Source organism: Blastomyces dermatitidis (assembly GCF_000003525.1).
Source record: "Blastomyces dermatitidis ER-3 genomic scaffold supercont1.1, whole genome shotgun sequence".
NCBI classification, from domain to species: Eukaryota; Fungi; Ascomycota; class Eurotiomycetes; order Onygenales; family Ajellomycetaceae; genus Blastomyces; species Blastomyces dermatitidis.
In genome coordinates, this window is record NW_025544774.1 from 483867 (window position 1) to 554533 (window position 70667).

The 70667-nt window shown below is 34.9% G+C and overlaps 10 protein-coding genes across 12 annotated transcripts; 7 read left to right on the plus strand and 3 right to left on the minus strand.

Moving 5' to 3' along the window:
- Positions 1–1661: 1661 nt before the first annotated feature.
- BDCG_00058 (NADH dehydrogenase (ubiquinone) Fe-S protein 4) lies at positions 1662–2992 on the minus strand. The gene is made up of 3 exons (XM_045415564.1): positions 2618–2992; positions 2448–2558; positions 1662–2384 (listed from the first exon to the last, which is right to left on the minus strand). Exons 1-3 carry the CDS (start codon positions 2869–2871, stop codon positions 2075–2077), a joined length of 675 nt encoding a protein of 224 aa, XP_045271491.1. The 5' UTR covers positions 2872–2992; the 3' UTR covers positions 1662–2074.
- On the plus strand, positions 2988–4437 carry BDCG_00059 (F-type H+-transporting ATPase subunit F). The gene is made up of 6 exons (XM_045415565.1): positions 2988–3088; positions 3144–3201; positions 3257–3271; positions 3409–3559; positions 3667–3732; positions 3791–4437. Exons 2-6 carry the CDS (start codon positions 3154–3156, stop codon positions 3814–3816), a joined length of 306 nt encoding a protein of 101 aa, XP_045271492.1. The 5' UTR covers positions 2988–3088; positions 3144–3153; the 3' UTR covers positions 3817–4437.
- Positions 4438–4469: 32 nt separating this feature from the next.
- On the plus strand, positions 4470–10703 carry BDCG_00060 (the record flags this gene model as incomplete). Of its 2 annotated transcripts, XM_045415567.1 has the most annotated exons (5): positions 4470–4778; positions 4902–5147; positions 5281–5556; positions 5607–5777; positions 5837–10703. In XM_045415567.1, 4 exons carry the CDS (start codon positions 4916–4918, stop codon positions 9142–9144), a joined length of 3987 nt encoding a protein of 1328 aa, XP_045278997.1. The 2 variants fall into 2 exon arrangements, with proteins under 2 accessions (XP_045278997.1, XP_045271493.1); XM_045415566.1 differs by lacking the exon at positions 4470–4778 and having other exon boundaries at positions 4916–5200; positions 5256–5556; positions 5837–9144.
- On the minus strand, positions 9939–12711 carry BDCG_00061. 2 transcript variants are annotated; one of them, XM_045415568.1, is made up of 6 exons: positions 12421–12711; positions 12302–12329; positions 12151–12215; positions 12042–12076; positions 10788–11971; positions 9939–10713 (listed from the first exon to the last, which is right to left on the minus strand). In XM_045415568.1, exons 1-6 carry the CDS (start codon positions 12501–12503, stop codon positions 10555–10557), a joined length of 1554 nt encoding a protein of 517 aa, XP_045278998.1. In that variant the 5' UTR covers positions 12504–12711; the 3' UTR covers positions 9939–10554. The 2 variants fall into 2 exon arrangements, with proteins under 2 accessions (XP_045278998.1, XP_045278999.1); XM_045415569.1 differs by having other exon boundaries at positions 12151–12329.
- Positions 12712–12723: 12 nt separating this feature from the next.
- BDCG_00062 (pre-mRNA-splicing factor cef1) lies at positions 12724–15599 on the minus strand. The gene is made up of 3 exons (XM_045415570.1): positions 15496–15599; positions 15058–15435; positions 12724–15003 (listed from the first exon to the last, which is right to left on the minus strand). Exons 1-3 carry the CDS (start codon positions 15519–15521, stop codon positions 13029–13031), a joined length of 2379 nt encoding a protein of 792 aa, XP_045271494.1. The 5' UTR covers positions 15522–15599; the 3' UTR covers positions 12724–13028.
- Positions 12842–17437, plus strand: BDCG_00063 (p60 domain-containing protein). The gene is made up of 3 exons (XM_045415571.1): positions 12842–15914; positions 15990–16931; positions 16996–17437. The coding sequence occupies exons 1-3, from the start codon at positions 15781–15783 to the stop codon at positions 17207–17209; spliced, it is 1290 nt and encodes a 429-aa protein (XP_045271495.1). The 5' UTR covers positions 12842–15780; the 3' UTR covers positions 17210–17437.
- Positions 17438–17534: 97 nt separating this feature from the next.
- Positions 17535–18567, plus strand: BDCG_00064 (exonuclease; the record flags this gene model as incomplete). The annotated part of the gene is made up of 2 exons (XM_045415572.1): positions 17535–17890; positions 17952–18567. The coding sequence occupies 2 exons, from the start codon at positions 17535–17537 to the stop codon at positions 18565–18567; spliced, it is 972 nt and encodes a 323-aa protein (XP_045271496.1).
- A 16861-nt stretch (positions 18568–35428) lies between these two features.
- Positions 35429–36460, plus strand: BDCG_00065 (uncharacterized protein; the record flags this gene model as incomplete). Its single annotated transcript, XM_045415573.1, has 4 exons — positions 35429–35582; positions 35752–35823; positions 35953–36230; positions 36350–36460. 4 exons carry the CDS (start codon positions 35429–35431, stop codon positions 36458–36460), a joined length of 615 nt encoding a protein of 204 aa, XP_045271497.1.
- A 609-nt stretch (positions 36461–37069) lies between these two features.
- Positions 37070–41115, plus strand: BDCG_00067 (extracellular phytase). Its single transcript, XM_045415574.1, has 5 exons — positions 37070–37989; positions 38135–38343; positions 38419–38940; positions 39023–40075; positions 40266–41115. The coding sequence occupies exons 1-5, from the start codon at positions 37877–37879 to the stop codon at positions 40355–40357; spliced, it is 1989 nt and encodes a 662-aa protein (XP_045271498.1). The 5' UTR covers positions 37070–37876; the 3' UTR covers positions 40358–41115.
- Positions 41116–41305: 190 nt separating this feature from the next.
- Positions 41306–42784, plus strand: BDCG_00068 (mRNA decapping hydrolase). Its single transcript, XM_045415575.1, has 3 exons — positions 41306–41519; positions 41672–42313; positions 42389–42784. Exons 1-3 carry the CDS (start codon positions 41453–41455, stop codon positions 42631–42633), a joined length of 954 nt encoding a protein of 317 aa, XP_045271499.1. The 5' UTR covers positions 41306–41452; the 3' UTR covers positions 42634–42784.
- The last annotated feature ends 27883 nt before the right edge of the window (positions 42785–70667 follow it).

A 70667-nucleotide genomic window follows, 5' to 3' on the forward strand; every position in this document is an offset into this window, starting at 1 on the left:
ACACATTGTTACATGTTCAGATATCTCTTGATAGATAATCATTTCTAATAAGAAGATGATGAATATTTTTATAGTATAAGAGACCTACACTGAATAGATCAGTATAATATTGATAGATCTTATATAACAAAGATAAAAATGTTAGAGAAGGAAAGAAGAGAAAGTGTGAGAATCAGTGATTGAGATGAATATTTATACATGTATGTGATGGTGTATGTGATGGAGCTTCAGAGTGGAAGAATATACGCGTGTTTATAGCAGCTGAGAATCAGTGATCAGAAATGACTGAGAATCAGAGTGTACACTACACATGTTCATAGCAGCCGCGGATCAGTGATCAGGAATGACTGAGGATCAGAGTGTACACATTTGTAGTGGCTGTGAATCAGTGATCAGAAATGGAAGAATCTATGAAGTGTAATGAAATAGTCTATATGATTGATCGGGCGCAGCCCATCACATCAGTATTATTATTAAATTCAAGAATAATTTCAGTATTAAATTGATTTTGAATTGATTTTAAATTGATTCTGAATTAATTATTAATTAATTATAGTAATAAAATAAATTTAATCTGTATATTTAAGTAATTAATAATTGATTGAAAATCAATTAATAATCAATTCAGTGTAAATTATATAAATACTTACTTTATTATTAAATTCAAGAATAATTTTAGTATTAAATTGATTTTGAATTAATTTTAAATTGATTTTAAATTGATTCTGAATTGATTATAGTAATAAAAATAGATTTAATCTATATATTTAAGTAATTAATAATTGATTGAAAATCAGTTGATAATCAATTCAGTATTATTATTAAATTCAAGAATAATTTCAGTATTAAATTAATTTTGAATTGATTTTGAATTGATTCTGAATTAATTATTAATTAATTATAGTAATAAAATAAATTCAATCTGTATATTTAAGTAATTAACAATTGATTGAAAATCAATTAATAATTAATTCAGTGTAAATTATATAAATACTTACTTTATTATTAAATTCAAGAATAATTTCAGTATTAAATTGATTTTAAATTGATTTTAAATTGATTTTGAATTAATTGTAGAATTGATGATAAATAATTGAGTGATTTCAAATTACAAGAAAAGATGTATTGAGTGAGGTCAGATAGTGGCACAGGCCACATTTGCAAGGTCAGCTTACATAACGAGGTCAAGTGGCGCACTTAGCGAGGTCAAGTTTTCTGTATACACGAGGTCAAGTTTTCTGCTTCCTGGTTTTTTCTTTTGGAGGATGAGGGGCCGACATATTACATAAGCAATACTTTCTAACTAAGGCCGCCACTATATTAGGTAGATTCTGTAGGCTACTGGGGCAAAAGAGCTCAGTCACCACCAGCGCACTGCTGGTAGAAGAATCTAACAATGTATATTGATATACTGCGTAGATAAAGTACTCTGCAACTATCATCATTTCAAAAATAGGTCATGCAGGGCCGATCAACCCGGGACCCCCAACAGATTCTTTGTAGATAGCTCTGCCAATAGAACTTCAACTATCCTACACTTAAGTTAGTTAAGTTAGTTAACTAAGTTATAGGTTACGCAGCGTAGTTAACTCTGTCTCACATTCTACTGTGTATGCAGCGTATATGAAAACCTTGCGAGATAGATTATAATATAATAATGTTGATTCTTCTACAGATTCTCCATTATTCTTGGAGAAGCTAATATTACATGTGTGGATCACTTGCAGAGGCGATTGCTGTGGCAGCACCCCCCATGAGATAAGCTTCCGCCATCGCCTGGGGCTTCTGCGACGGGGAGATAAAATTGGCTGCTTGGGATTGAATACGTGTGAGGAGGATGCTTTACCGCTGATTGCAGTGATTTGCAGGTATCGCGTCACTTTTGGTGCGGCAAAAACAGCGTAGACTGGAAACTTTGCGTCTTCATTTACAGCGAGGACACAGATATACTCTACTAACATAGATGTTGAATTAACATTTTCGGTTAGAAAACCGCATGGTTGATGGAAAATATTTGTAGGCTCAAGACTATATACACGGGAAAAAAGGGAAAGAGGTTTCTGAACTCTCTGTTCTATTTGGTTCTGATATGCTTGAGCTTCTTAGGCTCGTGCAAAAAGTTGTTTGCATAAGCTTTGGGGCGGAACACTCGTTGATTCGGTTCCTGGACAAAGTATTCGTATCCCTGCTTTTCGGCAAAAGCTATCGCATCTTCCTTCGACTTGAAGTCAATAAAGGTTGCTTGCATGGCATCGGCGGAAGATTGCCATCCCATCAGCGGATTCTCCCAGCGATGGCCTTTCGCCAAAACATCCCAATCCATTCGCCAGTGTTGGGTATGCCACGTTCCAGATTGTGTCGCAGGTTTCGAGGGTTGAAAGATCCTAACGATTTGTTAGTAAGGCGGGTGGGAAATCAGCGAGATTGGGCTAGCAGAAATCTAATACCTGACGGTTCGCGCTTGAAGATCGGTGGGAGCTCCGGACAGAACAGCAGCAGCAACGGCACCGCTTGGTTCGCTGCCGTCCATAACGCGTTTGGGCACAGGGGAGAATGATCTGAAATACGCAGTTAGTCAACCGGGAATGGCACACATGACATATTGCGGTCGCCTTACGATGTGCCGTGGTCAACCGTAGCATTGTAGTTTGGCTGATGGCGTGCCATTGCCTCTGAAGGAGTCTCTTTCCGTGTTATTGAGCCTCTCACTACGGCACCGGGTGCATCGGCTGGGCTTGTTTTGGGTGCGCCCTCAGCTTCTTGCGAGGGCGTCTTACTGATATAGCGAGCATTGGACCGAGATGACAATTGACAAGCTCTGAAAGAGACGGCGTTTAGGCCAAACGGCCTTCCAGTCCGTAATAGAGACATTGTGGTGTGGAGTTGGAATCGAGATATCGAGGATAGGAATGGCTGGTTGTAGGGGAGGCGGAAAGGACTTAGGTTTGGGTGAAGGAGTGTCCCAATCAGGCTAGCGCGGAGTGGTTCACCACTGATCCTCTTCCGACGAAGCAAGCTCATCATCAAAATACTCAACCCTCACTCTACGACCACGATCGATTTTGGTTCAATTGCTATCCGAATCAAAGTACGCCGTCCTCAATAGCCTTACATCTGCTTTCTACAATTCTGATATACCACAGGTCACTCGCCATGAGCTACGTCGCACGCCGCGGTCTTTCGACCCTCATTCCCCCCAAGGTACGACTTCTTTACAATTATTATCCCTTCCGCTAGATCTCTAACTTCTAAATAGGTTGCTTCTCCTACCGTAAGCTACTATCCGCTACCAACCACCCGCTGTTTGGACATATCATATCCTTCCGTTGCCAGCCTATCCGGCACACAATTCCTGCAATTGGCTCAAACCCACATTGTCGCAAACTTTCTTGGCTAATACTGGGATAGGGAATTGGAGCTGCTCAAGATGCCGCCCGTATGGAGCGCATAGTGGGCTTCTACGAGAAACTGCCACGCGGAGCAGCACCTGAAATTAAGCCCACCGGCCTCCTTGGACGGTACCAAGCTCGATATTTCGGAAAGAACCCCTCTGCAATGCGTGAGTGAACCCTTAACTCAAGACAAATTACATGTCATATTTATTCCCTTGGAAATATATCATAGTTTTCAAATTTGAGGCTCACCTGCTGACGAGATGAATCACAGCAATTATCCATGCCATTGGGGGACTGATGCTTTTGGGCTACAGCATGGATTACTACTTCCATCTCCGTGAGTTCCTTGTTGCTACGGATACTTCATCTTCTAATAGGCTAATTCCTTCATGAAGGCCACCACAAGAACAATGCGCATTAAGTCGTTGATTCCAACCCCTAGTCGAATCGAATCGAAGCCGAAGGGCTTAAAGTGCAACCGCATGTACATGTACATATAGATATAAAAACAATGCAGTATACTTTCCTATCTTGTTACTACTATAATACATATTTTTAGAGAATTGACTCCCATTTTCTGTTGTCTCAGTTGAACCGATTTGCCACCCATTGTGATTATTTTACGGATTACCAAACTAGAGGATGCATACAGAGTACATATATGGGAGGTAGGAGGCAGAAGGCAGAGATAAAATGAAAAATTATGAAAAATTATGAAAACTGTGTCAACAGTGTCAATATGCCAACGGGAATGGCGAGATAGTTTATTCGGATTTGCTACAATGGATTGTATTTAAGTAGGAGGATGGATTTCTCGGCTGAAGGAGTCACCCGGCCTCCTGGTAGGGTAGCTCTCTCCTGATTCCCCGAGAGGTTGATAGACAAAAAGAGAAAAGCAAGCAATACTATATAACCTCTAGTTAATTTGGCACCAATAACTTAATTCGCAAAATCACTTTCATCCACAACATCCGTGGTTGATGTCACCAGCCGACCCATTTTGTTTGGCCGCCAGTCTCAGGTGACCCGGCCACCCACCCAGCCTTTGGAGGGAAGGAAAAAGCGGCGGTGGCCTTCGCCGCTAACCGTATCTGGGCTGTCCAGCTTGGCCACACGTATCTCTCCTATTGCTTCACCTCCATCGATATTTTCCAAGAGAAGTCCATTTCTTCCAGACATCCGGCTTGCTTCACCGGCTTGTATTCTCTGCTTCATTATCGAAACGGCTGCCGACCGCCTTTGGCTCGTTCCGGCCCGGAAGGGAAGCTGAGCTCCATACCGAAACTTCACCTACCTCACACACCTCAGTCATCCACGCTTTGACAAACATCGTACGAGGAGAGCTTGGTGGTTATCGTGGCGAAACTCAGTCCTTGATAAGAGGTATATTTAGCATTTCATTTTGCGATACCCCTGGTGCTCAAAGTTTCTGTCTTTCGTGCTGTTTGACTGCGTGACGATAAGGGTAGTAGTGCTAACTATCGCAAAACCGCCAAACCTCCGCAGATTCGAGCATTGTTATGGCAGAGCAGAGCAGCCACGATGTGGTAAACCAAACCCGGTCGGGCGGCGAGATATCGCCTTCCGACGTTCCTGCAAACAAACCCGACAATATCAATGCTGGAGAGGACGCGGGGGGGTTTAAACAACAGAATTCAAACAATGACAACGATAGCAACGACAACAACAACGATAGCAAATCTGAACAGCGAGCCGACCCAAAGACACAGGAGAGAGCGCATGACACCCCTGGTATGCTAGGAACATCAACCCCTGAAAGATCAACGGCGCTTGGAAATGAAACTGTAAGTCTTGAGATGGGTCTCGACGCTTTTATGGTCATTACTGAGCCTACTGTAGAACAAGAATCGCGACAATAATTTAGAAACCAGAAACGATGGAAAACCAGCAATCAATGGACTTGGGGAAACATCGCATACCGGTGATGATAGACTGTCTCCGCTTCAGCTTGGTGACGCCAGTGGAGGATCCGACACAGATACCAGTAGAACGGATCTCCGATCATCAGCGGACCGGAGCCAACATATACGCACTAACTCCGTTAAGAGAACGTCCGTATTCAAACCAGTCTCCTACGCCAAGTTTTCCGTTACGAAATCACCAGGGCCCCTGCAGACATCCAAAGCAAGTGCGGACAAGAGTAAGTGAACCGACACCATTCCGCGAGACGTGTAACTAATTTGTCCGCAGCGTCGTTTGCATCTGCATCTTCAACTCCATCAGTTTCACAACCTGCAAAACCTCGATTGGTGGCGAAGTCGACAGGTGGGCTGCGAGACTCGACACCGAAGTTGACGGGTATTGGTAGTAAAAGTGGCAATGGTGGTCCTGATCCAAATCAGGTCTGGAACAAAAACAGACGTGAGACGCCGAAACTACATGTTAATTCTGAGTATTACGATGCTAACTATAGCAAACAGCTGTCCAACCACCAACCAAACACCTAACAGATGAGGAGCTGAAAAAGCAATATGGAATACACATGACCTCCAGGATTCAGGAAGATGGGAACGGAACGGAAGCTAAGTGGGCAGATATCGATGATGACGAGGACGATTGGGCTCCTGAAGTAATAGAATGGAATGACGGCACGAAGATTAAACTCACTCAAACAGAAAATGTTCCGCTCCCTGGAGAGAAAGAGAAAGATACAACGAAGGACAGAAAGCCGTCTCCTCCCTCGCTCGAAAGCAGATCCAAGCTCTTACTTTCTAAAACTAGTTCTGCGGGCCCAAATGCGACTGTACTGAAACTTGGAGCAGGCGCTGATAAACAACACAGATCAGGGGAGACAAAGGGACACAACGAGAAACCGACCCTTACTTCCAGAGCTCAGTCTGCAGCTCACAGATCTCCTTGGGCTCCTCTACCTCCAATTGACAAAGTTCCCCCTGTGACCATCAACCCACCTCTACCTGGTCCCCCAACCCGCTTTTCACAACGTGACCCTCATGGCCACGCCCCTGGGCCAGCAACCTCAGGTCCAGCAAAGGAAATTGCGGCAGATGATTTTAATCGGTCATGGAGAGATACTCATTCTAGTGCCCCTCGTGAACTTTATAACTCGCAATCTGGCCGGTATGAGCCTGTTCTGGATACTCGACGAGGCCCAGCTCGAATCGAAGCAAATTTCAGGCCACCTTCGCTCCTACAGCGGCCCACCCACGAACAACCAAACCTCGCAGAACCCTCCCCAACATTCCAGTCTCGTGGATCAGCTGCTGATGGTGCTTCTTGGGGAAGGAGACGTACATCTTCCAATGTTAGCGGAGGAAGTGGCGCATTTGGTCGCCGGATGTCGCTCGGAAAAACTCCTGTTAATGGGGTCAATGAACGGCCATCATCGCCTCTCCCCCACCAGAGAGGACCATACCCCTCTCGTGGCATTTCGCCATCCCAACCCTCCACTCGCCAAAACCGCGCAGGGCCTCCATCCACTCACTATGCGCCTCCCGGGTTTCATGGTGGTGCCCCTCAACAATCGGGTCCGCCAGTAACAGACGAGACAGCACAACAGCAGGTACCGTTCGAGGATCCGATTGCAATGCAACAACGCATCATGCGCGAAAAGAGGGAACTTGCAAGACAGCGCCGTAAGGAAGAGGAAGAAAGGGAAGAGGCAGCAAAACAAGAAAGAATTAGATTGAAACTTCAAGCTATGGGAGTGCCCCCTGAAAAACCATCGGAAAAGACTCCCGAGAAGCATTCCGACCGCCCGTCGGAAAAGCCAGCCGTCGAGGAATCATCTGCGCCGTCTGAATTATCAAAGCAAGCGGCAGGAGGAACTGGTTATTCACCCCCTAAGCCTCCTCCTGTTCCTGAACCTTCCGGGGAGCCAAAACAATATGGAATGATGAAAGTACACCATCCAGCATCCGCTAAAAAATTAGTAGCAGCGAGCGAAAGAGGTCCAGACCGGTCATTCGCAAACAACCAACCCCGCCAACCGCCATCCCCCTCCCGAGATTCTAAATTAGAATCTGCCAGGTCTCTCCCAACAAATGTCAATGGAGTACGTCCTTCCACGGAGTCTTCTCCAACAGAATCACGTCACGAGTCCATTCTAGATGAAAAGCCGCCGCAGTGGAAAGGACCCCTTGCGGGAACAGCAACCTACACTTCGTGGTCTGGCCAGAACCTTAGTTCTCATCCCCCTCCGACTTCGTCATTGTGGGGCCCACTAAGCAATGATAAGGCACTGGGAAATGGCACTTTCGATAGGAATTTGACTGGATTTCCTTCCCGAGATTTACCACTCACGATTGGGCTACCGCCCACAGCAGATCGACTTGGAAGTACCGAAAGGCCGCAGCCCATGGTAGATAACGGCCGTCCGTTATCGCCACTAGCATCCCCCCAAGAACGACCTTCTCGACTTGCCATCAACGAGCCTCTTAAGCCAATTGCTCGACCAACACCTATAGGGCCCCCAAGCTCCCATACACAACCACAACGGTGGCAAAATGACCAAGTCTCCCGTCGATCCCAGGACGCAGCTGGCTGGAATGATTTCCATACTGTTGCAGCGAAAGCAGAACTGGACGGGGGTGAGAACTTTCATCGAGAATTTGCAGCCTTGCGTGATGAAGAAACGCGGAGCGGCCTTAGCCCTGCCTCCCTTCAAGTTTCATTTAATGAAACATGGCGGCAAGTCGAGAATGATCCAACTGGTCAGCGCCACGGGACTACCAGAACGAATGATCGGGGAGCATCACTTCCACCGTTGCATGGATTCCCGCCAGCAGTTCCTCCATTGCCTTTCTCCGATGTGTCTACGAAGACCCTCCCGAATGCTACCGGAAGAGAATCGAGATTTTTCCCTCCCGGTGGGGACCAGCTTAGAAGGCCGGCAAATATCCCTAACATATATCCCCAAAGCCCTTCACCGCCTCCACCAGACGATATTTCCAGCCACCCAGTTTTTACTGGAGATTCTAATCGGCCGTTGGTCCACTTGCCAACCCCGAAACCTCGTGTGAAACTCCCTCCGCGGCAAACCTCACCACCACCTCCGCCCGCCACGTTCGCTTCCATGGCTGCGGCTCCGGCAGTCCGTCCCCCTCCTCAACTCATTGCGAACACCACGTCATGGCAAGACAGATTTAATGGGTTGTTTGGTAAAAAGCCTTCACCGGGTAAGACTTACGCTCTTGCCGTTACCTCCGCTACCAAGGAGCCTCTTGAAGTTCAGCCATCCACATCTCCCGCGTCCGTATCCTTTCCACAATATGACGAGATGGAACTTCTCCGCGATGCCGGTAGAGCTACGTCTAAGGATGTTGAGGATGAGGAGGCTATTTTTGAAGACCGGGAAGCAGGCTCGACTCCAGTTGTGAAATTGCCAATCATAGCTCCCAAGGCTGCGTGGCTACCAGCTCTCCCACCACCACATTCCCGCTTGCGCCCTAAATATCAGAAGCCTGTCCAGCCCTTGAGCATTGAGCCGTATATTGCGGGTTTTTTTGACGATGACAATACATCAGTTATCATTCATTTACCCGGTGGGGATGCAGCCAAGACACTCATGTTGCCAAAGAAGGGAGGCAACACGCCTCCCCGCCCGAGGGGTCCTTCAACCTTCAAACAGCGGAAAAATGCGAAGCCTAGAGACGGATCTGGCAACTATAGCCATTCCCACGCATCAAGAAAACATCCACACTCTTCTACACAGCGAGCGGCCCAAAGCAGTGGCAGCTGGGCCAACCGTGCGTCTAACACCGCCCATTAGTGCTATTCGAATGCCAATTTTAGGAATTTGGCATCATATTGCGTGGCATGTTCTAGGTTGCATTGGCTAATGACCTGCATCGCTACCTTTGCAAGTGTTGAGCTGAGAGCACTCTACTTTTTCGGGAGGTACCTGGGGCCACTATTTACCTGTACCCTTTTTTCTTTTTCTTTTTCTTTTTTTTTTTTCTTTTTTTTCTTTTTTTTCTTTTTTCTTTTTTTTTTTTTTAAGCTCTTTTTCGTTATGTTTTATTCTAATCCTACGCTTATACTCGCTGTACCTGCTCTCTTTCCATTTTGTCTTCGCTCGATTAACCCTTTACATCTCACCATTTATCCCCATCAAACTCTACGCCCCACCTCCCACGAAACTTAAACACCATCCACATTAAGGGTGCTCTTCATACTGAGAGGTGCGAAATTTACCTTAAAGGAACGAAGATGAGCTAGTTTTTTTCATACTTTTTATGTGCACCTCTTACCATCCAGAGACAGCGCCTTAAATCCCGTGCAAACAAAGGTGACGAAAATGATTCCTAGCATTATAAAGGCCTGTACATTATTCCCTTTATTTTTATCAAAATTAACCAACGTCTTGTTACCATATAGTGTGAAGATTATTTTCTTTTGTTAAATTAAATGCTGATGAAGCTGTATTCAAAGCTCGCGATTTTGAATATAATACCATGATGTTTAGCAGTCGTAGAGGCTCAAGCTGCGTCGGCGGGTGGAGTTTGATTACGCAGGTCAGGCATTGACCCTGACGGGGGGTGTTGTGGTGAAGGCAGTCTGGGAACGACGACTGTAGCCATGATTTCGTTTCCCTTTGGGTCTGGAATTATTGCACACGTTGAACAGCAGACTTGGTGTATTTCCCACTACCATTAAGGTAGGTATCACGACTCTTCGCAGACGGACCAAATGGTCGCATCGCATGCTGTCACAGAGATCTTGATGGCAATGTATATATATATATCTTCAAGCCCTGTTCGAAAAGCACGTTACTACTTATGCCGTTCTAAATACTGTCTCATTGCTTGCTTGTTACGTAGCTTTCTATACCGAACGTGGTAATTGCATGTTGATTAGTAGGATACATGCAGAGAAGGTAGCCCCAATATATAAATGCTGGGGCTAGTAAAGGACATGAAAAAGAAGTGAAACGCCGTGAATGCAAGCAAGGACTGGAAAGAAATAAGTCACCGAGAAAAAAACCACCTTCTGAAGCACACCAAACGCCTCGCTGAGTCAAACCATGAAACGCTCAAAATCAAACAAATAAACTCGCACCTAAAACAAAACCAGAAAAGGTAAAAGCCGTCCGTCGGGCTGTAGGGGGAAACCCTGCCCACCTATATAGAAACAGGAAAGGCGGAAGGCAAAGAAAAAGGAGAAAAGCGAGGAAGCGCCTCTACCAATTCCACGTCCGACTTGACGCAGTAAAGACAGGGGGTTTCCACTGTAACCTGGCGGGATCGATCTTGCGGGCGCCTTTGATTTTTTCTTTCTCCAGCCGTTTTTTGTGTTGTTCGATCACGGCATCGGTGAGGACGATGATCCAGTTTCCTCGCTGTAGCAGTATCAGCACTGTTTTCCGGCAAGGAATCTTGCATGCAAGGTAGGTGGGTAAAGACAGATACATACGTTATACCTAAGGAGATTCAATACAACAAGCGTCTCGTGTACATCCTTTTCCGTCATCGCGCTAAGACTCGCCAGTTCGCTTTCACTGATGCTCTCTCGACCTGGCTCCATCAGGATGTCGACGATGGTTTCTCGCCAGTATTGACGATAACCCAATAGGCCCAGGTCACTAAGAGGCTTCTCGGGCGAACCCAGCTTGTTTTCTCGTTTGCTAAGCTCGTAACTAAAAGCGATGAGTAGACGCCCGAAGCCTCGACGCTGGTACTGTGGCAACGTCAGGATACAGGCTACATTGTACCCTTCTGCGGATTCTTTCTCTTTGGAGAAGTATCCGACCAAATGACAGCCATGTTCGTCTCGCGTAGTCATGCAGTAGAAGAGGAAGGGGTCAACGTCGTAGTAGAGAGTCTTGTGATCAAGGAATAGCTTGCTAAGGAGACATAAGTTTCGACACCAGGTCCGCTGGCGGCGTCCATCGACCTCGAAAAATGAAACATGATCGTCACGGTAGATTTCGTTTCCGGGCGGATGGACAAGGGTACATTTGGTACGGTGCCTTTCGAAAGACCGTTTCTGATCAAAGTAGCTGAGACAGAACTCATCGATGTACACCATGTCCGCATCAGTGAAATGTGTTGGATAAGGCGAAAAGTACCAAGGTTCTATCTCGAACTTTCCCATTTGGATATGAGTCAAGTTTCGTACCCGATGGATCTCGGTCGGGTTTTGAGTCATGCTCCCGCCTGTGCGGAGCTTTTCAATCTCCTCTTCTTTCGCAATTTGTGCTGCTAGCTTATCCTCCTCTTGCTTTATAGCTTGCTTTGCATCTACATCAACAGCATCGAGCATTTCGATATCTTCAGACTCCCCATCCAGTCTAGGCGTGCCAACTGAGGAAACAACCTCGCTGCCCAGCAGCGAAAGGTTCAGTGGCGTTTCATCTTCACGGTTCTCCTTCCCGCCAGCCTTGGATGCACGAGATGCCTTGCTGATATTCAAATTTTTGCCAGCAAGAAGATCCGGAGTCGAGGAAATTCCTTGGCTATCTCCACGAGGTCGCTTCGGAGCATTCTTCGGCTGCGCCTTTGTAGCTGCAGCACCAGAAACTTTCTTCTTCTCGGGTTTCTCTGGCTGTGGCCACTCAACCTCCTGGGTCAAATCAATCCTGGACGCAGGAACCCATTCTGTAAAAGTGCATATATTAGTAAAATGGAATTTCGAATTCACGTTTCAACATCGCTTTTCTGAACATACCGTCAAGCCGTTTATTGAAATCGACGTAGTGAACGCTAATGCGACCGTTAGTATCTAGTAGCAGCAGAGGGGGGAAAAATTGAAAAAGAAAAAGAAAAAGGAGCCCTACTAAAAACTTGAGCCTCCCTTTCGCTGTCTCATAGATAGAATCTCTGCTTTTCGATTCTCGCCATCCTATATTCATTCATGGTTAATCCCTCTTGCGGGTAGTGGATATCACGTGACTCGATGTATGTGGCTGGGCAAATTTTTTCGCTCACCTTCTCGACGAAAGCCTTCACACCGATCCTTAACAAAATCGACAGAAATCAGCATATGTGGATGTTCAGAATGATTTTGGCTATGGGGAATTTCGTGTATATCAAATTTGGGAGCGTACCTCAGCGAGTTGAGAGTGGCAAAACCCGTCTCGACGGGGTCTGGGGTGCCAGAGGCCTCTTGCGAAGCGTCACTAACGCCCATGTTATTCACAGCAATAATTTCTATGGAGTACGACGTTGTTTTGAGATGGAAATGGGCGTTACGGTGGAGATATTGATGGATGGGATTGATGCGCCTTGTCGCTCGCTGTTGGGTAGAAGTTTTGATGTTCCTGGCGTTGGCTCTGGACTTGTTGCCTTTGAGGCTGTGGTGCGCGGTAACGCCACCCACCCATTGCAGGCAGGCGTAAACTTTCCAAGGTTGGAATGTCGGAATTCTGCCTGACTCAGCAACAGGATGGCATGTCAAGGAACGAAATGAAATTCCCACCAGGGCGAGATAAACAACTTCGATTCTAGTTTTCTGTAAAATCTGAATGGCTTTGTTCAAGTACTAACCATATAAAATAACCTAAAAAAAAACCCAGTAAACAAAAATGACAACCCGTCACCGCTTTGTTAGGATATGATATTAATACAAGCAAGCCCCCAACCAACCCAATAGAAAAGAGATAGATAGATTGATCAGACCTCTGACACAATTATCACATCATCGTCATGCTTCCCACTAGCCCCATCCATTCACTGCGCCGCTCTCTAGTGACTCTAGCTCTTCCTTTCGCGATCTGTACAGCTCCTGCGCCTCGCGCTCACGACGAGAGACAAACGTCACTTCATCCCGGAGAACCTCTAGTCTCCTGCTGATACCCGATTCTTCTCCAAGCTGAAGTGTTCGGAAAGCGTCTAGCTCGAATTTGGCCTTCTCGAGCGCTTCATTGGCTTCCACAATTTTCGTCCTGAGAGTTTTTGCCCGAGCTTGATACCCGCCATTGTGGAGAGAAATCTTCTTCTCTAACTTATTCCCTTGTTCTGCAGTGGCTAGAAGTGAAGTCTGCACATTGTCAAAAGCGGTCATCATGAGTTGCTCCTGCATCTCATAATCATCGTCGTCGGTGAAGAGTGAGAGGCCTGGGAGGCCGGATGATTCATGGAGGAAAGACCATGAGGTCGTGAAAGTATCCTGCCAATCCTGCTGGGAAGGAAGAGAGGCCACCTCAGCTACGATAGCCGCACGGGCTTCGGCCAGTTGTGCATCGCTAAAAGAGGCCAATTTCGGAGCATTTCCCTCAATCTTAGCACCAGGCAAGGGGAATTTCCGGGCATCGTGGGCAATAAGGGTGATCATCTCTCGCGTAATCAAGTGCTGTGCAGGGTCTGAAACATGACTTGACTTCCCCACCAATGCGTCCAGGTTGAGAACACTAGGTCGCGGCAGACCTAGTTGATATACTTGGGTCTGCCTTTTAAATTCAGCCTGAGCCGCCCTGTCAGCGGCAGCTTTATTTCTCCTATCCCGTTCAGCTGCATCCTCTTCGGAAAGCACCTCTTTGACACTTGGCTCTGCTTCTTCCGTTGGCAATTCCTCCAGCTCCCACTCCACCTCTTTTGGCGTAGGAAGATTGCCAAGTTGGCTGCGTAATTGGCGCCGTAAAAAGTCCTCACGCAATTTCACATCCCTTGGAGTGTTACCAACAAGAGACCCCATATCAGCATCCTTGTTGATAGCAAAGTTGTCTCTGGGTGTACGTAGTGGGGTGGCTCCTACGCCCATTGGCGTTTTCATTGGAGTGGCACCTATACCATTAGCACTAGCTTGACGGAAAGGTGTGGCCATGGGATTCGGTGTAACGAGTGCATGTTTCCGCGGCGCAATTCCTTCAAAGCCAGTAGATCCACCGCCTTCATGTAATGGCGTATTTTCTCCGCCCAGCAGGGAGGATTGTGTTTCCGTCAAGGCTTTGATATTTCGGATTTCGTTTGCAATCCGATCTTCTTCAGCCGGGGCTCTGGGAGTTCGAATGGGTGTGCCCCCAACGATTGCAGAATAGTTACTGATTAAACCTCGCGTTCCATCATTCTCCTCTTCCCCTGCCATCTTGCTTGCCCGCTCTCCCGCCATGCCCATTTTCACGATCTCTTCAAGCTCGGTTTCGCTTACTTGGGGAGAGGGGAGTACGAGGGCCCGACGCTTACTGCTCTGTTCCGCTTCTCGGATTTTCTGCATCTGGCCTGCCTTTGCAGCCGCAGCGAAAGCAGCATTGCCACTTTTGTCATTTTTTCTTCTCTTCCTTTCGGGATCCTCGTCTTGATCGCCTTTCCGTTTACTGGCAAGCTGTTGCTTTCGAGGATCGAATAATGCCCTCTGCCGCTCATTCCTGGCTTCCTCTTCCAAAGTATCGTAGAAGCCGGGGGCTGGCTGTTTCTCAAAAGGAATATCCGCATTGTAATCCATCTGGCCCTTCTTTCGGCTGACGACTTTAATGTTAACCCCGGCATTTTTCAGCTCACGACGCTTTTGTAGAACCGCAAGGCGACGTGACTCTTCCAATTGGCGCTCTCGAGCTTTCCGCTTGGCTTTCTTTCCTTGTGTATTCGCGAGGCGAGCACGTGCCTCGCTAAGCATCTCCTTTTCGTCCTCATCGAGATCGATGGTATCGGGGCGTGCGGGTTTAGATTCGGGATCGGGGTCCAATTCGCCTGGCCTAAAGGAAAAAGATTAGTGGCGATTAGCGATACAGGGAGAGAGTTTATCGTACCGTAGTCTTCTGACATCATCAGCACTAGGGGCTGCAGTTTCACCTCCGGCAGGACCGCCTAGGCCCAGTTCATCGGATTCCCGGGCCTCTGCTTCATCCAACAGCTTTTGATATCGTTCTAAGCATTGGGTCGCCGTCCTTCCGACAATAGGAGCGATAGTTCGCCACTGAGTAGGCATTAACTTGGCCAGATGGAGTAGTTTTTCGTCTTCCTCTCGCGACCACTCGATCTTCCGGATAGCGGGGTCTAGCCATTCTGACCAGCGTGCTTTGCATTGTTTCGGCGTTTTCCTGGCAAGAAGGGAGGATACTCGCGCCCACTGATTCAGTCCATATTTGGACACAGCTACCTTAACGATCTCATCCTCAATATTCGTCCTGATACGGGGATTAGCGCGCGGGAACACAAGATGATGAGAAAAAAACGTAGTAGCTTACCATACTCCGCCCTTGACGACTGGCATCTTGACTGGCGACGTGAATGACCAGGCTTGAGGTTGGTTGTTGCGCTAGCCAGCTGAATGTTGTCGGGAAGCGTGCAAGAAGGATGAATGGCAAAGGAGTTTTGGCGCCTTTGACGCGCCTTTTTAGCGCCATTGCCGCTAACCAAATTGATAAACCAACCAAACCCAAAATTTCTTGTGTCGGGCGCTATCTCAAAAGAAATCTGCTATTCCCTCCAACCCTTTTTCAGGGCAGCAATACGGGTTCTAGCTGACAAAAATGGCGACTGCAATCGAAGCACCTCATCAATACAAGCAACCTTCTCGAAAAGGGAAAAGGGCATGGAGAAAACATGTGGATATTACTGAAGTCGATGCGGGCCTACAGCGAGTACGAGAGGAAGAAATCGAAGGGTTGGCCTATTCACCTCATTGAATTATTATCATATCCTGAAGTATAGATTACTGATCCGTTCTACTTTAATTTAGGGGTGTTATTGCAGAAAAGCCTTCCGAGGACCTCTTCGTTCTAGACTCCAAAGGCTCAGACGAACTCCAACGAAAAGTGAAGAGTACAAAACCCTTGAAGTGTGATGAGATACTTGCCCGCCGTTCTGCAATCCCTTCAGTTGACAGCCGCAAACGGGGAAGTTCTAAAGTTACAGATGGGATACTTGAACCAAAAAGCAAGCGGTCGAGGAGCGACTGGGTCACTCACAAAGAGTGGATGCGGTTGAAGCAAGTTGCGAAAAATGCAAATATTCAGGAACAAGATGATGACAAAAGAATATCGCATGACCCTTGGGATGAGGACAACACTCCTGAACCTGCAGAGCAAACGAAATTAAATTTCCTTGAGAAGCCCAAACCAATCGTCGTACCTCCAACAACAAAACTCCCATCCCTTTCATTGGCAGCCAACGGAAAGCCTGTGCCATCGATCAAAAAGCCAGATCCCGGAATAAGTTATAACCCGACATTTGAAGACTGGGACCGTCTTCTAACCGAGGAGGGTCAAAAAGAAGTTGACGCGGAGAAGAAGCGTCTAGAAGAGGAAAAGGCAGAACAAGAGAGATTAGCGCGAATCGAAGCTGCCAAAGATGACAGCGGAGAGGCACAGTCAGACGACGAGAGTGCCTGGGAGGGCTTTGAGAGTGAATATGAGACCCCTGAGTGGCTTAAGAAAAAGAGGCCCGAGCGGAAAACCAGGGCTCAACGCAATAAGATAAAGAGGAGAAAGGAGGCTGAGAGGAAAGCGAAATGGGAGGCGAAGCTTAAAAAACGAGAAGAACAAGCTGCTCAAGTGAAAGCGATAGCTGAAGCGGTCGCAGCGAAAGAAGAAGCTGCAAAACAGCTGCAGAAAGCAGAGGATGACTCATTAGTAGAAGGGGACGATAGATTTCTACGGAAGAGACCTTTTGGGAAAAACCCGTAAGCAGACCCGATTGCATTGACCAGTGAATGGATTCTATTTAACTGACAATGTTTACCTTAGGGTTCCTGCCAAACCATTGGAGGTCGTTTTACCGGATGAACTGCAAGACTCTCTACGTTTATTGAAGCCCGAGGGCAATTTACTCGGAGACAGGTTCCGGAATCTCATCGTTCAAGGCAAACTTGAAGCGAGAAATCCAATTACGCAACCGAAGAAGGCGAAGAGGGATTATACAGAGAAATGGACTTACAAGGACTTCAAAATTAAACCATAGATTAATGAGCTAATTGGCGTTTTATGGAGTTTTGACAATATGAATTCTAGAGATTTAATGCTATTATCATGGCCCTTTTTTGTACTGTGGAGGAGTAACTTGGCCTTTCAATATATTATTTAATATTTGACATCATGGCTCTCTGTTTGCTCTGTTTGCAGAAATGCGCCGGAAACTTTAAAAATGCTAGATTCACTTCTTTCCGCAACTTCCACCCAACAGGTCATCGCAAGCTACTAAAGCTCTCTCCCAACAGAAAAATCCCTATAATTATTGTGTTATTCAATATCGCTATGAGCGGATACATAAATTCGTCGCCATTGGAATGGAACTAAACAACCTCTCGAGTAATTGGCGAAAGCTTCAAGAAACTCTGAAGAAAGACAGTCCCCCCACCGCCCAAAAACGCAGGGCAAATACCTCCGCGACGAGCCATGAAGTGAAGAGGAAGAGAACATCATTATCGTCACCATCAATAACCGGTAACAGATGCGAGAAGGGTGAAAAGTTTTCCAAAAGGAGGAAGATGGGCTTGGTGCTGTCAACGGATGCCAACGGGGAAGAATCAGAAAAGCGTTCTATAACGACTCTTTCGCAACGGAATGGATCTACAACTTCAATAGTGCAGACACAATCAAAACCTTCTAGCGAAGCGAAGGTTAACGAAGGGATATCTCCGACGTTAGTTTCCTACCAAAACTATTAATCGCAATTTAGTTCAAAAAGCTAACTGCATCTACAGCACGGAGGTGGGGAAATATATCGCTATCGACTGTGAAATGGTGGGCGTGGGGCCGAATCCCGATCGCGACTCGGCTCTAGCCCGCGTGAGTATCGTCAACTACAATGGTGAACAAGTGTACGATTCGTTTGTCCGGCCGAAGGAAGCGGTGACGGACTGGCGAACACACATAAGCGGGGTGTCAGAAAAACACATGGCGGACGCCAGAGAATTTGAAGTAGTCCAAAAAGACGTGGCAGGAATCCTGGATGGATGCATTTTGATAGGGCATGCTGTCCGAAACGATTTAGACGCCTTGCTCCTGAGCCATCCGAAGCGTGATATCCGGGATACCAGTAAACACCCTCCGTACCGGAGGATTGCTGGTGGTAGCTCACCACGTCTAAAGATATTAGCTTCTGAGCTATTAGGTTTAGAAATACAAGGAGCTGCCCATTCGAGTGTTGAGGATGCGCAGGCAACGATGCTTCTTTTCCGACGAGACAAGGAAGCGTTTGAGAGGGAGCATGCGAAGAAATGGCCGCCTATACGTACACCCACGGACAAAGATGGTCAGAAGGCCGACAGTAGTGCGAAGAAAAGGAGGAATGGAAAAAAGAAAAGGGGGAAGAAATAGATCACTGCCTAGTTGATATGTTTATGTTTGGAGCCATTTCTGTGGAGCATGCATCTTGATGACATTTAAATACCCCACCTCGTAGATGATACTAAGGATTAAACTTCATATTAATCCTAATATATCCAATTTGTTCAATAATAATGGAACTTGAACTGGATATTTGCTCCTCTGCCTCGCGCCAGTAGAATGTGTTGGCCCTTACGGCCGTTGCGGTTAGCGATCCCACTAGATCACGTGACCCACCACTATATTATGTTCTTGTAGATAGATCTCAATACAACCTTCAACTATTCTACAGGTTATAGCCTGAATGACATGTTTTTCTTTTTAGAATGTTGTATCAACATATTTTTGACATAGATAGTTTATATCTTTTTTGAAAAGACTCTTACTCTTTATTAGAGATATTTCATTTTTTCTAAATCTACTAATTAGCAGATTTATATACTTTATATTTTTAAGAAAGTATATTCTTCATTGTGAAGAATATCACTCTTTTTTTTTTTACATATCTAGAAGAAGCAGAGTTATTTTAATATAAGTGATATATCTGTTACTTCAGAGTTTAGCTCAAGACTCAGAATTATATACTTCACTAAATAACTCATTAATAGAATAATCACTTATTATGAGAAGACTTCTAACTTATAAGATAAGACTAAGATTAGTTTTCATCAGAGTATGAAATTTGATAATAAGATAATAAAGAAGTTTTAAAATAAAGAAAAACAGAGTTAATATTTATCTGCAGAATCTGTTCATTTTAACTTATTAAATTCTTTACTATCTCTCACTCTTAAAATGCTAATTTTTAATAGTAATCTAAATCAATCTATCTATTACACTGTAGACAATCTTATAAATCTTATATAAATAATACTACAGAATTAAATAACTGTGATTAAAATTATTTAATATCTTACTATATCTATCTCTGTATAAAGAGATACTATGAGAAATGAGTTATGAGAATATCAGAAGAAAGTTAAATATATACTAGATATTAAATCAGTAATTATATTTAATAACTCTAATTATAAAGTCTGATATATTAATATATTAACTAATATAAAAGTTATTAATAAAACTGATATTTTATTAAGAACTTAATGAGAATTCTCTTTTATATATTATATTAACTTTAAGAAGTGAAGAATCTGTTCTAAGTCTCTATATAAATGTATACTATCAAGTCTTATTAAAAATATTTAAATTACTATTAAAATCTTGAAAGCTGATAATACTGTAGTTCTGTGAAATAAGATTAATATTAAATATATAATATTACTGATAGAAGAATAAGTTAATATCTTTAAGAAATTGATAAAATTATAAGTTAAGAAGAATAATTATCTTACTTTTCAGAGATATTTTCACTATCTTATTATCTATTATAAGAAGCTCTGTCAGAGTACTGAGAATATATATTATAATCTTTTTCTCAACAATCTGCAGAATTATCAAAGATTATTTATTAAGATATATTTGAATAAGTTTTTCTTCACTGACTAGAAACTCATTGTTAACATTGATATCAATGATTTGATAAAGTAACTAATTAATTATACATTTAAGAAGATTATTATTAAGTGAAAAAAGCAGTCTCAGATCAATTCTGTGACTGTGAAAAAGAATAAGAATAAAGATAAGAATAAAAGCACATCTGTATGAAAGTGTACTCACTGCAGAAAATATAAATATACTATTGATAGATATTTCATCTTACACTCTGATAAAAAGAAAAAGAAGAATGATAAGAAGAATGATAAGAAGAAAGAGAAAAAGAATAACTTAATAAGTTCTCAATTAGCAGTAAATACAGTAATTATAAAGATTGAGTTCTATTTCTCTTTCACAGTCACTGAAAAATCATTCTCTAGATCTTGATATTTGAACATATATACAAGTCTGAATATAATAGATAAGCTTTATTCTTTTTCAAATATTAAATCTTTTAATGATAATATCTCTGTTAATTCTGCAACTGAGAGAACTGAGTTTATTAAGAAGATTAAAACTATTATCTTGAAAATTAAGAATAATAATATTAACTTATAGAATATTTACTATATTTCTAATATTACAGTTAATCTGCTCTTATTTACAAAGCTTGAAGATCAGAGATTCTGATTTATATTATTTTCTACTATTCTCTCATTTTTCATTTGCAGAGCTCTGAACAGTGTTATTTTTCATACAGTTCAGACTGTTCAGAATAATATATATAAGATTAATAAATAGAAGTTTAATGAGAATTTCAATTATCTGAATAAGATAGTTAAGTATATTACAATATTTTATAAGTATAATTTTAACTGAAAAGTTAATCTTTCTGTGACTGCTACTACTACTGTTAATAATATTAATTCTGTGAATATGAAAACACAGAATATAAGAATATCAAAGACTCTTTTAAATTAATATTACAATCTCAGTCACATTCACACTGATACTATAATTGCTATGATCAAGAATTCTCATACTGAAGTCATAATTAAAGATTCTAAGACTAAGTTCTTTTATAAGAAATGTGTCAAGATAGATATAATACAAGATTATTTAAAAACACTGATATCTAGATCTATTTAACTCATTGAGAAGATTTATATTAATCTTATAGATAATAGATGTATATTAAAAGATCTCTCTAACTATCTCTTAGAGTCTCATCAGAGAATCAGATACTGAATACTTATTATCTATAATATAACTCACTACTGTTGAGTATATTTTTTAAAGTTCAAGAATAAGACTGTTCAATACTTTAAGTTATGACTCAGATTCATGAGTAATCTCAGATATACAGTCTCTGCTTTTCTATGAACTGATATTGATGATGTTTTTCAATTCACATGTATGTACACAGTTATGAATTTATATAATATTAAATGAGAATTAACAGTATTACATTTATCACATCAGAATGATGTTTCTGAATGTGAAATTCATACTATTATAAAATGAGTTAGAGCTGCTCTTTTGAAAGATAATCTCTCTAAGAAGTTCTGAGCAGATGTTCTAGAGACAGTGATTATAATAATTAATAATACTCTCATATCTACAGTTCTTTATAACTCAAAATTTTAACTCTCTACTACAGAGACTTCTGTGATTTCAAGTTTACATAAGATTTCTTAATATACACTTATGAATATCTCACTGAATGTGAGACATTTTCACTGATTAGATACAGAGATTTTTATTCACTTGTATAAATCTCAGCAGTCTGCAGATAAGCTTTCTTCATGTACTAATTTCTATTATATTATTGAATTCAGTGACATATTAATATATTATCTATAACATCTCAAATCTGATAAGATTATTATTAGTAGTGATGTGAGATTTCTGATCACTGAAAAACCAGTTATTATATCTGTAAAACTCATTAATTATATTATTGAACTGAAGTCTGATATTTATCTAATTAATAATAAAGATATCTCTGACATTGATGATCTGAATTCTATATAATTATAATCTGTGAAATTGCTGACTACTTATACTTTAAGTCTTATTACAGACAATCTTCTGAAGTTCTATAAGAATGTTATATCTCAGTTAAAGAGAATAGAAGATTATTAAAAGAAGTTTATATAATGTAAGATTACTGATCTGAAGAGATATAATATATGAAGTTTAATCTCTAGATCTGATATCTTAAGAGATGAACTGATTACTTCAGACTGTTAAGTATTTCTTAAGAAAGATAGATCTGTGAATCTGAATATTAATTCTGATAATATTCTTAGAAAATTATATTGAGTGATTTGTAATAACTGATTTAAGAAGAATTTTAGAGAAGAGATTTATACTTCTGTTATCACTGATACTGTTAATTATATTCTTTTTATAATAGCAATACTACACAGTTAAATACTCTATCAGATGAATATAGTAATAATATATCTTTATAAGTATCTCACTAAGAAGATCTATATAAGATAATTTATCAGATTTGAGACAGATTCATTGAAAACACTTATTTACACAGTTGAGAATAGTCTATACAGTCTGAATTCTGCAGTGAAGATCTGATATAATTACTTAATAACTCTGTTAAGTGATCTTGAATTTATAGTTAACACTTATAATTCAGTACTTTAATATTATATATTCAGATATCACCTCTATATAACAATCTATATTGATAATCTTAATATTATATTCAAAGCTTCTGAGAATGCTGATTGACTAGTGAGTATACTTAGTGAGAAATTGAAAGTTAAGAATCTACATCAGTTAATCAAGTATTTAAGTATAAAGATTAATTATTTGAATAAGAGAATTGATTTAATACATTGTCAATATATTAAATATCTTATTAAGAATTTCTATCTTGATAATATAGCTGTTAGACTGGCCGTCAGAATCATGAATTTCACATTTAATCTTATTTAGTCTGATTCTATACATTTCTTGATGTGAATCCCGCTGGGACTGGCTATTAAAAAAACATGTAAAGTGACTATATATCAGATCTTAAAATGAAATCATGACTTGAAAAAAATAAGAAAGTGATCTTATTTAATCTCATTTAGTCTCATTCTTGATATAAAGTTACTATTTTTAGACATTTTAAGGTTTTTTTAGACTATTTTTAATTTTTTAAAAAGTAACACTTTTTGATAACACTCAAATGAGATTTAAAGTCATTTAAAGCAATAAAAATAATTTAAATTGAGAAGTGAAAATCATGATCTTATTTGAAAAATGTAACAAGAGTAGACAGTAAGTCTCACTGAGACAGTATGAGACTACTATCTAATGTTAAAACTGTGTAATGAGATCAGTTAAATTGATAATGAAACTATTAAAAAATCTGATTCTGATCTCAGACACAGTCACACGGTCAGTCTAACAGCTGTTACTAGAATATTAATAAAGAATGAATTCTGTATTAATAATTTCTCTATATCTGAGAAAGAGACTGATTTCATAATTCAGTAATATTAATATAATATAAGTTACTTGTAATATTTTACAGTTAAAATATATTCTGATATTACTTATACTGTCTTACTACTTACTTAACAGAATATTGATTCAATATCTTAATATTAAAAGACTCTATTATACATTATATATTATTTAAAAGAGATTATGAATCTGAGTATTTTCTACAGACACAGTCTGTATAAGAAATCTATTTCTACTGATCTTTTCATTATCTCTGATTTCTCTGATAATTTCTATCTACTCTTTAACTACTCAGATTCTGATTAGACTGATTTCTTAAATAGTGATAGAAAATCAATATTCAGCTATATTTTTAAGCTCATAGATAGTCTGATTTTATGATATTTAGTGAAGCAATCTTGTATATCTTTAAGTTTTAATAAAACTGAATATATAGCTCTTAGTAAGATAATCTGTAAGATAATATAAATCTGAAATCTTATAATTGAGCTTGACTTCATCACTATATCTCTGATACAGATTCTCACTGATAATAAGAGTGCTATAAATCTTACAAAGATGATAGTTATTACAGTCTGAAGTAAACATATTACATTTTCATTTTTCATGTTAACAGTTAAATCAGAGAATCATTGATTTAAAATATATTCTCACTACTTAGATAACAGTGAATGAACTCACTAAATCTCTAAATACTATGATATTTATATAATTCATGATTTTACTAGATCTTACAGTATAAAAGTTGAGAATGTTTAATTTTACATTTGTATTTGATTTTGACAGACTATCTTGATGATTTGAGTGTTTTTGTATGTGATTCTTATTATCTTGAGAGGGAGTGTTGACTCTTACAGCCGTTGCGGTTAGCGATTCCACTAGATCACGTGACTCATCACTATATTATGTTCTTTGTAAATAGATCTCAATACAACCTTCAACTATTCTACGTGTATACAGAAAACTTGACCTTGCTAAGTGCGTTACTTGACCGTGCCACTACTATGTATACAGAAAACTTGACCTCGCTAAGTGGCTCACTTGATCTCATTATGTAAGTTGACCTTGCAAATGTAGCTCATGTCACTACCTGACCTCACTTAATACATTTTTTCTTGTAATTTGAAACCACTCAATTATTTATCATCAATTCTACAATCAATTCAAAATCAATTTAAAATCAATTTAAAATCAATTTAATACTGAAATTATTCTTGAATTTAATAATAAAGTAAGTATTTATATAATTTACACTGAATTGACTATTAATTGATTTTCAATCAATTATTAATTACTTAAATATACAGATTGAATTTATTTTATTACTATAATTAATTAACAATTAATTCAGAATCAATTCAAAATCAATTCAAAATTAATTTAATACTGAAATTATTCTTGAATTTAATAATAATACTGAATTGATTATCAACTGATTTTCAATCAATTATTAATTATTTAAATATATAGATTAAATCTATTTTTTATTACTATAATTAATTCAGAATTAATTCAGAATTAATTTAAAATTAATTTAAAATTAATTATTAAATATTTTTATCTTGATATATTTTAAAATTCTGTAAAATATCTCTTTATATTCTATATGAATTTATCTATTCATTTAATTGATTATGAATCAGCTATACATGCTTTGATTGATTGATAAGCTGAATGAATGAGACTATAAGTGAATTGAAAGATTGAAAGTTAATTATCAACTGATTATTACTGTATTGTGTGAGGTCAGTGTGATTCGGAAGAACGTACGACTGTCGGATAATACCGCGGCCGCTTCCGAACTACTAGCGTACGCGTACAAGTGTAAAGGGGCCATAGCAGCCGCTAATTAAATTAGTGTATGATATTACAATATATAAGAAGCCAGTGTATGCCTGTAATTGTATGCTGGCTTAAGCAATCTTTGAATCACATCTGATAGTATGTCTAAAAACTGATGAGAAGTGCAGGCTTCTCCAGAGTGTGATAATTCCACCTATGAAGTGATTTGTAGTTATCATGCCAGTGTGATTCTAGAATGTCTCAAAAGATAGTATATGAAGAGTGATGAGTGAAAGAGCATCTGATTGATACTGCTTCACTTATTGAGGAAAAACTCCATGTTCAGGCAAATGTCATGTATGTGAACAGATAAGATGTGAGAAAAGAAATGAGAGTGATGAATCAGATTTAAAGAAGACTGCTCTTCACTTAAAGAAATAAAAGAGAAAAGTGATCATCATCAGAGTTGTATGATAATAACAGAAATCATATAATAATATAGTAATAGAATGATATAGTGATATAATAATACAGTGATATAGTGATATAATAATAGACATTGTATAATTAATCAGAAATCACTGAAATGAATATCTTCTCTAGCTGATATAAACAATATTCTTCTCTGCTATCTGAACTGAAAGATATGCAGAACCTTTCAGAGAGTTTACTTAAAGCAGTAAGAAAAGCAGTTGAGACTGCTGAACTGAAATTGAAGCTCTGTACATGTATAAGAATTCTAAATGAGATTGAGGCCTTGCATACACAGTGGCAGGCTGAGACAGAAGTTAAATAACAATTGATATTTGCTGTGAATCAGGCATTCACTATGAAGAGCTTCACTGACACAATCATCATCATCAATAAGAATAGAGAAAACCAGATCTTAGACCTGTAGCAGAAGACTGAATGTTTACACAGACAGGTGACTACACTGAACCTGAAGATCTCATCATGATTATTCATGATCTCTTCAGAAGTGTACACATCATTGAAGACTGCTGTGCAGGATGAGAATCTGAGTATGAAATACATCAAGCTGAGAGATCTACTGAAGTTATCAAGCTTCAATGATAACTGAAAAAATAATGCTGCAATCAGCTGACTAAGTCAGATGCAATCATATTATTGAATTGAATGAGAACTCACAGACAGACAGTTAATGAAATTTCAACAAGTCTTAAGATCTGCCACATTTCTATGCAGAAAAGTGAAGTTATTATAAATGACTGATAAAAAGATAAATCTTGCAGATCTGAAGTGATATTCATTCTCATGAATATGAAATGAGTTTTTCAAATGAATCTTGCACAACTTTGAGAAAGTGAATATATAAGATAAGTGTTATGAATGCTTCACTGAGTGTAGATAAGTGAGTGATCTTACATCATACTTCACACACTTCAGCTTATACTATCTTGTGTTGAATGAAGAGCTTTTAACATCTTTCTGTTTACAGATCTTCATTCATGATCTTACATCTGAGTTGAGAGTGAAATGAAAATGCTTAATCTTATAATCAGGCATGATGAAAGAAGTATACAACATTCTCATTGTATGAGAATAAGTAAGTCAATTGTGATAGAAAATACTGCAATTGAGTATGTCTCAGTGAAGAATGAATAATCAGACTTCTATAATACAAGTTATACATCTGAATGTGATGAATTTAGATCTGAATGCTATTGCTAAAGCACTGAATCCCCTGAAAAAGAGATTCTCTGAGTGGAAACCTTGGTATCGCGAGCATTGAGCTTGCTTCAACTATGAATGTTAAAATCATAGTGCAAAAGATTGCACTCAGTGTGTGCAGTCAAGAGAAGTAAGAGAGTCAAAAAACTAGCAGAATCAGTGAGCTTGAAGACACTCACTGATATTCTATGAAAAGTCTTCAAAGTGAAAGAGATGCCTGTGTTAGATGACTCTCTGAATTCTGTAAATACTAAGAGAAAGCAGGCTCCTGACTGAGATGCAGATGAGAATGAAGTAAATACTCATCTCAATGTCTTGAGGTCTGAAATGTTAATGTATAGAGAGCACTTGAATAAGAATTGAGAGATAGCTGTAAAAGTGTTAGCAGATACAGAAGCTTCTATACAATATATTAATAATTATATAATCTGAAGATTGAAAGAGATCTGCTGAGTGAAGAATTCTCAATGCATAAGATTATCTGATAACTGATATTTAATATCATCTGCAAGAGTAAGAGTTTCCTTGCACTTTGAAGAATGATCTTGTTATATTTGAGCGTGAGAGCTGCAGAATGTGAAATATGATCTTATTCTTGAACTTGATTGATTTCAAAGATTCAACCTGCAGATTCAATGATGTACATGTCATATATAGTTAACTGATAGAAAGAAAATGATTCATATGATTCTATCAACTGATATGAGAAGAACATTTTACATCTCTGATATAGAAGGATTAAATCTGCTTATGTATTAACAAGCAAAGAGAATAATTTACAAGATCTCATCTGAAAGTATTCTATATATCATATGAAACTCAGAAGTGAAGAAAACTAAGATAAAGAATATATGAAAGAATAAGTGTATGAAGAAGCTTCTGAAGAAGTATGAAAAGATCTTCTGAACAGATCTTTTACTGAAATTGCTGTCAGAATGAGAATTTGTACATGAGATTGACATAGAAGATGTAAAACCAGTCAATCAGAATGTATACTCTCTGTTATAAATGTATCTTGAAGAATAGAAGTGTCAGATTATCAACCTTCTAGAATGTAATCTTATATAATTCTTATCAAGCATGTGAGGCTTTTCAGTTCTATTCATAAAAAAGATGAGTGAGAAGTGACAGATGTGTATTGATTACTGAGCACTTAACAAGCTTATGATCAAGAATGAATATTCACTGTCATAAATTCAATAACAGTTGAATATGATTGAAAACACCTGATATTTATTGAAGATTGATCTTCTCTCAGAATACTGACAGATCTGTGTAGATGAACTGTCAGTTCTGTGAACTGTGTTTAATACACAATGAGAGAAGTTTGAATTCCTAGTAATATTATTCAGTCTGACAAATGTATCTGTTATCTTTTAAACAATGATGAATATAATTCTTCATAAACAGAATGAAATCTCATGTCTTGTATATCTCAATGATATTCTAGTCTTTTCAAACTTATATAATGAATATCTGAAGTATCTTGATAAAGTGCTTACAACTCTGACAGAGTATAAGCTCTATACTAAATCAATCAAGTGTGTGTTTGAAACAGAAGAGTTGAAGTTTATAGAATATATAGTGAGTGATGACTGTATACATCTCATTCTGAAGAAATTGAATGTTATAGTGAATTAACTGCAGCTGAGAAATGTATATCATGTATAACAGTTTCTTAAGTTAATCTCATACTACTGCAGATTTATCAAGAATTTTGTATGAATATCTGCATCACTCTCAGATCTCTTAAGAGAAATGAATGCAAATCTGTGAAAGAAGAAGTTTTATTCAATCATCTGAAATACTGTGTGTGAAGAGACTTTTCTCACACTGAGAGAATATGTAACAATATTCTCAGTGCTTATTTAATCAGATTGTGATAAACCTTTCTACATTGAGATAAATGTATCTGAATGAGCTATCAGAGACACTCTTCTACAGATGAGTAAGAATGACAAGCTGCACTTGATAATATATAATGATAGAAAACTATCAGATGCTGAGCTTAATTACTCAGTGTATGAAAAGAAATTGCTAGTAATCAAGCACATACTGATGTTATGAGATAGATATATTAACAATAAGTATATAATAACAGTGATCACAGATTACAAAAGCCTTGTCTATCTATAATTAATAATAAAACCTTTTAAACACTTAGTATATTGAATCTCGGAGTTTCAAGTGTATAATCTTCATATTAAATACTGAAAAGAATCAGATGTAGTGATGCTGAATATAATCAGTTACAGACTTGATTTCATGAGTGAGAATTCTGTGAACCAGGTATAAGAAACATTCACATTAAACACACTGAGAGAATGCAAGGAATCAGAATGAGTAAATGTCATGATCTCTTGCTTAAAGAATGATAAGATGTCAGATAATAAGTATCTTATGAAAGTAGTAGAAGAGATGCTTCTGAACTTCAAGCTGAGAAAATTGAAAAATAACATTATGCTTTACTGTGATCTAGAATACATGAAAGCTCTCTATCTAGAATCTTTATTTAGATATGACTTAGTGACTTATATGTATAAGGAATTTGATCACTTAGAAAGCTCTGAACTCATGAGTGTACTTGAATCAAGAGTGTACTGATCAAGCATGATTAAGAATATTCAGACATATGCTCATAAGTGTCTGAATTATCAGATTGTGAAAGAATCTAAGAAAGAATTAGAATGTGAGAAAGTATAACATCAGATAAAGTATATGATACAATTATTCAAATAATGAGAGATGAATCTCATAGATATATTACTACAAATGTCAAATGAAAATTGATGAATAATCACTGCTATTGATTACACTACTGACTGGCCAGTCATAAAAGCAGTTTCAGAGATAACAGAGAAGATGATAGCAAAGTTTCTACATAATGAGATCTATGTCAACTATGAAATGCTGTGTGAGATTCTAACTGATAACAGTGTGAACCTTGTAGAAGAAGTGATAAGACATTTTATAAGTCAGTTACAGACAAGACATTGTAGAACAATGTCATATCATTCACAGATAAACAGAAAGATGAAATGCTTGAATGAAATCTTGAACAACATGCTGATGAAATATCTAGTGAGTAAGCCTATAAGACTATGAGATGAATATCTCGGGCAGGCACTATTGACCACGCGGATTCAACAGCATGCAGTCTTCAAGTGTTCATCATTCTATCTGTTGTATGGATTGCATCCGCGCATTCTGGAGAATGCTTTGAAAAAGATGAGAGAGAGAACAGCAGTTGCGGACGCAGCAGTTGTGAACATGAAACTAAGATTGAAAGAGATCAGTCATGCATGTGTAAAAGCTAATGAGTTACTTCTGAACTGAGCAATTCAATCAAAAAGAATATGAGACTCACTTGTTAAGAAATTGAGTCTCAAGATGAGAATATAAGTTCTTGTATACAATGAGAATTCTGAGAAGTTTCAATCTAGGTGATTTGAGCTATATAAGATACTCAAATCACATTCTCTGAAAATGTACATATTGAAAGAATTAGAGAGATGAATCTTACACAACTTAATCAATAATTCATAACTTATGAAAGTAAAGATGTAAGATCTGAGTGAATTATAATTATCTACAGCACTATTATCAGTATTGAAAAAGAAGAGACTTACAATTGAAAAGTCTTGTGAAGTAAGAGAAATCATAGACACTTATAAATCAGATGATTTCACTTATTTCAATCTTTTCATAATTATAAGAAAAGAATGAGAAGAAATGAAGAAATCAGATAAATGCTATACTTTAATAAGTGATGAGACTGTAGCTGATTGTATAATAATGTGCTGCAGATAGTGAGTACAATATGACAAAGAGCAGTCTTAAAGTAGCAGACTTGCATATGAATCAGATTGCAGAAGAAAAAGAAATTCAGAGTTGAATTTAACTGTTTACATCAGTTTAATTGTAAAGACTATAGAGGACAAACTATCTGAAACATCTGCAGATGTATGAGATCAAGTTATCTCAATCTCTGAGAATGCTCAGAGATCAGATGAGATTAGTTTTGATGAGCTGTTTACTGTAGTGATCTGAGTGAGTGAAGAGAGACAGTATAATGCATGAGACAGAATCACAAAAGATAAAAGCTGTCAAATCTAGTCACTGAACACTGTATCATATAGAGATCATGTAAGAGTAGTAGCTAGCAGATAAAGAAAAAGCATAAGAAAAGAGATGATGAATTGATCATCAATCATAAGAATCAGCTGTAAAAGACAAATGTTATCATACACATCTCATTCATTTTTATATATCATATGTTAATCTATTTTCAATGCTATGTCATCTGAAAAATGTCAAAAACAAAGAAAATCTCAAAACTTGAGATCTGTAAGAGATTTGAGAGCTGCAAGCTGCTCTTACAATAATACTGTGCATGTCTCTGATTCCTCTACTGCTCTGTGTATAACATTAATGTCATTTATTGCAAGATTGACTGGAATGCTAATATAGAAATGCGCATGCATATGTGTAGAGAAATTGAAGAAGAGCATGGAACCTGCAGAATCAGAAGCCAGAGCAGAGAGAACAGAGACAGAAGAAATGAAAGAAGAAGATACAGAACTGAATGAATGACAGTGAGAGTCATCTGAGACTGAACACTTATAACTCAGTGTGCACACAATCTTCCTCACAGAGAAGAAAGAGAGAGAGAAAGTGATGAGAGAAGCTTGAGAATGAGAGAGAGTAGTCTCAGTGATGTTGTTATCTTTGATCAGAATGACCTCTGATATCAAAGCAACTAAGAATCATTGTTAGCATATGAAAATTGTAAAAGCAGGGATAATAATTACTGAACAAACACTTACTGGTCTTCAAATTGTATATGTAATTACAACATGCATGAGACTCCTCAGGAAGAGAGAGAGAGACATGAGAGAATGCAGAAAGCAGAATGCAGTGTGTGAACAGCTCATTCTCATGATAACATCTCAGACAAGATGTACAAGTCTCACACCCGCGGGTGTAAAAGAGTACAATATTCGCATTTCTGTTTCTGAAAACATGAATATTCTTTATCTGCATTATGAAGTTGAACAATAACTGTTAGAGAATAAACTGATATGAGTTGATCATTCTGAAGATATTAGTCAGAGTGAATGTATCTGCAGTATTGAATTTAACAGTTGTGAAAAGTTTCTTAATGTCTGTGAATGTCATGACTTCATGCACAGCAAAACTCATAACAATTTCCTCTAAAAACAGGAAAATCAGTGTCAGAAAGAAAAGATGAAAAAGAAAAAGACTTACAATCTTAACACTGTTGAGAGAGGAAGTAATTCTCTGATATGAATAAATAATTGTCTTATTACAAATATTTAAAATAAATATAATAATTGACATCTGTGACTGAGCTTTAGATAGTTGTGTCATATACTGTCTTCATATAATAAATCATTCTGGGAGTTGATAAGAAGAGTGAGAGTGTATATGCTGAGAGACATGATTCACTGAGTCTATGCAATATCTTCTTAAAATGAGAAGAGCTAGTAATGAAGACAGAGACAGTAAAATCAGAAGTAACAGAAGTAGAGATTGCAGAAACAGAGATAGTGAGAGTGAGAGAATCAAACACAGAGACAAGTATAGAAGATTAAAGAGTGACAGAGAAAGAGATAGAGAGAGAAGCAGCAGAGAAAGAAGTAGCAGAAGAGGTAAGAGAGAGTATAGAAGACTCAGTCACATATGATATAGATAATTTCTTTATTATCATATTCTTCAAGTTCTTGATCAAGGATTTCACATCAGGTTCACTATCATTGACAGATGCAGATCTGTCAATACATGAAGATTCTATATGAATAAAAACAAACATATCAGCATCTGTGTTCATGTAAAATTATATCAGAAAACATGATCAGAAATCTGCTGAGAAGAAGAAACAGTTAAGAGTGTATAAGAAGATGAAGAAGATGTGTCATTATTCATAATAATACATTATTCTGACAATTGTTAGAAGATAAACAAGTTCTGACTATGTTTCATAATGTATTATACTTACTGCTAATGAACTGCCTGATATGAGTACTACAATAATGCTTATTATGAGAACAGAGAGTCATTGTCAGAAATATGTATAATGTGATAGATGAACAGATAGAAAGAGTTAAATAGAAGAAGAAATAGAAATCTTGAATAATGATAACATTCAATGATGATAAAATGAAGAAGATGATTAAAGAATGAGAAAAGTTAGTAAATAAGTAATGTAATATAGTGAAAGTTTCTTTATGAGAGTGTATACAGAATGCTAGCTGAATCAGAGATAGATCACACAATTATGAAACACTAGTGATGAGCTAATCCACATGAAGCTAGAGTGTACAACATGGTCACATGAGCATGACCAAATCTGGTGAGGGAGAATGTGATTTGAAAGAATGTACAACTGTTGAATAATACTGCGGCCGCTTCTGAACTACTAGCATACATGTATGAGTGTAAAGGGGTCATAGCAGCTGCTAATTAAATTAGTGTATGATATTACAATATATAAGAAGCCGGCGTACGCCTGTAATTGTACGCTGACTTAAGCAACCTTTGAATCACATCAGAGTCATGATTATGTAATGAGATTAAGTAATGCACTTAGTGAGATTAAGTTTTCTGCTTTCTAGTTACTATCTGATCTCACTCAATACATCTTTTCTTATAATTTGAAACTACTTAATTATTTATTATCAATTCTACAATCAATTTAAAATTAATTTAAAATCAATTTAATACTGAAATTATTCTTGAATTTAATAATAAAGTAAGTATTTATATAATTTACACTGAATTGATTATTAATTGATTTTCAATCAATTGTTAATTACTTAAATATATAGATTGAATTTATTTTATTACTATAATTAATTAATAATTAATTCAGAATCAATTTAAAATCAATTTAAAATTAATTTAATACTGAAATTATTGTTGAATTTAATAATAATACTAAATTAACTATCAACTGATTTTCAATCAATTATTAATTACTTAAATATATAGATTAAATCTATTTTTATTACTATAATCAATTCAGAATTGATTCAGAATCAATTTAAAATCAATTTAAAATCAATTATTAAATATTTTTATCTTAATATATTTTAAAATTCTATATTAATTTATCTATTTATTTAATTGATTATGAATCAGCTATACATGCTTTGATTGATTGATAAGCTGAGTGAATGAATGAATTGAAAGATTGAAAGTTAATTACCAACTGATTATTACTGTATTGTGCGAGGTCGGGGTCATGATTATGTAACGAGGTCAAGTGGCGCACTTAGCGTGGTCAAGTTTTCTGCTTCCTGCTGTAGGCTACTGGGGCAAAAGAGCTCAATCACCACCAGCGCCTGCTGGTAGAAGGGCCGACCAACCGCGGGACCCTCAACACCCCCCCTCGGACCAGCTACCACAGAGTACAATACTTCCCCTCAGTGGCTCCCTTCAGTGGCCTCCCCACAATGGCTCCTTTTAATAATGGACTCAGTCAGTCCTAGGGCTCACAGGACTTCTAGGGCACACTCCTGGGATGTCTCTTAGCACTGTTAAAATGTTCAAGGGTATTTGTTAGGAATTTTTAAGTCCATTCTGGGATTAAACCCATGCATGTTGACCACAGCGGGGCTCACGCTCAACGGTCTCATAACCTGTAGGCTACTGGGGCAAAAGAGCTCAATCACCACCAGCGCCTGCTGGTAGAAGGGCCGACCAACCGCGGGACCCCCAACACCCCCCCTCGGACCAGCTACCACAGAGTACAATACTTCCCCTCAGTGGCTCCCTTCAGTGGCCTCCCCACAATGGCTCCTTTTAATAATGGACTCAGTCAGTCCTAGGGCTCACAGGACTTCTAGGGCACACTCCTGGGATGTCTCTTAGCACTGTTAAAATGTTCAAGGGTATTTGTTAGGAATTTTTAAGTCCATTCTGGGATTGAACCCATGCATGTTGACCACAGCGGGGCTCACGCTCAACGGTCTCATAACCTGTAGGCTACTGGGGCAAAAGAGCTCAATCACCACCAGCGCCTGCTGGTAGAAGGGCCGACCAACCGCGGGACCCCCAACACCTGCTATCCTACAGAATGGAAGCTGAAAAGGGCTGCTTATGTAATGATGATAGCGGCGTTGAACGCGCCCAACGCGTCGCCGGAAACGCATTAATTTCGAATACTTAAGATATAGCATCACCACGCAAGCCGTCCACAGAAACCAGCTCCCCGATTCCCTTACAATTAACAAGATAACCCCCACTAAGATCTATCTCTTTTTTCTAAATTAAATATTTACGCCTCAATCAAGACTCATCTGTAAAACACAGCGCCAAAAACGCGCATCAGAAAGTTTCCTCCATTGCGTTTCAAGACTTGGTAGTTACCGCACCTATTCAAGCCCGGCAATCCAGGTACACGCAACACGCAAGAAGCCGAAACGAAAAAGGGTGCAAAAACATGTTCGCAATACAGCCACCTAAGAACAACACTGATTCACATCAACGTAATTCATCAATTACTCCAAACATTCTTCCGTGCCGGATTCATCATGACGGACCTGTTGAAATCTCGGCTAGATACTGGAATCCGGTAGTTGATGAGAGCAATCCTGGTATGTTTTTGGAAATCCCATTTTTATGCGAGTTTTGTCTTGTTTGTTTTTCTCTTGATTCTGCTCGTCTGTCTTTAATCTGTTTATTTTCATTATATACATCTATCACAATGGATTCTGTCTTCACTTCGGCAAATAGATGGAAGACCAGCTAACCTTTTCCTACAAGACACTGCAACCGCATACTTCCGAGGTAGAAGGCTTAGGGGACGGAGAGTTCTTATCCCAGAGGGATACGAGGGTATGTGTTTTGCATTTTCCATTTCGTCGCCATTATTTGATAGGGGACCATAGTTTGGGGGAAAAAGGCGAGACAACAAGTAATCTATCTGACTCCGTTTTAAAAAATATTGTTTCGAATCGGTTACAGGCGTTCTTGCAAGTACAGATTCAAGTCTCCAACTAGCAGCATTGGAATCCGGAACCAAGAAGAATGACCAAGGGCGATCGCATCGAAATTTCGATCTGGAAGAAGACGAAGATGATGATCATCACGATGATAGCGATGAAGATTACTGGAAGTCGTTCGCAGTAGTCGAAAAACAAGGTTCATTTTCGGATTTCATGGTATGGGACCATGAAAAAGTACCAGCCGCTGATGACCCTTTTGTTAAGGGCGTCAGCGAGTGGATTCGGTTCGCTGAGGCGGTGCGTATCCAGCTGTGATTTATGTTCATTCACCACTCAAACAAAATCTTCATGTCGTTTTTTGTTGTTCTGGCACTGTTGAGGATGTAAGACATGATCATTTGCTAACTTCCGCACAGATGCATGCAGCACCCTCTAATCCAGCACGGCAAGATAATGGAAGGGTCTATATGGAGCAAAAAGAGAGGGGCGAGACCCAAAAGGATTGCAGGAACTCGGCATCTTCATAAATGAGAATAATGCAGGGCCATGCCATTCCACTTCTTGATTTCTTGGTGCCTCAGAGTACTTGTTGAACAATTCTTGATGCAATTATTTATGCGATACCATAGTTATACCCAGCTCTGTACTGTACTTTGGCGCGTAGTTCTAGAACATTGGATAGAAGATTTTACCTTTGGCAACCACGTGCTGCACAACGATAAGGTTTTGGTAAGAATTACTCTGTATATACTATGCGTGAGGTAAAAAGAAAACCTCATCCAACAGCAACAACCGGTTCATGCACGAGATGGGATACGTCCAGTCCACGCATCTTATCATATCAGCCCCGCCGCCTTGGCAGCATGTTCTTCAAGGCCACGCCACGCTAAAAGTCCGCTAAGACTGCTCTAGAAGCGCTACGTTAATTCGGCCAAGGCTCAAACACAAAGCTTGATCTCAACTACGAACAAGAGGGCGGCATCGACTACACGTGGGTGTGTGTGTACAGGCGGGAAAAACGCATTATTTTCAATTGACGGCGAGACAACCACGGGCGAGCAACCATAACAACAGCCAAAATTCTGCGGAAGCTCCTCGGGACGTTTTGGCATTGTTATTTCGCATACCGTTACCTATGCACATTGCACATTGCACATTGCACGTTGCACGGCAACTAAAGCGTGGAACAGCTTTCTTCTGAGTGGCCGCCAACAGCGCCCGGATTGGACCTGCCTTTGCAACAATGGAGCAGAGGTAGTCTATGGCGCGAACTGCTGAGGCCTTCTCATGCTGAAAATACATAGAGTACAGTCTGTACGCAGAGAGAGAGCAGGTTTTGCTGAGTGATGACAGTGGCTGACAAGGTCTTTATTATTCCTCCATATCGCTTCATTACTATGAGCGGGGTCCCTCCCGTTCGCGACTTGGATTATCACGTCTTATCTTTAGGGCGTTAGCAACAACCATTATTATTGAGACTCGGGGAATTAGCCAATGCACGTGTGTGGCAGAGAAGCATCGTCGGCCAGCATCCACTTTTTGCACCGCTGACATTGTTGCATTCCGTGGATTTGAATCACAAACTGCCCATTCCTCAGCTCTTTTCCGGCATGCATCGTTGACAGGTATTATCGCCGCAGAAGCACGCCCCTCACTTCTGCGCGTCAACCCACGCTCTCGGGGTCTTCTGAGATCAAGCATCACCCCGGCAACAAGCATTCCTGGTCCACTCCCTCAGTCAGCTGTAATCGGCATAAAAGGAGATACGCCACCACCTCCTTTTATTTTATTTTTTTATTTATTTTATTTATTTTATTTTACATATATATATATATATATTTATGTTTTTTTTCAATTCCTTTCTGTTTCTCTTTTTATGTGCTGTGCTTCTCCAGCTGTCCATTCGTTTTATGAATTGCAGTGCCTGCATTCTTCTTTAAACCATGAAGTTTTCGTGGGTCGCCGGTGTTGCGCTGTTCTCGTCTGCGGGTCTAGCGCAGACATACCAGCGCCTGGGAGGATGCCCTGAGTTGGGTTGTGTTTTCCCACCAGACCAGTATGCTCTCCTCCCTATTTTTCTTTTTTTCTTTCTTGTTCTTCATTCATAGTTCGGAATCATTGGTTGGCAAATCGGTGTTTCTTGAGTTGGAAAGATACGTGGTGTTTGAAAAACTAACAAATTCAACCCAAAAAACATTCAGGGCGGATTTCCTGGCTGGACAATATTTTGACATCCGTGTCGAAGTCCATTCGCCTGTCAATGGCTCTGAGGCCCGCGACGGAGAGCCGGATCCCAACTTCACTTTCACTCTCATGAAGAAGGGTCGTAACAGTAAACCAAAACCAGTTACCGAATATTTTGACGTAGAAGAACCCGAGCTTGAGAAATGGGACTTCAGTTGGTATGAAGGTAAGTTTGTTTGGCCATTCGAAAGAAATACAATTGAACACTCAATCAAGGATCTGAATACTGATCTTTGTTAAGACCTATTTGCGCGAGATGCGAAGAAACCCTCATTGGTCAAGGTCTCATCCAAGATCTATCGTCGCGTTGCGTTGTACCACCCAGGAGACTATGAGGCTACCCTCACCTACTATGATGGCAAGACAACGACAGCTAGCTGGCACGTTCGAGACTTAGCCGCAGTTCGCAAGGCGAAGAACGTGATTATGTTCATTGGTGATGGCATGACCACTAACATGATCACCGCTGCGCGTATGATTGCCCATCGTTCCGTCAACGGCAAATTCCAGACCACTATGCAGATGGACAAGTTCCCTGTTCTCGGTCATCAAATGACCCATTCCTTGGACTCGATGATTACCGATTCTGCCAACTCTGCCACTTCTCTTTACACTGGCCACAAAACGACTGTCAATGCTCTAGGTGTCTACAGGGATTCCTCTCCATCATCATTTGATGATCCCAAAATCGAGACCATTGCCGAGATCTTCCACAGGGTTTATCCCCGTGCTGGTATTGGGATTGTTACCACTGCTCAATTGTGTTAGTTTTGCCGCTCCTTAGGATTTTCTTTTCGTTTTTCTCTTTCCAGTTGAACAGAAGGAATAACATAATACTCTTCTAGCCGACGCAACGCCAGCTGCATTGCTTGCTCATACGAAGGATCGGCGTGAATCCGGGCACGTGATTGACTCATACTTCCAGGGCTCGACTAATTACACCTGGACTGAGTGGGATGGACCGGACGTTCTTTTCGGCGGTGGTGCAGAGGACTTCCTTCCCGCAAGTGCGTATCTAGGTCAAGATTACTATAAGCTCTTTGCGGAGAAGGGATACAGCGTCAGCTGGAACAACACTGCATTGGCTCAAGCCCCCAACACCGAAAGAGCGTTGGGTGTATTCTCGAAGGGTGTCATGGCTAAGTGGCTCGACCGAAATATCTACACAGACAACCTCAAGAGTCAGAAGAACCACCCAGATGGTTCGGAGAAGGACGCAGATGACCAACCCGGCCTCAAAGAAATGACCCTCAAGGCCATTGACATCCTAACCACTCGCACGTGCAACGATGGTTGGTTCCTCATGTCTGAAGCCGCCAGCATTGACAAGCAAATGCATTCTCTTGACTACGATCGCGCTCTTGGAGAGCTGCTCGAGCTCGATGACACTGTTCGTGCCACGGTCGAGAAACTACACCGTATGAAGAAGCTCCATCAGACTCTTATCCTCGTAACAGCTGACCACGGCCACGGCTTCGACGTCATGGGCACTGTTGACACGGAATACCTCAACGCCCAAGATACAGACCGAGCCAAGCGCGATGCTGTCGGCATCTATGAGGCATCAGGCCTGTCACAGTACACTGTGCAGACCGAGGGATCATTCCACTATAACGGGGGTGCCCATTTCCCTGCCCAATGGGATCCCCGTTACTCACTGTTCGCTGGAGTCAGCGCAAACCCGGATAGAAGAGAAAACTACCAAGTCCACAAGGATGGGCCACGAAGGCCTGCGGTGACATTGGAAGACGGATCCAAAGATTATTATGTTAACTACAAGGATGGAGTTTCTGGATTTGTGATTAACGGAACTCTGTCAGCTGCAGAGCCTCAGGGCGTGCACTCTTTGACCGATGTGCCCGTTTTCGCCATGGGCCCGTGCCAGAAAGAGTTTGGAGGTATGATACTCACTTCCTCTTTTTTTTTTTTTTTTTTTTTTTTTTTTTTTTTTTTTTTTTTTTCCTTAGCTATATCACCTATGCCATTCAATCCCTAGATCCCTAGAGGGGGGGAAGGTGTTATACCAGACCGCGTTAAAAGCACGCTTAAAATAATTTTTACTAACATACCAACCCACTGCAAATCTAGGTGTCTACAACAACATCGACATTTTCTTCAAGATCGCCAAGTGTCTTGGCCTCAGCCGATCAAAGGCAGATAAGTGGAAGAAGATACATTAGGCGGATTTTTTTCTTTTCTTTTAGAGTAGTGAATGCGGAAGCATCAGCGGGTATTTGAAAATATACTGAGAGAACAACTTCAAATGTTTCTGCTATTCGAGATCCGTCACTCATCTGCGTAAATTTACTGCTCATCGCCATTATTGGACAGACAGCCCCCCTCCATTTTAGTTTTCCGTCATTGCTGTTTCTTTTTATACCTCATACCTTAACTTTATTCTTGATGTATATACATTCTTCTTTCGCTTCTTCGGATCCTACCTTTTATCCCCATTCATATCCGTAAAATAGTATCTCTTCTGATGAAAAACGGTTGTTAATGCCGTTTTGTTTTATTTATTTATTTATTTGTTTGCGGAACGACTTACGCTGGTAGGTAAGTTAGGTTACAGATCCCCTAACGGCGGGAGGGAAAATGAAAAAAAATAGATTGGAGGTGAGGAGAGTTTCAATGACCAACACGCCAACTTCTCCAAGACGAGGGCCATAAATAGACAAGTTGCTGTAGCCACGCCCACAATGAGCTACCCTACCTGGGTAGTAGTGAAAAGAGCGTTTTGGCGAATTAGGAAATTTACAGCGCTGGGCAACCTCCCAAACCTCGGATTTTACTATTGAGGATGCTTGCCTGGCAGCCTGAGTTTAATTTCGCGAATGTTTGGCTGTCTGTTGCCTCGGGAATGACATGTAGAAGATACAATCGGAGGTATTGTCGAGTTCTGCTAATTAGTATGGATATACGCTGTAGAGAAGCTTTCTACCTAGGGTCAATTCAGAAAGCTTGTAGGCTGCCTTGCCTTGAGATGCTCTCAAGGTTTAAGAGCTAGTACAGACGCCTAACTGTAGTAGCTGCCAACTTGCTATAATCTGTAGAAGAATTAACATTGATGGTGTTCGTATAGAATGTGAGACACGTGACTGCAGTAGTTAACTGCCTAGCCGAAGCAGCTACAACAATCAGATGGGATGGCAGACATAGGTAAGTTACCACATCAAGATTTATTTGCATAATCACAGATTAACCAAGGCGGGAAGCTCCGAGCTTGGTGAAACAGAAACTATTCATTGCAGTGGGAATTCGGGTTATTTAACTCGATGGCTGAATATAAACAGGCGGAGAGCTTGATCCCGCAATTCAAAATAGAGAGATTGCTCAACCAAGGTTGGCATTCCTTCCACTCCATTTACTTAGTCACTTTCCTACGGCATATCAAACGCCCATTCATAATGACATGAACCCTGTTGCCATTCGCTGCATTGTCTCTTTTCAGCCTGTGGTTTCCTCTCGACTAATCCATCCTTCCACTGCCATAGATCAAAATGACCGCCGCATATCCATCCTCGGATCCATCAATGATGCACCTGGCATACTAATCATCGAAAGAGCGGCTTTCGTTTCAGATTCGGAGTCCATTAAAGCGTTTCATGCTGCGTTAACTAATGTGGCTATCCTTGGGGCCAACGATATATACCGCTGGTACCTTGCATCAACTGGACAAAATCATGTTTCCCCACCAGACTTAAAACTAAATCTGATTTGGCCCTGCACGGAGCAGCACATCTTGAAATACTCGGCGCAAAATGTGCGCATGGTTACGGAGACGCCAGAGATATATGCGAACCACGTTCGCGCTTATATGCAGGGCAAAAGAGAGGACGGCAGGTTGAACTGGGTGTATAATATAATCGAAGGGCGGAAGGAGCAGGAGGATGTGATAATTCGAGTGTCTGACCCAGTTGAAGGGTTCTTGCTGTTGCCCGATCTTAACTGGGACCGCAAGACAATAGGAACTCTCCGTCTTCTTTGTCTAGTGGAGCGACGTGATATATGGAGCCTGAGAGACCTAAAGAAACAGCATATCCCATGGTTGAAACATATGAGAGAGAAGGTGCTAGACGGGGTCGTGAAGGTTTATCCCCAACTTGAGCGAGACCAGCTGAAGCTCTATCTCCATTGTACGTATTATACATTAGGATGCCATAAGGCGCCAGGAGTTGTTTTCTGTGTTCGCGCACTAATTTACCATCTAGACCAACCAACTTACTACCACCTTCATATTCATGTTGTCAATGTAATGTTAGAAGGTGGCTCTACACAATCTACGGGGAAGGCCTTTGGTTTGGAGAATATAATCTCGCAGCTAGAAACTATGGGCGGTGGACCGAATGCTGGAATGGCTGATGTTTCGCTCTCGTACTTCATAGGTGAGGAAAGTGACCTGTGGAAAACGGTGTTTGAACTCTTAAAACGAGGTGAGCAGCCCAAAATAGGTTGAGCTGAGGAATGATAAAGAAAACTGTTCTAGATAGATCTTGTTTACTTTATTTATTATTTCAATTGTTATAGATGAATACTCTATATGATAGAGCTATATAACTAGTAAAAGAAGAATTCCAAAGCAAGACTGATTAATCTGTCACTCTCACTTATTATAGTAACTATATGTAATACTATATATAAATTTCCCTTTTAAAATTGTATAAATACAAAGATAATTGAAAAAACTAATTGTGGCGGGCTGCGCCCGATCAATCACATTCCATAGATTCCCATTCTCTCTGAAAACCCACAGAATTCCTATTTTTCTGCCCTGAAGTTCCACCGCGTACATGTATAAATATTCACTTCAATTGCTGATTCTCACACTTTCTCATTCTTTTTCTTTTCTAACATTTCTCACTTTGTTATATAAGACCTATAAATATTATACTGATCTATTCAGTGTAGGCCTCTTATACTTGAAAAATGTTCATTATCTTCTCATTAGAAATGATTATCTACTGAGATATCTAAACACATAACAATGTGTAAGAAATAGAGAAAATAATCAATCAGTTAAGTAAACACTGAGTCTTAATCAGTTAAGTAAACACTGAGTCTCTAAATAGAAGCTTGCTTATCAGTCACTCTGACTCTGTAATAAAATCTTATAAAAAAATATCAGTGAAAGATCTGAAAGTTCTGATACTTTAAATATATAAGATATTTATATAATTACACTTCTTCTGATTTCACTGTTATTAAACTGACTGTGTAACCGTGTCTGAAACCAGGATCAGAATTTTTGATAGCTCTATTACTATTGTAGTGAATATATTACTTGTGAAAACAGAATTTTCTCAGTTCTCTCTGAAAATTATTGTAGTAAAACACTATTAAAAAATCAAAATATCTGCATTTCTCTAGAATTATTCAATATCATTTAATACACATCTTTTTCAATTAAATATTATTTAAATACACATCTTTCTTACTTTTATTATTAAATTTATATATATCAATTAATTCTTTTTTTAATATATCTTATAATATCTGCTGTTCTACTGCTTTACAAGTCTGTACAGAGACTTCTACTCTGTATCTCAGTCTTTTTAAACTATCTGTTTTAAAAGTTCTGAATAATGAAGAGAATCTGATCAATGATGAGATAAAGAAGTAGATAAATAAGAAGAATATAGAGACTCAGTCTGAGAATTCTTAATATCTATGAATATCTACATCTGAGTCTGACATCTTATACAGATTGTATAAATAAGTAATTATTAATAAGATAAAGAATAAGAGAGATGATAAAATGATTAATAAGTAAAAAGAAGAAGAAGAATTAGAAGAATAAATCTATAATTTCTATAATTAATTCTTCTATACAGATCTTTTAAATGTTAGTGATTATATTCTCTTCTTCAGCTCTGACAGCTTTAACTTTATTCAATATAACATTCTCAAGTAAGATAATTAATATGATAATGATAAAATATATAATAAAAGAAATAGAAGAACTGAATTCATAATCTCATTATTATTCACATTTAAATCTGCTATTAAATCTTTTATTAAATTCACTATTAAATTATTCATTGAATACACTATTAAAATCTTTTTTTAAATTCACAGTTAAATCTTTTATTAAATACACTGTTGAAATCTTTTATTAAATTCACTATTAAATCTTTCATTAAATACACTGTTAAAATCTTTTATTAAATACACTGTTAAAATCTTTTATTAAATTCATCATTAAAATCTTTTATTAAATTCACTATTAAATCTTTCATTGAATATACTCTTGAAATCTTTTATTAAATACACTATTAAATCTTTCATTGAATACTGTTACGTACTACATATTTATACTACATGTTCATATTACCCGTTATACGCGTATTTCTCATTATATCTGTGTAATTCTCAGAACACTTACTTTTTCCTTCTTTATATAGTTTTATTCTCTCTTATCTTAGCTAGTTAGAAGAGAATAAAACTTAACTTTATAAAATAATATTATATATAATAGCATGTCTATATACATGTTCTAGTATTCAGATTCAGTTATAATTGAATCTCAGATAAGATAGTAATTACAGCTTTTAATAACAGCTACTGTATAAAGATTGCAGACTTATAGATATAAGATTATTATTATAAAACATTATCTATATTATTTATTTAACTACTTCTGCTTAATTTCTATCATTACTCAGTTTATTTATATTAATATATTACTATACTATTATAATTCTCAGTCTGTGAACTTAATCAGATCTCATATTTCAGATTAAAATATTAAGAGATAGAAGCTAGTCTGTCTCTTTATCTCTCTTTCAGATATTAATAGTGAGTAGTAAATTATTATACATACTTTATCTCATAATCTCATCTTTTACTCATGAAGATGAAGATCTTATAAAATACAATTCTCTAGTTTTATCACTTTATTTTAAGATATAATTTAAAATTAATACTGTTATAATATTACTATATCAAATGAGTTTTCAGAATAAAAAACATTCTCACTTGATTAAAATCTCTTTTATAGCAGATTTTAAATATGTTAAAGCAGTATTTACTCTAGAAGAAGAATCTTCTTATACTATCTATCTAGTTAAGACAAGAGAGTAATTTACAGCTTTAAATCTCTCTTATAAATTAGTTACTAGATTCAAGGAATAAATCTGCAATTTAGATAAGAATTAAATTAAGTAAATGAAGAGCTTATAAATTTTAATTTAGATGAGAAATACAAAGCTAAGATATTTCACATTAATTTCAAACTGAGTATGAACTCAGATTTCACTCATACTACTTATAAGCATAATTTAATCTCTTCTCAATTAAGTGTATCAACACTGCAAGAGTAAATTCTTATTATCTCAGTATGTATCACTTACATTACTATGAACTGAGATGAGATACATAGAGCTCAATCAAGCTTCTATTTCAAGCAGTTATAATAAGTAAACAGTAATAATCTTACTTTAAGAATGCATCTTAACACTCATTCTAATTCTAATATCACAGTCAGCAGAAATGAAGACATCTATCAGTTATATAATATGAATGTGAAAAATCTCTCTATATTATACTCTGATAGCAGCTCATTCAATTCTGTACACAATATTTTTCATAAACATAGAGAAGTGCTCTGATATAGATACACTTAATATTCAGATAATAATTCTTTCTTCTTCTTATCTTCTTTCAATGAAGAACTCAGATGTCAGTTATAATATCATAGCAGATATCATCAACAGTACAGCTAATAATAAAGAAGATATAATTCTTCTTCAGTCTCTGAACTCTGAGAGCAAACACATCATCTTAAGCTTAAATCAGATGATATGATGATATTCAATACAGCTGAAGTTAATATCTGTATATTCATACTTCACTTTAAGTAAATTTCTGCATTGTATAAAGATGAAGTAGTATACATAGTACTCTTATAATATCTCTAAGATGAAGCTCTTGAATAACTTACTGATCTAGAGTCTGACACTATTCAAGCTATGAATGATGACTTATTCTGCTGAGAAACTGAACTATTAAAGCACTTTAAGAAATCAAGATAGTAAGTCTTGTAAGAAGCTCTGTTTCTACAGTACTGATTTTTCAATTATAACAGTCTATTTATATTCTTTTACTTTATCTGAAAAATCACTCTTCTGTGTGAGACAGAGATCACAGATCAAATTCAACTTATTCAGTATCTATACAATAATCTTGAAACACAGCTTTAAGTAATCTGCTCTGTTAATAAATTCACTGAAGACTTTTCTTCTTTAAATAACTTTCAGTGCAAGATTCTCAATCAGAATACTGCTGTATACAAATTGTGATCACTTAATTAACAATCTTCTCACCTCTTCAATAAACTCTACAATGACAGAAAGTATAAGTCTATGAATAACTTAAATATCAATCTCATCAATCAGCTTCTTAATTCTGAAAATCTCTGACAGTTCAATCACTGAAATAACTACAAGAATAGTAACAGTTAAAATGAATCACAGAGTTATAGCAATCAACATTACAATGACTGAAACAAGTGAAGAAAACTCTATAAGAAAAATCAAAATCAAGTCTTTCATATCATTCAGAATGACATGTCAGCTTATAAAGATATTGATAAAGATGTTATTGAATTACAAAGTAATATTGCATCTGAATCAGACACTTCTTCAAGCTTAAAAAATGATTAGTCAATCTTGAACATTATTTTTTCTTTATAAATATGTATAATATTCTTTCTGATTTCAATCTTCATTCTTTTAATATTTACAGAATGTCTGAGTTTTTATAATTATCTTCAACATCTCTTACAGCTGTAATGTTAGATAAACATGAATCATCATTTCTATTGATACAAGATACAGGTTTTAGATTATCTCTAGTTAAAGCTTGAACTGTTTACAAACACTTCTCATTCACTCTCATTAATTTCAATTTCAATCAAATTCAAATTGTTATACACAGTATATTCAAAATATCTCTCATCTCTAAGAAATACACTATTCTTTTCATTTAATATTACCAATCACTAGACTGGCCGCCGGGACTATGAATTTCATGTTTGGTCCCATTTGGTCTGATCTCATACATTTCTTGGCGTGAATCCCGCTGGGACTGGCTATCAAAAAAACAGGTAAAGTGACTATATATCAGATCTTAAAATGGAACCATGACTTGAAAAAAATGAGAAAGTGATCTCATTTGATCTCATTTAGTCTCATTCTTAGCATAAAGTTACTATTTTTAGACATTTTAAGGTTTTTTTTAGACTATTTTTAATTTTTTAAAAAGTAATGCTTTTTGGTAACACTCAAATGAGATTTAAAGTCATTTAAAGCAATAAAAATAATTTAAATTGAGAAGTGGAAATCATGGTCCCATTTGGAAAATGTGACAAGAGTAGACAGTAAGTCTCACTGAAACAGTATGAGACTACTATCTAATGTTAAAACCGTGTAATGAGTAGACTGGCCGCTGGGACCATGAATTTCATGTTTGGTCCCATTTGATCTGATCTCATACATTTCTTGGCGTGAATCCTGCTGGGACTGGCTATCAAAAAAACATGCAAAGTGACTATATATCAGATTTTAAAATGAGACCATAACTTGAAAAAAATGAGAAAGTGGTTTCATTTGGTCTCATTTAGTCTCATTCTTGGCATAAAGTTACTATTTTTAGACATTTTAAGGTTTTTTTTAGACTATTTTTAATTTTTTAAAAAGTAACGCTTTTTGGTAACGCTCAAATGAGATTTAAAGTCATTTAAAGCAATAAAAATAATTTAAATTGAGAAGTGGAAATCATGGTCTCATTTGAAAAATGTGACAAGAGTAGACAGTAAGTCTCACTGAAACAGTATGAGACTACTATCTAATGTTAAAACCATGTAATGGGATCAGTCAAATTGGTAATGAGACTATCAAAAAATCTGGTCCTGATCTCAGACACGGTCACACGGTCAGTCTATCAATCACTATTAGAACTACATACTCTTATATACACTATTTTTCACATCATTGACAAGCTTTCTTCACACATGATAATTAACACTGACATCATAAGAGAAATGAACATAATAATTACTCTAGAACATTTAGATACTCTTAAATTCTTCACTAATAACACTGAAATTATCATATTATTAATACAATTGAATTCATCAAGAATATCAATGTCATCTTCTTATTATAAATGCATCTCAGTCCGCGTAGCTATATCTAGACTGATCATGTGACCGTGTCTGAGACCAGGACCAGATTTTTTGATAGTCTCATTACTAATTTGACTGATCTCATTACACAGTTTTAATATTAGATAGTAGTTTCATACTGTTTCAGTGAGACTTACTGTCTACTCTTATCACATTTTTCAAATGAGATCATGATTTTCACTTCTCAATTTAAATTATTTTTATTGCTTTAAATGACTTTAAATCTTATTTGAGTGTTATCAAAAAGTGTTACTTTTTAAAAAATTAAAAATAGTCTAAAAAAAACCTTAAAATGTCTCAAAATAGTAACTTTATGTCAAGAATGAGACTAAATGAGATCAAATAAGATCACTTTCTCATTTTTTTCAAGTCATGATCTCATTTTAAAATCTGATATATAGTCACTTTGCATGTTTTTTTAATAGCCAGTCCCAGCGGAATTCACACTAAGAAATGTATGAGATCAGATCAAATGAGATCAAATGTGAAATTCATAGTCTCAGCAGTCAGTCTAGCCATATCTATGATTATTTCCTCAATATATAAATTAATTGTACTAGTCACACACTCATTACTCTTTATTACAGACTTTTACAGACTCTACTTCAAATCTCTATATCTTCATCAGTCAGGTTCTCATATCTTCACTGTAAAAGAACTGTTAACAGATATATAAATATCTGCTCTACTTATTACAAACCTTGATGCCACTGATATCAAGATTCTCACAGACATGATAATCAATCACATCACCTTGTTATCATATAATATTTCAGTCATAACATTTCACACTCAAACTTCACATAATAATGTAGAATTTCTCAATCTATTATTTCAATTGAACTATAAGAAAGATACTCTCAGCTTCTTCTCTGATATCTCAGAGCACTATGATAAAGAATATAAAAAGAAAGTTCTTAAAATTCTCTATACTCTGCACGCGCTGTTCTTCTCAAAGCTAGACAAGATTAAAGATTTTAAAATGTCAATTTCATTTATCAATGAACACAATCTCAAAGATTTTAAATAAAATTTATTTAATATTTTTCTATGTGATAAAGAAGCTATAAACTCAATTCTTGATAAACTTTAATAAGTAGATCACATTGAAAATGTTCTCTTTTAATATTCATCTCTCACAGTGTTCTCTGTCTTCATAGTTTAATAAAATGAAAAACTCAGAGTTGTAATTGATCTCTGCAGAATTAATATACAACTGCATTTAAATATCTATTCTCTCTCTAGATAAGATATTATTCTATTCTCTCTTAATAATGAAGTTGTATTCTTCACTCTCAATATTACTAAAGAATTTTATCAAGTTCTCATATATATTAAGAACAGATGAAAAACTGTCTTTATAACTCTGCATCAAGATTATCAGTAATTGACTGTATTAAGTATAAGTCTAGCATCTAGTTCAGGCTTTTTTCAAAGCATGATGAAGACAATTCTTTATAAATTCTTATGATTCAGTTTTCTAGTCTACATTGATGACATAGTAATATTTTTCAAGTCACTGAATTAATATCTCTTCAATCTGTAAGTAATTCTCTCATATCTGAAGATATCTGGCCTGACTCTCTTTATCAGAAAGTGTCATTTTATCTACTTATCAATATCTCTTCTAGGTCACAAAGTATTCTGTCTAGAACTTTCAATGCATGAATTCAAAGTTAAAGCTATCAAGAACTTGTTCTTTCTTAAATCTCTTAATTAATTGAAGATCTTCTTAGATTTGTTCAGATACTATTGAGAGTTTATTACTTATTATACTTATAAGATAGAGTCATTGCAGATCTGAAAGACTCAGAGATTTCATCAGACATCTTTCAAGAGAAATCTCAGAAAAAAATAAGCTAAGAAGATAATTATCTCTACAGAAGAATTGCAGCAATGTTGATAAAAAATCAAGAATGAATTATATAATTCTCTTATTCTTAAGTTTCTCAATTTCTACAAGGAATTCATTGTCTATGTAGACAGAAGTAAAGATGATATGAATGCAGCAATATATCAGAAGAATAATGATAATAAGAAATATTCTATTCTCTTTCTCTTCTGAATATTAAAGAGCAGTGAGAAAAATTACAGCTTAACTGAATTGAAAACAGCAGTCTTGATATGACTTCTCAGAAAGGCCTCTCAATATTTTGATAAAGACTTCATTATAGTCACTGATCATATTGTCTTATAAATAGCATTGCAGATAATCTCTGTTAATAAGTATTTAAATAATTATCTTAATTGATGATCTTTATTTCTATTCATCTTTGTCTTATGTAGGAAGATTATACATTGAGCTGAAAAGTCTTACATGAACACTGACTCTCTATCTTAATTATTTATAATGAAATCTGAAAAGATTAATCAGCTGTCAGAGATACAGATTATATTTAAATATCTATCTACTTATCTCAAAGATATTAAAATCTCTCATTTTCTCACTCTGTTTATCTGTACTACAGAAAGTTCAGATATCATGTTAACAGCTCATGTCTTTCTTATAAATCTTCTTCACATGTACTCAGATCTAAAACATGACATTCAGAAGAAAATAAAAACTGATTTCTACTTTCAAGCTATATACAGACATATCATGAAACATATTGAACAGAGAATAGAAAATGCAAATCTCTATTATAACTTTTAATAAGATAATAATTAATAACTTCTCTACTACATTTGCAATGAAAATCTCTGACTTTGCATATTAAGAAAACTTCAGATAAGAATTCTATTACAGACTCATAATTATAAAGATTATAATAAATTAGAAAGAACATATTAACATCTTTATAAACAAATATTCACACTGAATCTCAGAGAAATAATAGTATAATATACAAATCAATATCTGATGTATTAAATTACTATTTCTTAATATTATTAACTCTTCAGAGAACTTTATCTGATACAATCTCTTAATTAACTATTTATATCTCTATTAATAAATTTCATCACAGATCTATCAGAATCAGATAAATATAACATACTATTAACTATAATAGACAGATTCTTTAAATATATTCATCTAATCTCTGAATATAAACAGAAATCTGCAAAGTAATAAGTTACTTAATTCTTTAATAAGATTGTGTGATTCTGAAGTCTCTCTAAACAGTTAATAACTGACTGTGATCACTGCTTTTTAAATACCTTTTAAAAGAAATTATTTCAAAAAGCTAAGATTACTCTCTATCTTACTACTATCTATTACTCTAGTGTAAACAGCTAAGCTAAATACATAAATCAAACTGTTGAAATAGTCTTACAATTATTACTTATAAGACAGATTATAATCTCTTAAAATAGTCTTTTATCAGAGATAGAGTTTAATCTTAATATAGCTACTTCTTAAGTAATAGATTATATTCTCTTTACTATTCTCTACAGTATCAATTCTATATACATCTTTTCTTCTTAAAATTTAACATACTTATCTTTCACTAATGATTTTATAAATACTCATCTATAGATATAATAGTAAGTTAAGAATATACTTACTATAATCTAAGTAAAGATATCTAGTTATTTTAATATTAATTATTAATTAATACAACTATCTGAATAAGTCTACTTATAAGTTATTTATAAAGAATATTATAACTATATACTCTCAAAGCAATTTATATTACACTTAATTTATATTAATTTATTTTATATTTTTAAGAAAGTCAGTACTTTAATATATTATCTAAATCTATCTTCTAGATTCAGAGATATTTATCTTATTATATTATTAATATATTTTAAGCTCTTTATATTAGATATCTTTAACTGATTACTTTCTATCAGATCAGACTGTATTCTTAATAGTTATTAATATTAAAAAGTAGAGTAAATTATCAAGAACTGAATACAAGATTATACTTATCAATTAAAAGTACAGTAAGCTCATAGTAAAGAGATATAAGAAGAATAAAATATTCTTTTAAAAAACTACTCTTAAATAGTATAATAATATAATAATATAAAATATAGATTATATTACAACTCTTTCTAAATTATTCTATATTATATTAAATTATTTACATTGTATTTCTTACTCATATATTTAGATATTAAAAATAATATCTTTTTTAAAACAGTAGCAGATGTTACACACTACGTGTTCATACTACGTGTTCATGCTACGCGTTCATGTTACGCGTTATACGCGTATTTCTTATCATGCCTGCGTAATTCTCAGAACGCTTACTTTTTCCTTCTTTATATAGTCTTATTCTCTCTTATCTTAGCTAGTTAGAAGAGAATGAAACTTAACTTCATGAAATAATATTATAAATACACTGTTTGAATCTTTTATTGAATACACTGTTGAAATCTTTTATTAAATTTACTATTGAAATCTTTCATTAAATTCACTTTTGAAATCTTTTATTAAATACACTGTTAAAATCTTTTATTAAATTCACTGTTAAATCTTTCATTAAATACACTGTTAAAATCTTTTATTAAATTTATTATTAAATCTTTCATTGAATTCACTATTAAAATCTTTTATTAAATACACTGTTGAAATCTTTCATTGAATTTACTATTAAATCTTTTATTAAATACACTGTTAAAATCTTTTATTGAATCTGTTATTAAATCTTTTATTAAATTTACTGTTAAATCTTTTATTAAATTCACTGTTAAAATCTTTTATTGAATATACTATTGAAATCTTTTATTAAATCTACTGTTAAATCTTTTATTAAATACACTGTTAAAATCTTTCATTAAATTTACTATTAAATCTTTCATTGAATCTGCTGTTTCATCTTTAATTTAAAACAGTTCAATACCTCAATTTGATGATACTTTAATTGATTGACAAAAAAATAGTTGCTTTATATGAATATTAACAAGAGTATATTTCAAATTATAAAAGATGAGTTAAAAAGTTCATTATAACAGATAAAATTGCAGAAATTCAAATCATCTTTATTTACTATATATAGTGATAAGAACAGATCTGAATATATCACTTCTCAACTACATTGATGAAAATGACTGGGAATGGCCTGATCTTACACAAGATGAATTAGAGTCAGCTATCTTCTCAAGTTCTGTTAAAACTGCTGCAGGTCCTGATTCAATTAATCACTTGATTATTCAAAATACATATTCCTACTTAAAGAATGAATATTTTGAGCTCTTTTTTAATCTCTTGAAAAATGAATATCATTCTGAATGCTGGAGAGAAGCCACTGGAGTGATTCTTGCAAAACCTAATAGAAAAACTTCAATTCCTAAGTCATATAGAGTAATATCTCTATTGAACTGCCTAGAAAAGGTTTTAGAAAAGATAATAGCTACTTGACTATCTTTTATAAGCTCTATAGATGATTCTCTTTTATTCAGTGAATAAATGAGAGATAGAAAACAGTGTTCTGCAATTGACACTGTTCTCTCAGTTGTTCATGATATTCAAATAGCAAAGCATGAGAGTCTGGTCTCAACTGCAGTTTTTATTGATATAAAAGAAGCATTTGATCATGTTTCAAAGTCAAAGTTAATTCAGACATTGAAGATATTAAAACTGCCACTTTCTCTAATAAAATGAGTTAACTGTTTTATGTCTAAAAGAATTATACAACTCTTCTTTGATGGAATGAAACAAGACAAGACTGAGATAAAAATAGAAGTATCACAGAGATCTTCAATCTCACTCATTTTATTTGCAATATACACTGCATATCTATTCAAAAATAGAAATATGAGAATAGTGCGATCTCTGAGTTATGTGGATGATATTGATCTAGTCTACAGCTCAAAAACTATCAAAGAGAATTTGAAAGTAATTGAAGAAGCTGCAAAGGAAATCTTTGTTAGAGCAGATATCAATCAAATTCAATTTAATATGGATAAAACTGAGTTAATTCATTTCTTTCCTAGATTCAATGAGAAAGAACTATCTCTAACTCTTTTAAATAGAGAGATTAAACTCAGTGTAAATGTCAAATGATTAGAAGTATGGTTAAACTTCAAGCTGAATTTTAAATATCACATTCAACAAAGAACTGTCAAGGCAGAAAGACTATTGAATAACATAATCAGACTATCAAATACAGAGAGGAGTCTATTCTTCCAGGCTATGAGACAGTTATATATAGCCTGTATTACATCAGTAGCTGATTATGGAGTTCAAGTTTGATGAAATAATCAAGGGAATTTCACTGAACTCTTTCAAAGTCTGCAAAACAGAGCTCTGAGAAGAATTCTGAGAGCATTCAAATCATCTTCTATTAAAGCAATGGAAATTGAAGCTTCAATTCCTCCTTCTGCTATTAGATTTGAAAAGGCCTGTATGAACTATGGTCTGAGAGTTGTAAAGATGAGCTCAAATCATATAATCAGAGAAAGAGTCTCTTCTTCATTTTCATCAATTAACTCTGAAAATGAACTGAATTGGAATAGATTTCTTGATTGAAATGAAAATAATTCTTCAAAGAAAATGCCTTCTCAACTGTACAGACTATGCTCTCTGATCAAAAATCAATTTTCTTCTTTAAATGTTGAAAAAGTTGATCATGAGAAGTTATCTCTCTGGAGAAAAAAGCTTGAATCTCTTATAGACTTACAAATAAGTGAACTATCAAAAGAGAAAGAATATGAACAGTATTTGAAGAGAATTTCTATAATTAATGTAAAAGACTCTATTCTGATTTATTCAGATGGCTCAAAAAATGAGAACTTGAATAGATTAGATGCAGGCATTGCTTTTACTGAAGATAATATTAATTTTATCTCAGATTTCTGGAATCTAGGCTCTGAATGTGAAGTCTTTGATGCTGAACTATTTGCAATAGTGAAAGCTTTCAAACTCATTGAAATAAAATCTCATAAAAGAGGAAATTGTTTGAAAGAGACATGGATATTCTCTGATAGTCAAGCTGCTTTAAAAAGACTTAGAAATAGTCAGATTCATAATGATCAAATGAATCTTGAACTGATCTTAAACTCTGTTTTAAAAATTCAAAAGAGAAGAATATCAAAGCTGAGAATTCATCTGCACTGAGTTCCTGCTCATATGAATATTCATGGCAATGAATTGGCTGATTCAGCTGCAAAAAAGGGTGCAGAATTAAGCAGATCTATTCAAAAAATTGTGTCCTGATCTTTTATAAAGAGAAAAATAAAACAATCTTGTTTAGACAAGTGAAATGAAAGCTGGCAGAAACAAAAGAAGAGTATACATTATTCAAGATTTGAAACAAAACCCAAGTGGAAATCTTGTTCAATTAAATGTAAAAAGAAAATATTCTCATCTATAATACAGCTGAAACTAGGACATGGCTATTTCAAATCTTATATACAAAGATTTGATGATAGATTTGACTTAATAGAATGCTCATTCTGCAATACAAATGAGAATCCTGAGCACATTATAATGCACTGTGCATTATACAATAGTCTCAGAGCCAGATTGAAAGAGAAGTATGATCTAAATCAATTAAATATGAGATTCTTATTCTCAACTGAGACAGGAATTAAATACTTAATAGACTTTCTATCAGAAACTCAAGCAGCTACAAGAAAATGGCTAAATTCAGAACTATCTGAATATGAAGAGGAGGAAATTAATCAGATATAGTCTGTTAAAACAGCTATACACTCTCTTTTAATAATTTGTTTTGTTATAGTCTCTCTTTACTTTATCTTTTTCTGTATCTTTTTCTTTCAATTTCTTTCTATCTATCTATTTAATGTGTCTATCTTTGAGACTGTGTTCTTTCTCTCTTTTCTTTTGTCATGATATTGTCAAATGATTTCAAAGTATCAAAAGATGTTAAAACACTGCAATTTGTAAACAGTTTTTGTATTCTGAGCTGGAATTTTCTGATTTTGCATATCTGAAATTGATGAATGTACAATAGTTAACTTTACAGACATAGAAAAAACCCTGAGAACTAAAGTTCTCAGGTAGATGTCATAGTCTCTGACTGCATACATCTATAATTGAAGAATAATAATAATAATAATAAGAACAGATCTTATACTGCTTTCACTTTTAAATTTATATTATAATGAATTTTAATCTGAATCTTTCTAATTATTATAATACTATTCTATATAAGTAAATCTGAAATATTCTTTTATATCTTTTTCTCTTATGAAGTTCTCAACTGTATAATACAAAAAAGCTTTAAAATCTTTATTAAATCTCTTCAGAATTGAAGAGATATCTGATATAATCTTTAACTTTATATCACATGTTAAACAGAGTTCTCTAGCAGTTTCAAAACAGTGAAGATTTCATTGAATTTAATATACACAGATAATACTCAATGCTTCATATAATCTCAGCAGATATATAATTATTTTTAAGAAAATATACAATCTTGTTGATGATGAAATCACAGAGTTGAGATAACATATTAATAATAAAGATAAGAAAGATATGTATTTAAATAATATTTAATTAAAAAAGACATGTATTGAATGATATTGAATAATTCTAGAGAAATGCAGATATTTTGATTTTTTAATGATGTTTTACTACTAATTTTCAGAGAGAGCTGAGAAAATTCTATTTTTGCAAGTAATAAATCTATCACAATAATTTAACTGATCTTCAAAAGCAAAATCATGAAGAAGATACATTACAAACTCACTCAATTTTTTGAATAAGAACCCGTCAATAGATTCATTGAAAAGCTCTCAATTATACAAGCATTTTGACCTCATCACTGACTGCATACTCTGTGTGATAATGAAGTTATTCAGTCAAACATGAACCAGATATTGTTCAAAACTTCTGTGTGAGATTATCTCTCATTCTTCTCTATCACATCACAACCCCGGGCCAAATTGCCAGATAAAATGTAAGGTGAAGAGACCTAGTTATATACACTAATCTTCTTGATTTTGAAATATCTCTGATCTGTAATTGTGAAGATATCTGAGAAGTAATCTTCATAAAAACCCTGTTCATCTTTAATGTTTTAAAACATCAATGCTAAGTCTCACTCTTATATCACTCTTTTCAATCTGACTCATCTCTGGCAGAAAAATACAAAAAGATACCTCAGTAATAATATCAAGTATATAATCAATGAATACTTCTGAAGTGTCATCTCTGTAAATACTCTGTCTATCTTCAGTGTATCTAGACATTAATATCAAGTCTTACTCTTATATCACTTCTCTCAATCTGACTCATCTCTGATAGAAAAGTATAAAAAGATATCTTAGCAACTGTATTTAATGCATAATCAGCAGACATAACAACTATAAAATCAGTATATCTTAAAATCTGACTGAGTCTTTGATCTCTGCATAGTGAGATATATTAAATATAGTTTTAATATCTCAATATTCAATAGATTCTGCAAGGAATTGAGAACAGCAATACTAGATTTCTATTGAATTTAAGAATTAACTCTATATTGATATAATCATTGATAAAGTCTTCTATTTTAAGATATAAATAATCAGTTTCTCTACATTCTGCTGATAATATTTATATTATCATATAGAAACAGACTTATATTCTCTATAATATCAAGACTCTGAAGAGAAAAAGTCTTGATAGAGAATATACAGTAGTGTATATTTTAGCAGTTTCTATCTCATTCTTCTGCAGCAGTTAATACAAAAAAAAAGATCTTAGAAATAGTTTTTTACTTCTCTTGAAAAAATAAGATGTTTTTCTCTGAGTTTTATATAATATTCTTATAAAGAATTAAAAACAGAGCTGTTTTCTATTATAATTTTATATTCTTTTAAGTAAGAATTACTTTTTCAATGACTGAAGAGCTTTTATTAATACTTAATTCTTTTTTACACTCTTTATTAACTGATTTGAGTTGCACACTTGTTGTGTGAGAAGAATTGAATGATTTAGAATAAAATTAAATAGTTTTAATTAATTTCTCTGTAAAAAATTGATTTATTTTTTATCAGTTTTTCTCTCAAAAACTGTTATATTATCTGATTTATTATCAATTGATATCATACTTTTTCTCACTGTATCTCAAGAAAGAGATTGTAAAGATTTTATTAATTTATCTTAAAAATCAATTTTAGTTTATTAGATTCTCTTTAAAAATCTAATCTAGTTACTGAACTAGTGTGAAAAAAATCAGGTATTTTATATATAAAAGTCTGTTATTCTTCTTTTGAAACAGTCTAATCAACTTTTCAATTGAAAACAGACTTAGAAACCTCTTAATTGAAAAAGTCTGATCAACTTTTCAAAAGAGTTAAATATATATCTTAATTAAAACAGTCTGATTAACTTTTCATTGAGTGAGAACAATGAGTTCAAAAATACACTCAGTTGATGTGAAAAAAGATACTTTCTCAAATACTATTTCTGAGATTGAAATTCTAAAGAGAAGAAAGAAAGAAGAAATAGAGAAATAACAAGTTCTTGAAATACAGAAACTTGAAAAAGTAAGTAAGATTTCTGAAAAGCAGTGTCTGAGTGAGATAAATGAAGAAGTTCTGTTAATTCTTCATGCTCAGAATAGACAACTACAGAAGATGATCAAGTTCAAACTCAGAATTTCAAACACAGTTCAAAAAACATTGAAAATTTCTAGTATAATTACTGACTTCTTATCTTACTCTTCTTTCTTCTTTTCTACTTCTTCTTCTTTGAATCAGAAGAAAACATATACTCAAGCAGCTGAATCTGCTATCTCTAAACCTGCTATCTCAAAACATGCTCAAAATTCTGAGAAAACTGAGAAGAATAATACTCATACTTCTATTGATAGAAAAGTGAAGAAACAAATGTAAAAGAAGAAAAACTTTCAAATCTTCAGAAATAGAAGACTTATTCTCAAAGTCTCAAATCAGAATATCTTGCAAAGAAACAAGCTAAACTCAAATCTCATTTTCAGAATTAGAAATGAAATTAATCAGCAGTTCTTTTCTCAGTTAATAACTGATATTGAAGTTCAAAAATCAGTTATAGCTTCAATTGAGTCATTCTTCTTTGAAAACTCTATCATTCTGACTACAATCCCTGAATTCAGTGCAGAATTTCTTATTCAGAATGAGAATCTCCAGAAATCAGCAGTAGAATCTTTATTAAACATAAAAATTCTATCTAAGAGAGATGAAAAGTGAGGTAAATTCATTCTTTATAATTATTATTATTATTATTATTATTATTATTATTATTCTTTCATTATACTCATATGCAAGCGGAGCTTATAATGAGTTCTTGCGTGATGTTAAATACAGGTTAAGTGTTAATTATACAGAAGGAAATACAGGTGTTGAGATCATGCCAAGATAACAAGAACATAGAAAAATACAAAGAAGTGACAATTAGATACATGCGATAATAACTTCTCAGCTCAGAAACATAGAGTGATTCATTGAAGTGATTTGTACACCTCTGTATTTATTGAAAACCTGAGATGCTTAAGTTCCGGATTTAATGTATTCTCTGCAGGTTTCGAACCCACGTGCCTTGGTTTCCCACGCCAAGGCGCTACCAGGTGGCCGCAATAATCATTCGGCCACTGAGGCCATTCTTTATAATATTTCAGTTGAAATTTTTAACTGTGAAGAAGAAATGCTACTTCTCAAAAATGAATTAGAAGAATACAACTCTATTCAACTGAGAAAAGAGTCTGTATAACTAAATTCAATTGAGTTCAGATAAAGCAGAAGAAATGTCTCTGTTCTAGTATATATAAAGACACTTGAAAAGTCAAAGATCTCTGAAGTAAGAGTGACAGGTTTGAAAATGAGAGTTCATGAATACAAAGACTCAAGAATGAATCTCAAAGCTCAAACACAGTGTTTAAACTGTCAAAGATATGAACACTTTATAATCTTCTATTTCAGAGACTCAAAATATGCATTCTATGTCAGAGATCACAAAACTAGTGAGCATAAATGTGAAACATGCTTAAAAAGAGATAAAATATGTCAACACACTCTGCTTAAATGCTTTAATGATAAAGAAAAACATGCATCTAGCTCAAAAGAATGTATATTTACTTCAAGAACTCAAAAGAACTGAAGAAAAGATGAAGCTCAAGATAAATCTAAAACTGAAAAAAATAGTCAAGTCAGTAAACTCACAACTGTAAACTTAAAAAGAAGAAACTCTTAACTATCTAAATCTTCAAACTTCAATTCTTTAGCTAAATGTAAACAGAATTTGAATTCTTAAACTTCTATTAAGATTAGAGAATTGAGAAATAACTCTGATAATAAACTAGATATAATGCAAGTAGTTGAGATTTCTACTTTTCAGAATAGTTATAATCTACTATCTGATAATAGTAATTAGATTTTACTCTACTCTCTTTTAGTATGAATATACAACAAAAACAATAAAAAAAGTTTAAAAACTTTTCAAAAATCACATTTATTCAAAATAATGTGAATAGAAACTTAAATTGTATTTATTCTTATCTTCAAATTGTATTTGAATAAAAAGTTAATTTTATACTGCTTCAGGAACTGAATTTTGATGCTGAGTAAAAATATATTATTTCTTATTCAAGCTACTACTACTTTCTATCTTAAAAGTCTGAGATAAAGTCAAGAGTAGTAATCTATGAAAGAAAGAGATTAAAATATTAATTTAATCTAAGATTTAATATTATATCTGACCCTGATATTCTGATAAGTGATATTATAGATAAAGAGAATGATTTTAATACTATACAGCTTATAAACATCTATAATGAAAAGTTATTGAAGAAAAATAACAATATCTGAATAATTAATAGAGAATTTCTGAATATAACTTCATTAAGAAACTCTATAATTGTAGAAGATTTCAATACATATCATCTCTGATGAAATTCAGAATATAAAAGAGCAGTAAGAGCTGATAATCTAATTGAATGAATCTTTGAGTATTTAATAGATTTAGTTAACAAGTCTGATTAATAAACATTCTTCAGAAAAGATATGAAATAGAAATTAATTATAGATCTAATCTTCATATTATAAAATCTAATGAAAAAAAGACTTATAAACTACTTTATTAATTCAAATAAGACATCAGAATCAGATCATGACATTATTTAATTTAATATTGAACTGAGTGAAAAATAAATAAGTGAAAACTCTCTTCTCTCTAATTAGTTTAACTTTGAAAAACCTGATTGAAAAGTAGTTGAAGAAAGCATAAAACTGTTAAAATCTGAAAGATAGAGTGAGTTATATTGAAATTCTAATCAAGACATCTCAAATGAAATGCTTGAGAATAAAGTGAAGCTCATTACATCTATTATTCTAATAAGTGTTAGAGATAATATTTCAAAGAGAAAGTCTTCTGAGTATTCAAAATCTTAATAAAATGAGAATATCTCATCTAAAAGAAAACAATTAGTTACTGTTAAAAGAGATTGAAAGAATGATGTAATATCTAATAAACAGTTCAAAGCTGTCAGAAATGAATATTTTTCAGATATTAAAAGAGCTAAAATAGACTGCTGAAATAAATTTCTTAAAGAAGCATAAGAAAAGAAAGTTTTTAAAGCTTTTAACTATACTAAAATAAGAAGTGTAGTAAAACTTTCAGCCTTAGAATATGAGTTTCAGAATGAATTATATACAGTAAACTCTTTTGAGAAAAAATGTTCAGCTTTTATAAGAATTCTCTTTCAAAACTCATCAGATTTAGATTCAGAGAAAGAGAATATATCACTTCTCAACTATATTAATAAAAATGACTGAAAATGATTTGATCTTATATAAGATGAATTAGAGTCAGCTATTTTCTCAAGTTCGGTTAAAACTGCTGCAGGACCTGATTCAATTAATCACTTAATTATTTAAAATACATACTTCTACTTAAAGAATGAATATTTCAAGCTCTTTTTTAATCTCTTAAAAAATAAATATCATTCTGAATACTGAAGAGAAGTCACTGAAGTAATTCTTATAAAATTTAATAGAAAAACTTCAATTTTTAAGTTATATAGAGTAATATCTCTATTGAATAGTCTAGAAAAGGTTTTAGAAAAGATAATAGCTACTTAACTATCTTTTATAAGCTCTATTAATAACTCTCTTTTATTCAGTGAATAAATGAAAGATAGAAAACAATATTTAGTAATTAACACTGTTCTCTCAGTTATTTATAATATTTGAATAACAAAGTATGAAGATCTGATCTTAACTGCAGTTTTTATTACTATAAAAGAAGCATTTAATCATGTTTCAAACTCAAAGTTAATTCAGACTAGACTGGCCGCTAAGACCATGAATTTCATGTTTGATCTCATTTAATCTGATCTCATACATTTCTTGGCGTGAATCCCGCTGGGACTGACTATCAAAAAAACATGTAAAGTGACTATATATCAGATCTTAAAATGAAACCATGACTTGAAAAAAATGAGAAAGTGATCTCATTTAATCTCATTTAGTTTCATTCTTGACATAAAGTTACTATTTTTAGACATTTTAAGGTTTTTTTAGACTATTTTTAATTTTTTAAAAAGTAATGCTTTTTGATAACACTCAAATGAGATTTAAAGTCATTTAAAGCAATAAAAATAATTTAAATTGAGAAGTGAAAATCATGATCTTATTTGAAAAATGTGACAAGAGTAGACAGTAAGTTTCACTGAGACAGTATGAAATCACTATCTAATGTTAAAACCGTGTAATGAGATCAGTTGAATTGGTAATGAGACTATCAAAAAATCTAGTCCTGGTCTCAGACACGGTCACACGGTCAGTCTAATTCAGACTTTGAAAATATTAAAACTGTCACTTTCTCTAATAAAATGAGTTAACTGTTTTATATCTAAAAGAATTATATAACTTTTTTTTGATGAAATGAAATAAGACAAGACTGAGATAAAAATAGAAGTACTGTAAGAATCTTCAATCTTATGCATTTTATTTGTAATATACACTGTATATCTATTCAAAAATAGAATTATGAAAATAGTGTGATTTCTGAGGTATATGAATGATATTGATCTAGTCTACAGCTTAAGAACTATTAAAGAGAATTTAAAAGTAATTGAAAAAGCTGTAAAGAAAATCTTTATTAGAGTAGATATTAATCAAATTTAATTTAATATGAATAAAACCGAGTTAATTCATTTCTTTTCTAGATTCAATGAGAAAGAACTATCTCTATCTCTTTTAAATAGAGAGATTAAACTCAGTTTAAATATTAAATAATTAGAAGTATGATTAAACTTCAAGTTGAATTTTAAATATCATATTTAACAAAGAACTGTCAAGGCAGAAAGACTATTAAACAACATAATCAGACTATTAAATACAGAGAGAGGTCTATTCTTCCAGACTATGAGACAGTTATATATAGTCTGTATTATCTCAGTAGCTAATTATAAAGTTCAAGTTTAATGAAATAATTAAGAAAATTTCACTGCACTTTTTCAAAGTCTGTAAAACAGAGCTTTGAGAAGAATTCTGAAAGTATTCAAATTATCTTCTATTAAAGTAATGAAAATTGAAGCTTCAATTTCTTCTTCTATTATTAGATTTAAAATGATCTGTATGAACTATGCTCTGAGAGTTATGAAAATAAGCTTAAATTATATAATCAGAGAAAGAGTCTGTTCTTCATTCTTATTAATTAACTCTGAAAATAAACTGAATTGAAATAGATTTCTTAATTGAAATGAAAATAATTCTTCAAAGAAAATGTCTTCTCAACTATACAGACTATACTCACTGATTAAAAATCAATTTTCTTCTTTAAATATTGAAAAAGTTGATCATGAGAAGATATCTCTCTGAAGAGAAAAGCTTGAATCTCTTATAAACTTATAAATAAGTGAATCATTTAAAGAGAAAGAATATAAATAGTATTTAAAGAGAATTTCTATAATTAATATAAAAGACTCTATTCTGATTTATTCAGATAACTCAAAAAACATGAATTTGAATAGATTAGATACAGACATTACTTATACTAAAGATAATATTAATTTTATCTCAGATTTCTGAAATTTAGACTGTGAATCTGAAGTCTTTGATACTGAACTATTTATAATAGTAAAAGCTTTCAAACTCATTGAAATAAAATCTTATAAAAGAGAAAATAGTTTGAAAGAGATATAAATATTCTCTGATAGTCAAGCTGCTTTAAAAAGACTTAGAAATAGTCAGATTTATAATAATTAAATAAATCTTGAACTGATCTGAAACTCAGTTCTAAAAATTTAAAAGAGAAGAATATCAAAGCTGATAATTCATCTACACTGAGTTCCTGCTCATATGAATATTTATAATAATAAATTGACTGATTCAGCTGTAAGAAAGAGTTCAGAATTAAGCAGATCTATTCAAAAAATTATATTCTGATCTTTTATAAAGAGAAAAATAAAAGAATCTTATTTAGACAACTGAAATGAAAGCTGATGAAAACAGAAGAAGAGTATATATTATTCAAGATTTGAAACAAAACTCAAGTGAAAATCTTCTTTAATTAAATGTAAAAAGAAAATATTCTGATCTATAATACAGCTGAAACTAGAATATGACTATTTGAAATCTTATATACAAAGATTTGATGATAGATTTAATTTAATAGAATGCTTATTCTGCAATATAAATGAGAATTCTGAGTATATAATAATACACTGTGCATTATACAATAGTCTCAAGAGTCAGATTGAAAGAGAAGTATCATCTAAATTCATTAAATATGAGATTCTTATTCTCAACTGAGACAGAATTAAATACTTAATAGACTTTCTATCAGAAACTCAAGCAGCTATAAGAAAATGGCTAAATTCAGAAATATCTGAATATGAAGAGAAGGAAATTAATCAGATATAGTCTGTTAAAACAGCTATATACTATCTTTTAATAATTTGTTTTATTATAGTCTCTCTTTACTTTACTTTTTTCTTTCTATTCTTTTCTATCTATCTATTTAATGTGTCTATCTTTAAGACTGTGTTCTCTTTTCTTTTGTTATGATATTGTCAAATGATTTCAAAGTATCAGAAGATGTTAAAATACTGTAATTTATAAACAGTTTTTATATTCTGAGCTGGAATTTTCTGATTTTTCATATCTGAAATTGATGAATGTATAATAGTTAGCTTTATAGATATAGAAAAAACTGTAAGAGATCTACACTGAATAGATCAGTATAATATTTATAGATCTTATATAACAAAGTGAAAAATGTTAAAGAAGGAAAAGAAAAGAGAAAGTATGAGAATCAGTAATTGAAGTGAATATTTATACATGTATGTGATGATGTATGCAGTGAAGCTTCAGAGTGGAAGAATTTATACACATTTATAGCAGCTGAGAATCGGCGATTGAGAATGACTGAGAATTGAAGCATACGCGTTCATGACGGCTGAGAATCGGAGCTTTCAGTGAAATGCGGAATCTATGAAGTGTAATGAAATAGTCTATATAATTGATCAGGCGCAGCCCGTCACATGAACTAGCATTGCAAATGCCTGATAATATTATTAAATATCTTGATATTCTGTTTCAAGACACTGCTATGCAACAGAAAGTGTTAGATTAATTACAGAGTATTTAACAGAGAAATACTTCTCTTATAACATTCATCTCTGACATTAATATCAAGATTCTAGAAGTAGGTGATCAATCTTGAGAGAATTGAATGAAGACATACTTAAGATAGTATTAACTTTTGAACTTCTATAGACTCTTGTAAGTGTAAATAAAGACCTGACTTATGAAGACTTCTGCACACAACTTCAAACATTGAATAACTGTCTTATCAAGCTTAAGAGTATACAGAACAGTAATAGAAGATATTATATTTCAGTCACTTATATATCTACATCTGTGCTGAAGAATAATAACAATGATACAGATATTATGAACTGAGTAGACTTGAATGTCTATATATAAGCAAGAGTCTCTGCTGTCTGAACAGGCTTCTGAGTCCCTGAAATCACCTTTGAAGAAGTTGTCAATTAATGTTAATGAGTGATGTGCATCAATTGTAACTGATTAAAACATATTACTTTCAACTGTTAATCAGTCTATATATCTTCTCAATTCAAAGAAAGATCAACACTGGCAGTTCATATCAATCACATTGCATTGAAGAAAGATTTGAAAGACAACTATGAAGATGCTCTGATAAAACAGGGAAAAGATTAGCTTCTATTCAAATTCACAAACAGAAGCTTAAAGAGGTCAGATGATAACAATTTGAAGAGAAAATAATAATAAATGCAATTCTTATATCTACTGTAATCAATAACATGAATAATATGAAAGTTATAATAGACAGTGATCTATGTTATTATATAATAATTAAATCTTCAGTTATAAGATGTTACAACCTTCAGTGTATTCTCTTATTAAAACTCTGAGTTCTTGCAGAATTTAATAACTCAAAAGACATTTGTATCTGTTACATGATAAAGTTGATCATAGATGTCAAAGAACATCAACATGAAAATACCTATGTATATAAAGTTGATAATCTTGATTATAATCTTATGTTAGAACTTGTCTGACTATCTGAATAAGACATTGTGTTAAACACTTGAAACAGAAGCTTAATATTCTTTAACAATGATAGATGTGGCGGGCTGCGTCTGATTAATCATATAGACTATTCCGTTACACTTCACAGATTCCACGTACACTCTGATTCTCGGCCATTCTCGATCATCAATTCTCGGCCGCCACTCTAATCAATCATATAGACTATTCTGTTACACTTCACAGATTCTACATACACTTCAATCAGTCATTCTCAATTGCCACTCTGATTCTCAGCTATTCTCAATCACTGATTCTCAGCTGCTATGAACATGCATATATTCTTCTACTCTGAAGCTTCACTGCGTACATCATTACATACATGTATAAATATTCATCTCAATTGCTGATTCTTGCACTTTCTCTTTCTTTCCTTCTCTAGTGTTTTTATCTTTGTTATATAAGATCTATAATATTATACTGATCTATTCAGTGTAGGCTTCTTACATTATAAAAACACTCATTGTCTTCTTATTAGAAAATAATTATTCATGCATTATCTTCTCATCAGAAACAATTATTCATCAAGAGATATTCAAACGCGTAACAACGCGTAAGAAAGAGAAGTTAAACAGTTAAGTAGACACTGAGTTCTCAGATAGTTCTCAGATAGAAGCTTACTCATCAGTTACTCTGACTCTGCAACAAGATCTTATGAAGAGAATAAGATTTTATAAAGAGAATATCAGTGAAAGATCTGAGAGTTCTGACACTCAGATATATGAGATATTCATATAATTACACTTCTTCAGATTTCACAGATATTATATATTCAATGATTGATATAATCATGTCTAATGATAATATAAAACTCTTGAACACAAGTATAGATACAGTATTACAGTGACTCTGAGCAATGTTGAAACTACAATAATAATAAATAGCTGATATGCATGCAACTTAACAATGTCAATATGAAGAGATTCAATGATTATTATAATAAGAAACTCATGCAATCTCAACATCTACAGAATTGAATACAAAAGTGCTGAAGAAATACTTAGATACTCTCACATATTTCAATGCTTCTGATGTCACTCTCTACTCATTATAAAGAATGAAAATGCTTATGAAACTAAGTGTAGATGAAGATTTCATCAGTTCATTAACTAATCAAGATTGATATATCAATGAATGATTGAAGAATTATATGAAACAGAAGTTTCATTCATGAATGAAAGTATGTGAATCAGTGTTATGAATATCTGACAATATTATAAGACATCTTGATATTCTATTTCAAGACACTGCTATATAATAGAAAGTATTAGATTGATTACAAAGTATCTGATAGAGAAACATTTCTCTTATAACATTCATTTCTGACTTCAATATCAAGATTCTGAAAGCAGATAATCAATCTTGAAAGAATTGAATGAAGATTAACATGCTTAAGAAGATATTAACTTTTGAACTCTTACAGATTCTTATAAGTATAGACAAAGATCAGACTTATGAAGACTTCTGCACACAGTTTCAAACAATAAATGATCATCTTATCAAGCTTAAGAGTATACAGAATAGTGATAGAAGATATTACATTTATACATCTGCACTAATAGATAACTCAGTCACTTATACACTCACACTGAAGAACAATGATGCAGATGTTATGAACTGAATAGATTCAAATGTCTATATATAAGCAAGAGTTTTCACTATTCAAACAGGCTTCTAAGTTTCTGAAATCACTTCTGAAGAAGTTGCTGATTGATGTCAATGTGAAATATACATCAATTGTAACTGATTGAAACACATTGCTTTCAACTGCTGATCAACCTATGTGTCTCCACACTCAAGAGAAAGACTGATATCTTCTCACTTAAGAGAAAGACCAGTGCCTGTCTGTGCCAGCCATGTTACTTTAGAGAAAGATTTAGAAGATAACTATGAGAATGCTCTGATGAAATAGGGAAAAGATTAGCTTCTGTTCAAATTTGCAAACAAAAGCTTGAAGAGATTGAATGATAACAATTTGAAGAGAAAATAACAATAAATGCAATCCTTGCATCTACTGTGATTGATAACAATGAAAGTTATGATAGACAGCAGTCTATGCTACTATGCAATGATAAAATCTTCAGTTGTAAGATATCATAATCTTCAGTGTATTCTCTTATTAAATACTTCATACTGAACTGTCACACTGTCACTGATCTGTTCTCTTCTCAACTGACCTGAACTTCAAGTTCTGTGTTATCTGAAACAGCGGCTCTTGACTGATGAGAACTGCTTCTGAAAAGAAGAGGCTAATGTGACAGGCTGCGTCTGATCAATTATATAGACTATTCTGTTACACTTCACAGATTTCATGTATGCTCTGATTCTCAGCCATTCTCAATCACTGATTCTCAGCCGTCACTCTGATCAATTATATAGACTATTCTGTTACACTTCACAGATTCTATATATGCTTCAATCAGTCATTCTCAATCATCACTCTGATTCTCAGCTATTCTTAATCACTGATTCTCAGCTGCTATAAATGTGTATATATTCTTTCACTCTGAAGCTCCACTGCGTACATCATCACATACATGTATAAATATTCATCTCAATCACTGATTCTTGCACTTTCTCTTTCTTTCCTTCTCTAGCGTTTTTATCTTTGTTATATAAGACCTATAATATTATACTGATCTATTCGGCGTAGGCCTCTTACAATAGAATTTATAAAGATAATATTTACAAGATCATGAACCTCACACAGATCTCTGTCAATACCTATGAAATGCTCTGAAAAAGAAGTTATTGATAGAACTGCTGATAGTAGAATCATATATCAATTCATTTCATCAGTCTGACTGATATCAAGAAAGCTCTAGAGAAGTTATCTTGTACTACAATAACAGATTCTCATACAAAACTCTCTTAATAATATTATGAATATCTAGATGTCTTCTGATAAGATAATATTATAAATATATCTCTTCTACAAGACTCAGAAGTAGATCACAGTATCAAGTTAGAAAAGAAGAATAATAAGAACTCTGAGTTATCATGAGGCTTTTTTTAATAATATGTCTTAACATGAACTTCTTCTTCTTCAGAAGAAGACAATCAACAATCTGTTAAATAAGAAATTTATATATATTAATAACTCTTTCACTGCAGCTTCTATTCTCTTTGTAAAGAAATCAGATGAAGAGCTCTGATTCTGTGTGAACTATCAAGATCTGAACAGATTAACAAAGAAAGATTATTATCTTTTACCTCTTATCAATGAAACTCTAGCATGTATCAGATGAGCTCAATAATTTATAAAGTTAAATATTATCACTGCATTTCATAAGATTTATATCACTGAAGAAGATGAATGACTCACAGTATTTTGAACATATTATAATCTCTTTGAATAAGTAGTCACATTCTTTGAACTAATCAATACTCTCAGTACATTTCAGAAGTATATCAACTGAGCACTTCAAGATTTTCTTCATAAATTTGCATCTGTATATCTAGATGACATTCTCATCTTCACTGATAAATTCAGAAAGAAATATCAAGAGTATGTATGAAGAGCACTACAATGATTACAAGAAGCAGAACTATCAATAGATATTGACAAGTGTGATTTCAAAGTTAAGAGTATAAAATATCTAGGTTTCATCATAGAAGCTGATAAAAGAATTCAAATGAACTCTGAGAAGATCTCTGTTATTCTCAAATGAGAAGCTTCATGTACTATGAAAGATGTACAAAGCTTCATTGAATTTACTAACTTCTATCAATGATTTATATGAAACTTCTCAGATATTGTGAGATCACTTACAAAACTTATCAAGAAGAACTTAGTATTTCAGTAATCAGTGAATACTGAAGCTGCATTTATATAAATAAAGAAGATATTCATT

Bases quoted from the DNA above. Each gene is read 5' to 3' on its own strand.
- BDCG_00063 (XM_045415571.1), top strand. From the start codon at position 15,781: ATGGCGACTGCAATCGAAGCACCTCATCAATACAAGCAACCTTCTCGA. The intron at 15,915-15,989 runs GTTGGCCTATTC...ACTTTAATTTAG, and splicing joins CGAGAGGAAGAAATCGAAGG to GGGTGTTATTGCAGAAAAGC. The intron at 16,932-16,995 runs GTAAGCAGACCC...TGTTTACCTTAG, and splicing joins AGACCTTTTGGGAAAAACCC to GGTTCCTGCCAAACCATTGG.
- BDCG_00067 (XM_045415574.1), top strand. From the start codon at position 37,877: ATGAAGTTTTCGTGGGTCGCCGGTGTTGCGCTGTTCTCGTCTGCGGGT. The intron at 38,344-38,418 runs GTAAGTTTGTTT...ATCTTTGTTAAG, and splicing joins GGACTTCAGTTGGTATGAAG to ACCTATTTGCGCGAGATGCG. The intron at 38,941-39,022 runs GTTAGTTTTGCC...ATACTCTTCTAG, and splicing joins TGTTACCACTGCTCAATTGT to CCGACGCAACGCCAGCTGCA.
- BDCG_00059 (XM_045415565.1), top strand. From the start codon at position 3,154: ATGAGCTACGTCGCACGCCGCGGTCTTTCGACCCTCATTCCCCCCAAG. The intron at 3,560-3,666 runs GTGAGTGAACCC...GATGAATCACAG, and splicing joins AAAGAACCCCTCTGCAATGC to CAATTATCCATGCCATTGGG. The intron at 3,733-3,790 runs GTGAGTTCCTTG...TCCTTCATGAAG, and splicing joins GGATTACTACTTCCATCTCC to GCCACCACAAGAACAATGCG.
- BDCG_00062 (XM_045415570.1), bottom strand. From the start codon at position 15,521: ATGCCAGTCGTCAAGGGCGGAGTATG. The intron at 15,436-15,495 runs GTAAGCTACTAC...TCCCCGTATCAG, and splicing joins GTCGTCAAGGGCGGAGTATG to GACGAATATTGAGGATGAGA. The intron at 15,004-15,057 runs GTACGATAAACT...TTTTTCCTTTAG, and splicing joins GATGATGTCAGAAGACTACG to GCCAGGCGAATTGGACCCCG.
- BDCG_00061 (XM_045415568.1), bottom strand. From the start codon at position 12,503: ATGGGCGTTAGTGACGCTTCGCAAGAGGCCTCTGGCACCCCAGACCCC. The intron at 12,216-12,301 runs GTGAGCGAAAAA...GAATGAATATAG, and splicing joins TGAAGGCTTTCGTCGAGAAG to GATGGCGAGAATCGAAAAGC. The intron at 11,972-12,041 runs GTATGTTCAGAA...GCACTTTTACAG, and splicing joins TTTCAATAAACGGCTTGACG to AATGGGTTCCTGCGTCCAGG.
- BDCG_00068 (XM_045415575.1), top strand. From the start codon at position 41,453: ATGGCTGAATATAAACAGGCGGAGAGCTTGATCCCGCAATTCAAAATA. The intron at 41,520-41,671 runs GTTGGCATTCCT...CCACTGCCATAG, and splicing joins AGAGAGATTGCTCAACCAAG to ATCAAAATGACCGCCGCATA. The intron at 42,314-42,388 runs GTACGTATTATA...TTTACCATCTAG, and splicing joins GCTGAAGCTCTATCTCCATT to ACCAACCAACTTACTACCAC.
- BDCG_00058 (XM_045415564.1), bottom strand. From the start codon at position 2,871: ATGTCTCTATTACGGACTGGAAGGCCGTTTGGCCTAAACGCCGTCTCT. The intron at 2,559-2,617 runs GTAAGGCGACCG...TGCGTATTTCAG, and splicing joins ACGGTTGACCACGGCACATC to ATCATTCTCCCCTGTGCCCA. The intron at 2,385-2,447 runs GTATTAGATTTC...ACAAATCGTTAG, and splicing joins CTTCAAGCGCGAACCGTCAG to GATCTTTCAACCCTCGAAAC.